Source organism: Dioscorea cayenensis, chromosome 4 (genome assembly GCF_009730915.1).
Source record: "Dioscorea cayenensis subsp. rotundata cultivar TDr96_F1 chromosome 4, TDr96_F1_v2_PseudoChromosome.rev07_lg8_w22 25.fasta, whole genome shotgun sequence".
NCBI lineage: Eukaryota > Viridiplantae > Streptophyta > Magnoliopsida > Dioscoreales > Dioscoreaceae > Dioscorea > Dioscorea cayenensis.
In genome coordinates this window covers 8,364,948-8,435,960 of record NC_052474.1, presented here as the reverse complement: position 1 = coordinate 8,435,960, position 71,013 = coordinate 8,364,948, and the positions used below count along the sequence as shown (strand labels likewise).

The window sequence follows — 71,013 nt, the reverse complement described above, 5'->3', positions numbered from 1 at the left end:
CTAATCGGGCAAATTACAAGAAATTTACAGTAGCGTGATCACATTTTTATCATATCAAAATAAACCAGTTAATGGAATATAAACATGAACAGATAATAAAAATAATAATTTTCTTTAATCAATAATTAAATAAATACATGAAATTCAAAATAAATAAATAAATAATCTGAATTTTAAATACATGAATTATTCATAATTTAAACAATTATCTGAAATTCAGAAATTTTAAATAATCATAAATCAATACATTATATGAAATTTCAGAAGTCAAAAAGGAATAAAAAAGGAATCAGGATTTAAATGAATTATCTGAAAATTCAAAATTTAACACAATCAAGATTTGCACCACACGTTTAAACATTTCAGATTCTAAAGAATATCATTAATTTAGAAATATTGAATAAATTAAAATAATTCCAAAAATAGTATTAATTATATAAATAACATTTGAATAATAAACAAAACCCTAATTATCCAAAATAAATAAATAAAATACTTATTTTCACAAATTTAGCTAGTTTCAAAAGGTCTATATACATAGTATAATTTATATGTGGTTACTTATCTAAATGTCTCCCAACTCCAAGACTCCAAATCAGATTATCAAAATCAAGCACTCGAAGGAAGCCCTAACAAACATAAAGCATGTGCATAAATATCAAAATCCCCAAATTATAAGCTCACAAATTTTGTGAGAGAGGCATACTAGATGCACATGACCATACTTCATGGTTGCAAAAAAATACCTAACAGTACATATGACTAAAATGACCATCTACAAAAAAATACATTCTAAAGGCCAAGGTATACAGTAGCTTAAAATCAGTCCACAACAATTATTAGAAACCATGAAAATATTTAATGACCGAATCCAACTCATCAAATTCTACCAACTTTGGTTAACAAGATACCTAGAAAAATTTAAGGAAAAGCCAAGTGATAGCAAATCCCCTGAGAAGATTCATTCTTGTCCAAGCCAACGATGCAAGATGAAATTGAATGAATGAAAAAGCATTGGTATCCAAGAGAAAGGCTAAGTAATCAAAAAACCTATACACATAAATGGGAACATACTGGATGTATACAAGATACTAAATAAAATAAATAAATGAATGAATAAACAAAAAGGCTGATGAATACATATCAAATTCCTTAGGGTAGTCTATGGAGTGGAAACTAAGGATGAGAATAAGCAAGATCTCACAACCACAATAAAATTTCAAGCATCTACCTTGGATTTTTCGTCACAAAATTCAAAAGGGAAAAATATCAAGAGCCTGCCGCCAAGGTCACCACATGACACGAGAGGAGATAGGGTTTCCTCCGGTTTTCTACTCTCCTTTTATTTAAAACCAAAACAAATATTGCGTGAGGATCTTCGATCGGGCGTTATGGAACCATAAATCAGATCCGGGAAGCTGGGATAAGATAAGGATTTTCCTTTAAAATATAAATAAATAAATATCTCAACTAAAAGTAATTTAAATTTAATTAAGAGGACGAGGTCTACAAGAAGTTCTCAACCTCTTTTTTGTTATTGATTAACCTATTAAAGACCATTTCCATGTCATCATTACTATAACCCTCCATGTCCCACAACATCGAAGAGTTTTTCGTTCCATGTTCTCTTTCTGGTCCTATCTATTGATACCACCAACTCACCTATCTTTTCTCCAATGTTTTCTCCTGAAACATTTTCACCATTAGTCCTCGTTACAAGAATAACCCTAGATGTGGTTTTAATCGTAAAAGACCTTAATGCTTCATGCCTTTGATTTCCTGTATCCATAAGTTAATCATCTAATGGTGCATTAGGTGGAGATGCATTCTCATCCTTAACTGGTGTACCACCAAATTGGTCAAAGATGGTCCGTGCATAATCACCAGTAGCGCGGTCATTCCCAGCAACCAAATGTAGTTGATCAAAAAAGGGTATAGGCTTGTTTAAATACTCAATGGCTTTTAGTTATCCCTGTGTAAAATGAAAGATAGTGGAATAAATAATAGTGTTAATAATCGTGATAATCGTGTCAGACATAATAAATAAATAAAACAAACATACCTTCACATATGTATGATAGGTCTCATCTTTTAGTACTAACTTCTTTTCTGCATCATTTCATCCAACACCGCTGATATTCATAAGCTTTTTAATGTCTTGATATTTTTGTTTCAAAGTGCGCATGTCATTCTCCACATTATCGGCATCCATGCAAGCAGCAGGGAACCTATTATCGGCATCTATGCATGACGTTTTGAAGGATTTGTCAACTTTTAGGCCACTTCTTGCCATGTCTGCAAGTAATGGTATCAAGACATTATCCATTTCTTTTATCCATCTTTTGTTTGGTGTTGTTCATCCTACAATAATAATGAAGATATACATTATTAACAAACCAAGGAAAAAAATCCATCTAATAAGCTAATGAGTTAGCAAACCATTTAATACAAACTTGAAGTTTCATTACCCCAAAAATTTACTACAACACGAAACAAAACATTAAGTTTGTTGATAATTCAATAGTGGACAACATTGATGATGAAGATAGACTTCATTAGCAAACCAAGGAAAAAAAAATCCATCCAACGAGCTAATGAGTAAGCAAACCATTTAATACAAACATAAAGTTTCATTACCCCAAAATTTTACTACAACACTAAACAAAACATTAAGTTTGTTGATAATTCAATAGTGGAAAACATTAATAATGAAGATAGACATCATTAACAAACCAATGTGGAAAATACATCCATATTTGTGTTTTCATAATGGTGCCCCGAAGGTACAACCACTTGATACATAGTCATGCCACATGTCATCTTTAATTTTCTCATGGAGTTCCCTCCATTGAGCCTATGACTCACGTTGTTTGCCTAATACATTAGGTCTCTTGTATATGAGTATTTCATCTTCATTATGTCTATGTTCTTGTACCACAATGTCGTCCGGATCAACCTTCCCCACAAAATTATGTAGCACACAACAACCAAGAACAATGCCCACTTGTGTTTTGAAAGGATAGAATGACATTGAGTCTAAAATCCTAAATTGATTCTTTAAAATCCCGAAAGCTCTTTCTGTTCTTGTTTTGAGTTGAGAATGCCGAAGATTGAATAACTCCTTCTCATTTTGGGGTCTACGACCTGCTTGCTCTCTCAAATGATATCTAATTTTCCGGTAAGGAGGTATGAAACCATGTGTTGTTGTGTACCCGGCATCAACAAGGTAATATTTTCCTAACATTAAATAATAAAGATATTGAGTTCACTTTACAAAGAAATATATATCAATTGTGAGAAAAATATAACATGTGTTGTATTATGAAATCTGGAGGTATATGCAATCCACATGGTGGTGGTTATGACAATGGATCCTTCAAAACCAAATAATCATTCGCCGAACCTTCCCAACAAGGGAGAACATATGTAAAATTTGAATCCAAATCACACATGGCAAGCACATTTTGTGTAATGCCCTTGCGGCCCCTAAATCTACTAGCTAAGTTTGAACTAACCCTTGCATCTATGTGTGTGCCATCAACAAATCCAATGCAATCCTGTGAGACTAAAGTCAATTAGTCTGTCCATAAAACAATTTTGGTAAGTTGAAAAAGGAGAAAGAATTGTCACACCTTGAAGAAAGGATAATAATGTTGGTTGAATTCTATATCGGGATGTATTGATGTGCTAGATTGTTTAACAAACACATCTCTAATGCTACATATAGCTTGAAAAACAACGTTAAATTATCTGCTCATAGTGGCCCCTGATTACAAAATCAATTTTCATTGCCCTGTTCTTTGTATGGTGTCCAATGATGTGTAAAAATAATACCACTTGTCCCTCTACCGCAACATGAATTTTAACTCTCAAATGGCCACGCTCTCTTAATATAACACATAGTCTTTAGACATTCGTATATATTTGATGCAATTATGAACTCCTCCATCTAGTATTCGAGCCATGTGTGCACTTTGGAAAATATCCCTAATATATTCGGTTATCGGGGTAGATAATGTCGTCTTCATCCCATAGGCAACATTACATATATGACAGTCATGGCTACAAACACAAGTGTGTCGATGTAAATTAGATCAAATATATTGTCATTTGCCACTATACACCTATTTTGGAGTGGGAAAGAATTATGATCATGTCATAAGTTCCAACACTAAATGCAAAACAAATAGAATCGTAATCAATCAAACTATAGTTCTGCACTTTCATTACAGTAAAGATATCAATATTTGTTTATATAAAAAATTAGACCTTAAAAAAACCATCATAATCATGTTCTATTTGACATGTATCGATGCATATACATAATTATTGACATCATCTTCATAAGAAAATTCTATGCAACTAATGGAAAATACATGTTCCTAGAAAACATTATGAATATAATAAACCTAATGAATCCAAGAGAGACACATGAAAACCAGATGAGTTAAAGAAATTCATCATAAACAAAGAGTGTGCATGTGTGAATTGAAGAGAAACATCATAAATATAGCAAAACTGATGAATTCAAGCAAAACATTTTAAATATTGCAAACTGGATGTGTGTGTGGCATCACATGCACATGAGAGCATGTGTAAATATAACAAACCTAACTTATGTGCTTGTGTGAATATATGTGTTTAATATGACCTTAATGAGAAGAATATGATCTATGAAACATTTGCTAATTAAATTTAAGAAATTTTGAAATTTGTTGTCCAAATTTAACTCAAAATCATGTTATGTTCATTTTTTTTAAAAAAAAAGCAGAGAAAATTCGTTTTATATAAATTCACATCCACCCGTCAATTTCAAACCTAAACAATCCTTCTCTCACAAAGACAACATCACACAGTTCACAACCACAAACAAACAAAGTACTCAAAGCAAAAACAATTGATACATTTTCGCAATAATTGCTTACAATACCAAAAATTAATATTTGCAAGCATTATACATCCAAGCACAAATCTCCAACAATAAACATAATTAATATTCGCATAAGCATTTTTTTAACCTTGTTTAAAATATCTTGAAACACTACAAAAGAAATGAATAACAAACCCAAACACAACAAATAACATTACTTCAGTAGCCCATGCAAATATGTTCAGAAATCAAATAATAAAACTATCACCATGTTCAGATTCAATTCATAAATAAATAGATCTAGTGATTAGACTCTAAAAAAATAATATAAACATTCACATTAGATCACAATATTAACTGTAAAATCAGATCACAAGTTCAAACCATACCACTGCAAAGTTACAAAAAATCCAAACATTGGAAGATCTCATCCTATATCCCTAAAACCTAAAGATCCATCATAGCAACCAAAAAGACATTAAAACTGACAAAGAACATCAACAAACATTAACGACAGAAGTGAGAGAGAGAAAACAAAAATAATGGCTCAATGAACCCATAGACAAAATTAGTACAAATTCAGAGAGACAAAGTCATCAAATGATCGTTGGAAAAAAGATCAAATGCCAACGAGTGAAGAGAGATCAGATCACCGGTTGAGATATCGCCACACACGGTTGAGGGAACATGAGAGAGGGGTAGGGTTCCTAACTTTCAAAAGGTTTTGGAAGTGGGTGGAAGTGACCTTTTATACTTCCCCCATTTCACCCACTTCACTATAAAAAAGACTAAAGTGGGGGAAGTGCCACTTCTTCTTCTTCAAGATAAAATAACACCGAAAGTGGGGGGAAGTCAGTCTTCTTTCGCCCACTTTCCCCATGTACGGAAGCAGGACCCTACTAGGTCATCTATTCAAGTATAGAGCCAGTCAGGGTTAGACCCAGGGTTGTAGTGGGTCTCCTTCCTTTTATTTGTTTTTGTTGTGGTCATGTAGCGGCTACACCAGCACATTTTAGTATTTATGTTGCTTGTATTCATGTATTTGAACTTGTAGTTTGTGTAAAAGTTGTTAGTAATGTTTTGTGAATTTGTTTTTGTTTTACAGTGGTGTCAATTTTTCTGTTAAATTGAGTTTTAATTATTGGGTGCCACATTCATCTCGGTGGAAGGGGCGGGTGTGACACATCACAATTTACTCTTTTAGTTGAATAGATATAATAGATATATTAAAAAGAACACAACACACACACACACACACACACACACACACACCCATTTCTTAACCCAATACAAGCTTTTGGCACTATTTATGACATTGTTTACATACCCAATTGTCTCTGTCTCTTTCTTCGTTTCCTTTTTATCAACTGAGGATGAGCAGTTGCCGTATTCGTGTATATATATATATATATATATATAAGGGCGCGTTATCTATGAACGTTTGTAATGAACTGTTTTACTAATCATTGGATTTTAATTCAAAGGTTGCCCACTGTTTAATGAATAGTGATATTGTGTTTTCGAATCGTAGTACAGTGAGTGAGATGCACAATACTTTTGTTTGAACCGTCAAATCATGATTGTAATAGTAACTTAATCAATTATAAACATTTGATCATATTTCTACTAGCACATAGAAGAAAACTTTATAAAACCAAACAACCACCTAGGAACTCATTTATGTCTATCTCTTTCTATCACCTTATTGTTTTTAACCGTAGACGTTCTACCAACGTCCACAGTTAACTTATCCACTATATATATATATATAATATCACTATATAGATATGATTTGTATATGATTTGCATTTATGGTTAAAATTAATAGTTGCTATCCCACCAAAATTCCATGTGGAATCATGTATTTTTTTTTTCTCTAAATTCTTATGATAAAATTTCGGAATTAATTTTTTAAATTTGTTAAAAGTATATAACTATAACAAAAATAGTGAGAGACAATATGGGGCTAGCCCAATGGATAAGGTATTCACTCTCGAGTCTTGTACACAACGTTCAAATTCCACCAAATGTATGATGAATAAAGATACATTGTGCACATGTGGTGAGAGTCCCTTTGTTCACAGAATGCCATAAAAGGGTTCCCGGTTAGAGATGGTAATCTATACCTTACCCAACTGGTATACACGTACCCATACTCAGCCAAAGAGGGTATTACCCTCTTTGACTTGGTATGGGTACAGGTTGGTAAGGGTATGCCGCTACCCTACCTGTACCCTTACTCTTTGAAGAGGCTACGGGTAAAACCTGTACTCGTACCCATACCCATACCCTCAAATATATATATAATTTTCTATTATGAAAATCCTTAATTTCCTAAACTTAGTAACTCACTCTGCCGCAAGACAACAACATAGACGACTTCTCCAAAATTCAAGGTCCATCTTCTCTATTCTCCAATCTCCTCTTTCCTTTAATTGTTATAGTCAACGACTCAACATCCCACTCTAGTCCTCTTTTTAAGATCTTTCTCCACCACAATCGCGGGTTCTTTCTTCTTTACTTATTATAGTTTTTGTTGGTAACTAGGAAATGTCTCAGATGACATGGTGTGCAATGTTTTATTGTCATGACTATGCATAAAAATGCAATAATAAATGATGCAAAAGCATACATGTTTAAAATACTTTTGAACTTTTGGTTACTGAGCCAATACCTGGTCTAAATGGCAATTTATTTCTTTATGCATGCAATTCTGATTTACATTTTCAGCAGCCAAAAATAAAAAAAGAAAAGCTAAGAACTCTAATGATTATAATTTATAATCCGTTCTTGTTTTAAAGTGGACAAATTAAAGGAATATGTGGTGATGATTGTTAATTATATGGAGGTAAAAAAAAAAAATACATTGATGATCTTGAAAGGACAAATAATCTGACCATGATGAAATGTGTTAATGATGGACACTTTCAATCATTACAACTTTGTGTTTATACCGAACTCCACAGTTTATAAAAGTTTTACTTGAGTTGATTTTTTTTTAATAATTTTTTGCCAGATTCCTGAGTTGAAAATTGAAACTAAAAATAAGCATGCAATAAGTAGATATTTGAATTTGGATATGCAAGTGAAGTTGTTTTTCTTATTATTCAACGCACTTGTTTTTCATTATTCACTGATGTGTTATATATATAGCAATGAAATAATTATTTTCTTGCATATAGTTTGGTTTTCTCTTTCTAAATATTTATGTTAATTTTTTTTATAGTTTGTCAATATGTCAACAAATAAAAGTACTTAACTCACTCTAGTATATTTTAATCGCAAGAGTCAACTTCTACTCCAATGGAGCTAAAAATTCACATTGTCTAGTTGCAGCGCCTATTGAAGCTTCTTATATTCAAACTACCAATGAAGGAAACTCCAATTGAAAAGTCAGCAATGTTTGGCAAACTTTTACCAAGAAGGCAATGAATGGGATAATTAAGGTTGAATGTAACCATTGTAAGAAGTTGGTGGCCGGTGCAAAGATGGGAACAAATCATTTATGCTACCATTCAAAAACATGTACTAGGAGATACAGTATGGACATAATACGAAGGATATTGATAAAAGATGTTATGACTAAAGATCTCAAAAGTCAAGCCTTTGATCAAGATGTGACAAGAAATAGGTTGGCTTCAATGATCATAATTCATGATTATCCTCTCTCTATGGTTAATCATCAAGCTTTTTAGGAGTTTTGTAGTTTTCTACAACCGTTGTTCAAGTGACCAATGCATAATACTATCAAAAGTGACATTTTGAAGCTATATATGCTTGAAAGAGCAAAGACAATCAAGTTCCTAGAGAAAAATGAGAGTAGAATTACACTAACAACTAACATGTGGACTTCAAGCAACAAAAAGGATTTATGGTGGTTACTGTCCATTTCATTGATAACTCGTGCATATTACAAAGTTAACTTTTGGTGTATGGTTTATGACTTATTAATTAATTATCTAGTCAATTTTAACTTACAATGTTACTTGTTTTTGTAAATAGGTTTATTTATGTGCCATATCCTCATACTAATCAAATGTTAGCTTAAGGATTGGTTGAATGTATGCTAGATTGGAATATTGATTGAAAATTATCGTCTATTACAGTTGACAATTGTTCTATTAATGATGTTATGATTTTTGAGGTTAAAAATTAGTTCGAAGAAAATCATTTGATGTTGTCTAGTTGTTTCTTGCATATTCGTTGTTGTGCACACATTCTGAATATAATTGTTAAATATGGTTTAGATGCTATTAAGGATGGGATTGAGAAGATTATAGATAGTGTTGTTTATTGGTCTTCTACACCTAAAAGGGCTAAGAAATTTGAATAAACAGCAAAACAGTTGAAGTTCTCAAATATCAAAAATTGATTTTAGATTGCCTAACGAGATGGAACTCCACATATATGATGATAGAAACTGCTATTGTCTATAAATATGTCTTTTTTTTTTCGTTTAAGGCAACATGAGTCTCAATACCAATGTTTGCCAAATGAGATTGATTGGGAGTTTGCTAAGAAAATATGTGAGAAGCTTAAAATGTTTTACATATCCACTAAAATCTTTTATGACACAAAATATCCAATTGCAAATTTGTTGGTTAGAAAAGTTTGTCAAATAAAGATAGCTTTGAACCAACGGTACTTGGATGATGATGATGTTATGATTAGTAAAATGATTATGTTGATGATGGAGAAGTATGATATGTATTGGGGTATAGTACATGAAATGATGGTGATTGCTTCAGTTTTAAATCCTCGTCACAAGTTTGATACAATCAAATTTCATTTCTCTAAGATATTTGGTTCAGAATATGATGAGAAAGTTGAGAAAATTTGAGATATTCTATTTGAGATGTTGAAGGCTTATGATATTTTTAAGGGTAAGAGTACTATAAAGAGTAATGTTTCTTCAAAAGAAGCTAATGCTAATCTTGATGAGAAAGAGTTTTTAGCATTTAGGCAAAGAAGGAAAAAGGTTAAAGTAACGGTGATGACAGATTTAGATCATTATCTTGAAGATGATGTGTTGATTTATTCAAAAACAAACTTTGATGTTTTGGTATGGTGGAAGATAAATGGGATGAAGTTTTCGACCCTACAGGCTATTGCGAGAGATATTCTTGTCATTCCTATATCCACAGTTGTTTTAGAGTATGCTTTTAGCATGAGTGGAAAAATGTTGACTCCTCATCGAAGTTGTCTTCAGCCAAATACCATTGAGGCATTGATGTGTACTCAAAGTTGGTTATTAGGATATCCTCCATGTATATTATTTATTATTTTATTTGTATATAAATTATTGTTGATCTTGTAGTTAATATTTTGCTATTATTGTAGGAGCTGAAACTCTCTATGATTTAGTCGAGAATTCGGACGATCTTGAAGATCTAGACATTGTAAGTATTGTATCTTTTTAATTTATTTACTTTATTTTCCATACTGATTAAATTGTTTATTTATTTCATTTGTTCTTTTGTTAAAATCGTTGGATAAGAATGATGTAAGCATTGGTGGATTTAGTTATTGAAGATTTTTCACATATAATTAGTAAGTGTGTAACTAATATTTTTCCTTGAATTTAATGTTAGTTTGATCATATCACTTAATATATTTTTTTTTATGTTTTCGTAGGTACTTGCTTTTTTCGGATAGTCAATCGTATCAAGGATATTTTAATGTCATTTTTATTACTTTTTGTGATATGTTATGTAATTTTGAATTTATGAACATGTGTTTAAAACATTATATTGTAATAGATTATGAATTATTATTATTATTATTATTATTATTAAATTTATTTTGGTAATTTGAACAACGGGTAAGCGAGTACCCTCGCAGGTAAGTGTAAGGGTATGATTTTTTTTTCCTTAGAGGCTACGGGTAGAAGGTAGGGGTTACGAGTACAGGTAAGGGGTAAGAGTTTTGACATACCCTTCCCGTACCCTATCCATTGTCATCTCTATTCCCTAGGTACGAGCAAGTGAGCATGCATGATCAAATGATCAATTCTTAATTGTATATATGCACCTGACTATTGTACTTGTTATATTTGTTAATAAAAAAAATAATGGAGGACGTCATACAATCCATCAAGATAAAAAAAAGATGACCAAAATGAAAGAAAAATATTATTCTATAAAAACTACTAATAACATTTAAATCCTCAACCAAGTTTAATTCTATTAATGGACTAGCCTAGGAAATTTTTTACTATGTTTAACAAAAATTATAAGTGCCCCAATTTAAATTTGTATCACATAAGGGAACACTTTAGAGAACAATTTTATATGAGTAATGGGTTGATTGTTTGCTTTATAAAAAGAAAAAAACTAATGATATATGGTAACTTTGGGTCTGTTTGATTTTGTTTTTGTTTTATGTTTTCAGAATAGTTTTGTAAAACTATTTTTCAGAACAAGTTTTGGAAATTAAAAAACAAAAGAACCTATTTGAATGAAAGTGTTTTGAAATCAAATCTAAAAAAAAAAAAAACTCGTTTAGAAAAAGTTTTTAAAAACATGTTTTAAAAACAAAAAAAATACAAACCTTGTTTGATTCAATTGTTTTATGTAATTGATATTATTGCATGGTTTACAGTAAATTAATAACCATATCAAAATGGTCCCTCTATTTTTCATTTTTCGTCCTTTTAGTCCCTCTAATATAAAATTCGTCCTTTTGGTCCTTGTATTTGCACATTTTCGTCCTTTAGTTGTAAAATCCGCTCTTTTAGTCCTCGTATTTACACATTTTTATCCTTTTTGGTCCCTCTAATTCATTAACTAGAAGGACCAAAAGGGTAGATCCGTCAATTAGAGGGACCAAAAAGACAAAAATGTGAAAATACGAGAACCAAAAAGGCGGATTTTATATTAGAGGGACTAAAAGGGCGGAAAACGCAAAATAGAAGGACCATTTTGATATTTTGACCTACTTTCAATAACAAATATATAATAATATATTTTGTAAAAATAAACCTAAAATGAATACAAATAGAATGTAATATGATATGATAATGTATATGTTTAATGTTCAATGTTCAATGTTCAATAACATTTTTGGAAATAAAAAGTACAAGTATATGTTCAATGTTCATAATTATTATAATGTAGCCACATTAAGTCTACAATATGATCACGATGTATCGCCATTTCAGTCACACTTCTACTTTATTTGTTTAAAAATGAAACTACGCCTCACAATGGTATTCAATCTTTCTAAAATAATTTTTTAAATTTTAGGACCAAACGCTCCATTGTTCATATTTCCTTTTGTAATTTCTTCCACAATAATATCTATGTAGGATTTAACCATATTTTTGGACCATAAAGAATTCTCTTCTTCCTCTGTCATTTAGTTAGTTGCCATCTATAATGTATGTCATATGAGAATAAAAGATTATGATGATAAAAAATTACAAAATAGGTAATTTATCTAATTAACAAACTTGATTTAACTATTTTAATAGTAAAAAACAAGAGAAACAAAACTCTGAAAAAAGGATGACATTGTAGAAAAAACCTGTTGGAGGTGTGGTCGAGGGGAAGGGAAGTACGCTGGAGATGTCGGAATCCAAACCAAAAGGAACTTGCTGGAGATGGAGCGGAGGAGGTGGTGGTGGCCAATTTAGATGTATGAGAGAAGGGCTTGTTTTGAAAACCCTATAGATAAGTCTTAGTTTTATTTTGGGTTGTTTTTAAAAACAAAGTTTGGAAATATCCCAAAGTTGTTTTCATATTTTTTTTTAAAAACACCTTTTTGTTTTTTAGTTTTTTAAAACGGTTTCAAAACATTAGGCCCCAAACAAGTTTTTTTGTTTTTAAAAATAGAAAACTGTTAGCGCCTTTTGAATAAATATAAGTAGGCGACTTGCTTGTGTTAAACATATAGCGACGCTTTCTTGATAAGAGACCACCAGCTTTTAGATGAGAGAAGGCTAGCAAGTCTTATTTAAGTAAGGGTTTTCTTCAGTGCCTTCTCTTTCTACTTAGGCTGGGGCTTACCAGCAACAAACAAAACAAATATGAGCCGAGGAGAATGACCTGGAAGTCATCCAGGTGCACTGACTAGCATTCAAAAAGCAGACCAGTTTTTGATAACTATCAGTCCGCACATCTAAGCAGTCCTATCTTTGATAATAGCATAACTATATGGCTAGCCAGCTAGCTGAAGGATGGCATGTAGGCCAGAGCTCCACTTTGATCTCTCAAAGGCTCTTTTTTGAACACAACAATCAAACATGCCCTTTTTCTCTTGCTAAATGAAAGGTTAGGAGTCAACTCTCATTCACAATACTAGGGGGTGTTCATTTGAAGGGAATTGGGGAAGTGTTTTGACTTCCCCCACTTATGGTGTTTATTTGTGTTGAAGTGGGGGAAGTGACACTTTCTCCACTTTTGACTGAAGTGGATTTTGAACTAAACCCATTTCAGTAATCTTTTTACTAAAGTAGGGGGAGTGAGCCAATTTATAAAATTTCACTTTTTTTCACTTCTAAAGTTTTTTTAAACTCATACAACTTCACCTAACACCTAAATGAAAGTTCTATTTTCACGAAATACAAGAAGTAATATCACCTATCACCACTTCCCCACTTTAGTTCACTTTTTCCGAAATGAACACTTTCCTAATTGAAATGAAAGATTTTCTCATCTTATTAAAAAAAAAAATTCTCAACTCAAAAAGTATGATACAAAATTGAATAAAAATAATCTAAAAAAATTTCTATCCAGAAAATACATTACTCGTTCAGTTTCTTTTTAATTGTCACGTTTTAGAGCTCTTCTCTGTTCTTTTTAACTTGTCACATTAGAAATTTTGTGTAGCATTAAATAATTTTTTTCAAATTTACTCTTTAATTTAATGTATTTGTATAATTTTCAATAAATTACAATCAATAAGTATTAAATTATTATACACTCTACTAGTAGAGTTTTAAATAGGGCTAGTTTTAGAAAAATAATAAATTTTTTTATAAAATATAAAGTAATTAACTAATTTTAACTAATTTTTTTAATCGATGTGAATTAGGTAAATATGACATATAAAAAGAAACGGAAAGAATATTATTTTTAACCAAGTACATGCCATTAAGAGTCCGCTTTATTACCCAACAAAAATGCTTTTATTTTTAAAAAATAAAAACCAAATACTTTCTTTTCTTTTTTCCTTTAAAATCTCACCACTGTAAACGTGCAAGCAAGCTGTTTCTCAGTATCCGCGCAGAGAACCCAGCTCTGCTGACGTGTCACACTTCGCGAGACAAGCATCACTTCGCGGACACGTTACACCCAAGTTTGTTACACCGTTCCATTCTTTAGCTATTAGCACCCAAAAAATCACCCATTGTCTCGCCCCCGCCGACCACGTGTCAATCCATCCTTCTTCCTAAAGCCTTTAAAGTCTCATGGGACCCATTTTCCGGGTTCATTACATGCGTGAAGGTACACCAATTTATTTAAATGTATATTTATAGTAATTCCCCTGTCGCTATCCTCACTGAAGAACCGCTCGACAACAAAAGAACGCCTGGTATCCGACGGTCAGGATCTTGTGATATGAGATATTGAACGGTTGTTATTTGGCCACGTCACTAGTCACGCTTTCCTGACCGCTATATAAAGCGGAAGACCTCAGGGGTTTGCTTCGGATTTTATCGCTTTTGAGCTTTGGGTTGCTTTTCGTTTACCTCTCATCGAAGGCTTCGTTTCGCTCCTCGGATTCCGTCTTCTCTCGTCGGTGAGCGAGTTCTTTCTGGAATCTATTGAATTTTTCAGTATGATTGATTGTTTTTTTGGTTGATCGTTGTACATTCAATGTATTTTGGTTCCAGCTTTAATTTGAATGAGTAGTTGTTTTAGTTTCTGCAGTTTTTAGGGATTTCTTTGTTATTTTTTGTGGGTTTTCTCTCGATTTGAGAGATGGTTTATTATTATTATTATTATTATTATTATTGTTTTTAACGTGGTTTGTTGAATGGCTAATTGTTGTTGTTGTTTTTTTGTGAAAATTATTATCTGTTTTTGGTGATTTTTTTTTAAAATTATCATCTGTTTTTCTCTCGATTTTAGAGATAGAAATGAGCATGTTTCATATTTTTTAAGTTTTATAGATCATCACCGTCATCCTTTTTCAAAAAAGAAAAAAAAAAGATGGAATTTGAGTGATATTTTGATGTTCATTTTCTTTTTCTTTTTCTTTTAAAGTTTAGGAATTTGTTCATTTTCTGAAACTTATCGTGATTCTAGTTTTTGGTTGTTGTACATAAAAATCACTGAGTTGTATTTGAAATCCAGTTGTTTCTACCATGACTTTTATCTTTTTATTTGTTTCTGTTCTTTTCTGTAGGTTCCAATGGCTTCCGTTCATGGGGTTTTCACAGCCTGTGTTCTGGTATCACTTCTCTTGCTTCCACTTGCCATCCCTTCATCGGCCGACGGGTTGGTGAAGATTGGGTTGAAGAAGAAGCCCATTGATGACAGCAGCCGGCTTGCAGCTCGTCTCACTCTGCAGGAAGGGAAGCGTCTTAATGGTCACAGATATGGACTACGGAATGGCCTGCGGGATGGGAATACGGACACTGATATCATCTCCCTAAAGAACTACATGAACGCCCAGTACTTTGGGGAGATTGGCGTTGGTACACCCCCACAGACTTTTACAGTGATTTTTGATACCGGTAGCTCCAACCTCTGGGTCCCTTCTGCAAAATGCTATTTTTCGGTAAGCAATGATTTTAATAATCTTTATGAACTTTGATGGGATGTGATTTAATTGCTTATTGGCCTGCAGGTTGCTTGCTTGTTTCATTCCAAGTACAGATCTAGTCGATCGAGCACTTATAAGGAGGATGGTAAGCTATGACTATTGTTCTGTGTTATGCGTATGTCGTACGCATCAATTTGATACCCTTATTTAACACCTATGAAGCACCAACAGGGTTATGCTGCACACCATGAACATGGTAGGACATGGTGTACAACATAAAGCAATAAATTGTTCAAATATATATTGCAAAGTATATATTAGTAGTTATTCAAATATCTAGTACCCTTATATTATCGAGATCGAGTAGTTATTCAAATTTAGTTGCAAGTAACGATCTTCAGTTATCTAATGGAAAGCATCATAAATAATTGTTAAATGACTCTTTGTTCATGTATATTATAACAAATTGGAATAGAGTTTATATTTGAATAGAGAATATAATTATTTATATTTACAATGAATATTTTATATGAAATTATGTATATGTATATAATATCTTTTATGATCGTGTCCCACCATACCGGTGTTTCTAATTTTCAGAAATTGCTGTCTCACTGTGTTGTCGTGTTGTGTTACTGCATCCATGCCCATGGTTCATAGTTTAAGATCTATGGGTGACTGGCCAATCGCATACTATGTAGTTGGTATTATCTTTAGTTGTCTTGTTTTCATGGTTTGGGTTCATCTTACACCCTTTTTATTTGTCATGTTAATTCTGGTTGTCTTTTGGCATCACTTTATATTTGTTGCAGTTGTTCTGGCTTATAGAAAATCCAATAGATGTGAACATGTGTTTGTATATCTATGTAGTTTTCATGTGAGAATAGTAGATTTAGGATGAATGCTGTGATTGCTTGGTTAGCTTATTGTGCAAATTGGGAATGGGTAGATGTGATTACTGGGTAGAGATCTATTTTTGATTCAAAACTGCTGGAATTATTATTAGCATATTGCATTTTTATTGGGCAGTTATTCTGATAAAAATAATCTTATTAATGAACTCGATCCATTGGGACAATATATTCTTGATTTTCGTCCATTATGGTGATGTTATGCTTTATTTTGCACAAGCTATGGAGCACTTTGTGGATTCACTTAGTGATTTCCTTACTTATATGGAATTCCTGTGTTCATTTTGGGGTTATAAATCTTGCTTGTTGCCCTTGTAATAATTTTGTTATACTAGTTCTCTATGTTTTTGGCGATGACTGTGGTTGTTGGTTTTTTTTTGGGGGGTGATAATTCAGTTGGAACTATGCTTTCTATTTTTGAGCAGGGAAATCTGCAGAGATACACTATGGTACGGGTGCAATTTCTGGTTTCTTTAGCCAAGATCATGTTAAACTTGGTGATCTTGTTGTCAAGGATCAGGTTCAGTTTTATGTTGAAACTTATGTTCATTATTTTGAGAATATGGCTGTATATCTATTTTTACTATTCATTGCACTTGGGGTTTCAGCCATTCATTGAAGCGACTAGAGAGCCAAGCATTACTTTCATGATGGCAAAATTTGATGGCATACTTGGACTTGGATTCAAAGAGATTTCAGTTGGAGACGCAGAACCTGTATGGTATGTTGATTTAATTTTTTTATATTGTTCAGTAATTATGTGTTTCTGTTACCGGTGTGTCCTCATGCCTTGGAGCCTGGTTTTCGGCTATTTTATAATTTTCTTAACCAAGGAGCTCATTGATAATAACGAGTAGGTTTCTATAGGAGTGGTCAATGGGTGATTCACCCTGTACTTAACTTAAATATAAGAAACCAGTGAACCACAATAAATATTTAAATGTATATAAAATAATATATTTTCTATTGGTCCAGAAGAATCCTTGTTCAAGCCAGCCAGATATGAGCACCCAGACACCAGGGACCTTATGCCTAGGCTAGTTGAGCTTGACATAATACTGCAACCATTCCTGCCTTCTGCCTAGTCTTGTGATTACCTTCCCGTTGATATTTATGTCTTCTTGTTCCTTTTCTTTTTCTTGTTACACACTGTAACTGTTTGTTATGCACATTCTACCAATATTCTCCTTAGTATGTCAGTACATTCTAAGTACTCTTTTATTTTTATTGCTTTAGTTTATTTCTGTAAACAATTTAGAGTGTGCCAATCACCCATAGCGTGCCCACAATAGAGTTACATCAGTCATTTGGGTGTGCATACTCTATCTTGATTGCAGAATTTAGAATGCAGTATAACATAGATGAACTTTCATGGAATATTTCTGCAATATGATAGGAATCCACCATATCTTGAACATACTTTAATTAATATATGAATTCATCTCGATGGCTAATAAGAGCATATGTTTATGCCTCTGACAGGTATAACATGGTCAAACAAGGTTTAATCAAAGAACCTGTTTTCTCATTCTGGTTTAACCGGCATGCTGGGGAAGGGGAAGGTGGTGAAATTGTATTTGGAGGAGTTGATCCAAATCATTATAAGGGTGAACACACTTATGTCCCAGTAACACAAAAAGGATACTGGCAGGTCAAGTTTTGCTTAGTGTGCTTATTTAGATTTCTATTGATTAAACAAAATTCTTCTGCAATTATTTCATCTAATATAGCTATGTTCACAATTCCTTGTTGCAGTTTAACATGGAAGATGTTCTCATTGGTGGTCAAACAACTGGTAGTCATTACATGCACCATACTTTTCAATACTGTTGTTTAGCTTCAGCTTAGGATAATACTTGTCTGTATATCTGTGAATTCAGGATTCTGCTCTGGAGGTTGTTCTGCAATTGCAGATTCTGGAACTTCTCTTATTGCTGGTCCCACGGTATGTTCTGCACATTTAAGCTAGTTGAACAGGCAGAAATGTGCAAAGAGATTTATGAAATAGATAAAGGTTTGTAAGGTGCATGGTATGTTGAGCAACCTTACCGCTTTTAGTGAGGTGTTCAAATGTATGAAGCAGAAGTCATCTGTAGAATTGGGCTTAACTGTGGATATATTTACAGTCTCATGTCATCATACTGTGTTACTATAAAATTTTGTTCATGTCGAACAATGCTTTAATATCTTCTGCTTGGATAAACTCTTTGGCATTTTAATGCAGACCGTCATTACAGAAATCAACCAGAAAATTGGTGCAGCTGGGGTGGTTAGCCAAGAGTGCAAAGCAGTGGTTGCGCAGTATGGGGAACAGATTCTGAATTTGCTCTTGGCAGAGGTCTGCACAAAATTCTTCTTTTAAAATATGTCTGGGCAATATTCCTTGTTCATTTAGGACAAAACTTGCTGGTGCTTTTTTTCTCCAGGCACAACCTGCGAAAATCTGCTCTCAGATCGGACTTTGTGCCTTTGATGGAACTCAAGGAGTCAGGTATTACCACTATAATTTACCTCAGATCTTTAGCTTAGATTTGTATATCAGATCAAGCATTTTCTTGTTTTTCTTATTTCAAATATTTGGTTCTCAATATTCTTATGTTCTTTATCCATGAAGTATTGGAATTGAGAGCGTGGTGGATGATGATGGGGGTAAGCTCTCAGCTGGTCATAATGATGCTATGTGTACTGCATGTGAGATGGCTGTTGTTTGGATGCAAAATCAGTTGAGGCAAAACCAGACACAGGAACAGATTTTGAGCTATGTCAATGAGGTAATATTACCTACTGTGCATGTTGTATTGAACAGTGGTGTATTTTAGGCTGCATTTTCTTAAATGTGGGGTATGCGTGGCAGCTGTGTGATCGTCTTCCTAGTCCCATGGGAGAGTCATCTGTTGACTGCAGCAGTGTGCCATCGATGCCCACTGTTTCTTTCACAATTGGCGGCAAAACTTTTAACCTTGGTCCAGAGCAGGTATGCTTTTTAGCTGCTAGAATATTGGTGTCTAATTTTAATCTATCTGCTTCTCTTAACTCTATTTCTTATGCGTAACAATTGTGATTGAATTATAGGAAAATTTCTTATGGAGCTTATGATTAAATTAGGAAAATTATCACTGGAACTCTTATCCTAAAGCATGTTCGCCTTGATTATAAGATCAAATTGATTGTCTTTTGGAATTTTATTTTTTTACATTGATGCGTCAATGCAACCTATTGAAGCAAGGCACATTGCCATGTCAAAAGTTACTTTGATCATGGCTTTGTTTTAGCCATTATGTAGGTTAAATTGTTGGACCACTTTGTTTATTATTATCATAGCATCTCATGCAACCGAATTTCTCAGTACTTCTGTTATCATTAAGGTTGCCAGTAGCCTGTATGGCTTTCATATTTTTCCTTTTTGTGAACAAATTCTTAGCTGAGTATACCCTGGGCAGGCTGGAATCAATAAATACTAATTGCAATACAATGTAAATAAATTGTATCTGGATAGATTGATCACCTTATTCTTTGGTATTAGTGATGCCGTCTTTAATGCACTGGAATTTTTTGCCCGGGTCTGTATGAAGTCACTTTGTCTGCTTTTATTGCTGACTTATTAGATATTACAATTACAGTGAATCTTAAAACTCTGAACCAGAAGCTTTATGCTTAAGCCATAGGCCAGGGTAAACCTGCAAGGGGTGTCAACTTTTTTTTAGGAATTTAGAGGATGCGCTGTTGATAATGAACTGGTCTATTCATGCTTATGATAAATGTTGCCCAATTTAAAGGGTATAATATCCCTTTCAATTAGTTAATGGAGTTGATCAAAACTTGCTCTAATCTTCTTTTTTCTCCCTTTGTTTATGCAGTACATTCTTAAGGTTGGAGAGGGTTCTATGGCACAGTGCATTAGTGGGTTCACAGCCTTGGATGTACCTCCACCTCGTGGACCTCTCTGGTACTTTTCATATATATTCCTTCTGTTCTGATGTCATCGGCTTTGTCGTCTTGTATCTCATTTGGTGGGTTGTCATGCAGGATTCTGGGTGATATCTTCATGGGAGCCTACCACACTGTCTTTGATTATGGCAATCTGCAAGTTGGATTTGCTGAGGCAGCTTAGTAAGAATATATATATATATATATTTTGAATAACTACCTTCGCTATGTGAATATCTATGTGTTTTAGGTTGTGAACTTGTGTAACATTACTCGTGGTGTGTACATAGTTTAGTTTTCTGTTAAAACCTGCTATATTTTACACCTCTCTGTTGTCCAACTTTGATAACGCAACTGGTATTACTCCTGTTTTGTTATTTCAATGATGTGCCCTAGTTCCTTATTGATGAAGTGTTCCTATTATTTTATTATAGAGGTTTTGTTGTTTTATATGTTCACGTTTAGTAGAGATGGTGCACATAGAGCTATGTTAGAACAATGTAGGAGGCTGCTTAGGGCTAAAGTGAATGATTCTGTATAAAGAGTAATGTCGTGACGTCTCTTTAGTTGAAATACTGTTAGATGTACATCTAAACACCGTCAACTCTAAAAAGAATATTAATATTAATGGACAGTGATGGGAATCCATAAAAGTTTGAGATCAATCCATGTGTTTATTGGGCTAGTTATTAAAATTGTTGTGCAAGCTTCTTCATAAAGTGGTTGCAGTGAGTTTTAATTTGGTATACACGCAACTACAACCGAAATGTAACACTTACGATTCTTCTACTCAATATGGTTGCCGATGATGAACTCATACTTGTATTTTGGTTCTTTTATATTGCAAGAAGGTTCATTATAGGTAGGGTTAAAATGGAAAATTTTTTTCACATCCTGGGATCTAGTTGTGAATTGCTATAAAAATATTGGCTTCAATTGATAATGGTATAATCCATAATTTTATCCTCCAATAATGTTGATGAAAAAGATGATTCTCCATAAAGAGACTACAGGGAGCTCCAACATGAGGATTAGGAAGTACTGGTTAGGAGAATTTATTCCCCAAGACATTGTACTAAAGATATTAGTTCTCACTGAAAGAGATGGACTTTTAGAAACCACCTTAATGCTTAAGATATTTTTTTTAGAGCATTTGCCAATCAAGGATGGCTGTTTTGAGACACAGAAAAAAAAAAACTATAGATTCTATGCTAAGAATTATTTGTGGCATCAAATCAAGAGAATATATTCTTCTTTTATTAAGAGGAGTGTTGTTTTATGTCATCTCACCAAAGCATAAAAAGGTTATTGCTAAACCAGATATTGGAATTATTTTATTTTATTTTATTTTAATCTCCACAATTCTAAGGCCTGAAGGATCAAAGATTGGAACATGAGAACTACCTAAACCACCATAAGAAAATCACAGATGATTACTTCTTCAGTTTCTTTTGATGTATTTTATTACTTCATTAGTGTATTATTATTGGTTAAAGAATTAAAGATGGAATGCTTGTATGACTTTGATTGCTGTGAACCTTGCTGGTTTATTAGGAAAAGTCCAACGCCTGCTGATCTCCAGTATCAATTTCATGCAAATGTGAAGTTTTTAAAGAGGAACAAGACAAGGGTGAGATGTTTGTTTGCTGATGGATTGTGATATGTAGGAAAAGAGTGACATTTTTTGCATTTAATAAACTAGTCCTAGTTGTGATCTATGGTTAAATTATCTTGGAAAATCTCAAGTTAAAGATTTGTTAGCCTTGGAAAATTGATGTTATGGACAATCAAAAAGATAAGTTCAATTAGATAGCACATGCTGATGGGACAAGGAGTATAAGTGCATTAGTTTAAGTTAGTGTATAAGATTCAAAGTAGTGTTTATGTGTGATGAATGGATAATTGCAAACAAAGAGGTAAGATATGGAGCCCAAGCACTATAGAAAAGAGCACACAAAGGGGTTGCTTTTTTTAAGAATGGGTCCCTTTAGGGTATAAAACTAAACGTCTCTTTTGAAATATGCTTGCAATTTAAGAGTGATTAGTTTACTTTATATATATATTTTTTGTTATATAAAAAGAATATTTAAGTGACCTGAGTCTATTGAAGTCCTTTTCTTTATATAGAAAATTAGAGAAAATCAACAACAAAGAGACAGATGGAGGTTTTTTAGTTTTGAGATTAGTAAAGATGTACCTTTGGAGTTTGTGGGAGTGGGACAAATGGAAATGGGTCCCACGCATTATAGAGCATGTCAAAAGCTCTTGTATTTATTTATCCTTTTGCCAAAACTTCAGTTTCCAATCAAATATTAATATTAACTAGTGATAAAATATAGGTTTTTAACTCTGCAAGTAATTCTGCTCTTTTGTTTTAGCATCAGATAAACATATATTCATGAGATTGATATATTTATTCCAAATGAATTAAATCATGAAAACTCTCATAGATCTAATGGAGGAAAAATCTATCTCATCTCATTATCTCAATGTGGAGCTATCAAATCTTGAAAATGAGATGGGACCTTTTACCTACATTGGATCAAAAGCAAAACATTTGGATATATAAACCATTAAAAAAAAAAATCTAAACCAAAACTTCCATCTTAGCTAAACTATAAATTATAGCCTAAATGGCTAAAATCCATTACTTACTAAATTTATCTTAATTAATTAAATAAATAAAATTTTAAAGAAAATATAGAAAAAAATGAACACCCTGACAAAATGGAAACAAAAAACAGAAGAACAAAATTTTAAAAAAACAACTCCAAAAATCACCCAAACTAAACCATTTTTTTATTTTTCCCCAAATTTACACAAATATTTATATATATTAAAATATAAACAGTGAGAGAGAGTGAGAAAGAGAGAAAGAGAAAAAGTTTATTCATTCGCAGTAGAACTAGATACGAGTGCCATGGATTCCTCGAGATTGAACTTCCGCTGCTTCGCGATGAACTCCTCGATCGTTCTCCGGAACTCCTCCGCATCCTCCTCCCCATCCGCCTTCCGCCCAACCTCCGTCTTCGATCGCCGCAGCTCCGGCTCCTCTTGCCCCCTCTCCATCCTCTCCGATCTCGTCCTCTGGTACTCTCTCTTCTTCGTCTCAACGACCACCACCTTCTTCTCTTCGCACACCCCCTCCTCCTCCGCCGCCGCCGCTGCCGCTGCCGCCGCCGCCGCCGGAGAAGCATCCACGACCCGGGCACCCGCGGGTCTCGAGGAACTCATCGTAGAGATCAGAGCTTGGCGGCGGAGATCCACTGATGTTACCGGACTTCACGAAGAGGACAAGCACGATGGCGTTACCAAGAAGGAAGACAAAGCGAGGTCTGAGAAGCGCGGTGGCGGCGGCTCGGAGAACCTCGCCGGAAACCCTAACGGCGTTGGGAAGCCTAGGCGAGGTCCACAAGATGATCATCATCGCCGCGCAGACCTCCAGACTGCGTATCGTCCGTCCGATCGTCCGCATCCGACGGTAGCGCCGCATCGCGTTCTGCTTCTCTGCCTTGATGGAGTCCATTGGTGGTGACGATCCAACGGTTGGTATTCGATCTGGGAGCGAGTGTGAGAATTGAGGAGGCGAGTTTGAAGATGAGATGAAGACAAGGAACAAGCTCTAGTGGGGAGATGAAGGCGCTCGCCTTTTTATAGAATTCTAGGTATAAATTAATGGTTTATTTATTTATTTTATTTAAAGTTTTAAATTATTATTTTTTTAATAATAATTTTGTGATCCGGTAACCCGTAGTGATCTCACCTCCTTACACTTATGAGGAATTTTGGCGGTGACCGTAAGGCATCTTGGCATTGGAGGCGAATGCTCAAAGACTCAATTAAGGTATTTCACTGGTTATTGGCGTTATTATTATTATTATTATTATTATTAAAAAATGGATAAAGTATAATTTTATTTATAAATAATAATTAAAGTAAATAAATAAGATTTTAATGTCCACTAGTGATAAATAAGAATAGTAGAATAGACTGAAGTAGCATACGAGATAGTAGCATACAAAAAAAATGAAAATGACAAACAAAGGTACCAAGAAGTGACCCTGCCACTTAGATATACAAGAATAATTGAGCAATAATTTCACCAACTTTTTTATAAATATAAAATTAATGCTAATAATGACATTGCCAATTAAATTTGTATTTTAATTGAAAAAAGTGTACATTTTGATTGTTTTTAATTTAATTAATTAAACTAAAATCTGGTTTCCTTCAAAAGATGGTGTTTTCTCGAACCCAAGAAATTACTTAAATCTACATATTTTACCCTTATTAAAACACTTGTGAGAATAATTTTTAATATTGCTAGATTAAGCTTGAATTCTTTTTATTGCAGTGTTTTGTTGAAAATTTACTTATGCTCGTAAGACTGTTTGCATCATGATATATTAATTAACAATTGTGAAAAAAAAAATGTCAAAATTATCTTATTTATATTCCTTATCCATAATAATAATAAAAAAACCTTATTTATTTGTATGAGAAGTCAGCCAGAGGTCATGCGCATGAAGGTGTATTTGATTAGAATAGAGCCATGGAAATTATTTTTTTATTATTATTATTTTTTTTGAAGTTCCGTGAAATTTAGAGGTGGATAATTTTACACTGTTTAGAATCGTTAGATATAACCTTTGTAAGAGAAACTAATTGCCCAATTTAGAAAAATATTTAAATTTTAAATCAAATATAAAATAATTTAACAAATATCTTTATATAATATAAAATTAAATATGATCTAAACATTTACTCCATATTTGAAGGTTATGGCGAAGATTTAATTCGTGAACTAGTTTAGACGTTACCCTACCTGGACTACGTCCCCTTTCAATTCATTGCAAACGGATTTGTGTTATTCATTTAATGATAATTAATAAATACTTGATATAATTAAATGATATGTATATAAATATAGCACCAACCGCCTGGTATTCACCAAATGCCCCTTAAAGCTTATCTTAGATGTTAAGGAGAAACTTTTATGTTCTTTTTGACTCTCATGACACTAGAATGCCACCTCCTTTTTAAAAAAAAATCAAAGGAATAAGATGATTAGTTAAATCATTTGGAGATCTGTCAATGAGCTCATTGACAATGGATCCTCAGTAAAATATTTATATTTCAGTTAAAAAAATATATTTGAATTTTAGTTCATATAAACTAATAACAGATGTATTAAAAGATTAATTTTAAATTTATGTATGTCCTTTAATATAATTTGTTCATATTTTCTAAATAAAAAAAAAATTCTTCTAAACTAAGGAACAATTATACTCATGACTAGATATCACATAGTGGTTTATAAAAACTAAAACCTAAAATGCAAATTGTTGATTTATAAGAGTGAAACTTGTTCTTAATTACTATGATGATTAAGATAGATAGAGACTAGGTGTTGGCTTTCATGGGGTCTTTTCTTCTTGAAATTGTTCACTAGCAGCCTTGACAGATGATAGATTGATGGATGGCAACCTCTTGCTCCCTCTCATTTCCATGGTCCATACCTCTTAATTGCTCTGTCTCACATGCCCGATTTACTCCATACAACCGTGTCGGAAGTGTAAGTTTTTTGTTATTAAAAAAAAAAATTATAATAAATACATAGATCATAGTATTCTGATTAATGAGCATACTAAATAGTTAAATTTAGAGGGTTTCATGTTCTTATGCTAAACATGGTGTGGGTTTTCTTTTATTTGCCTCACTCTTTTTGGTTTGATTGTATGCATACCTCACGAGTTGAATTGAGGTTTGAACTAATTTATTTAGTAAAAAAACGAGAACACTTTTGAATTTGGTGCCAATAGACTATAAGGTTATTAGTATTTTTATAGTTTTTTTAATAAAAAAACTAGCTTAATAATTTTACAGGTCAATTCAACTGTGACATGAAAACCCATGCTCAAACATGTTGATAGGATTACACAAAGTATACCAGCGAAAGAATGAAAAGGTTGTTAAGGATCCAACATTCTGATAATGGCAGGCACCTCTGTCCATTGGTTTCAATTTCTAAACATAATTATTATTGATCTAACAACATTGTAGAACTTTTTCAAATAGAAGTTGAAAGAGTCAATAATAATGTCTAATTTGGAACCCTTCAAAGGGGGAATCCAAGAAGCCATTCTGTCTTCAATGGCGAACATTATTTCATGGCTTTCTGTTGCTTGTCGTGGACATTCAGTGACTAGTAAAATTGATTGATTTTTATTTATTACTAGTTCAAAATTTAATGTTTAATTGCCTTCATCATTAAACTTGAACATAAATTTGACGTAATTGAAAAATGGACCATTTTTAACTCTTATTTAGTCACGTCAGAATACATCGAATAAAGTTCTCTTATAGATTTTTGTGGGTTGAATTAGGTTTTTTTACACTAATAGCAACAGCTATTACAAAAGAAAACAGACTAAAAAGACAGGTGATGAAGATGGCATAGCTCGTCAAGCCAAGTCGGCCGATCAAGGCCTTGGAAAAAGAGGGAGGGCGCATGAAGATGACGACCACAGGTAGCAAGCGCGTCCGCAATGACGTTGTCTTCACGAGGGATGGAAGAGAAGACGATGTCAGGGAAGAGCTTAAGAAGAGAAATCAGCTCTTGATATTCATTGAAGAGTCTCCAGGCAACACAAGGATTAAAATCTTTGAGGATTTGAGAAATTCCCGGACAGTCAGAGAAGATCCGATCAGGCTTCCAAGACGAGTGGACACACGAACGCAAAGCCAGAAGGATAGCCGCCAATTCCGCCGTCAGTGGAGATGCTAAATTTGCATGGTCACAACCTGCAAGCAAGATGGAACCCGGATGAGAGACCACAAGAAAACCAAGACCGGCATCCCCAGTGGATTCCTCCCAGGAGGCATCAGAGAAAATATAAATAGAATTTGAATGAGATTGTGGATAAGAATATTCCCTGGAATAAAATGTCGAGGATTTGAAAAAGTCTGAGCAGAGAGACCAAGCCCGGGACAGAAGAGTATTGAAATGAGGATCCCAGTTCTTGAAGATCAAATTACAACGCGCTTTCCAAATTAACCAGGCGACAGTGGCAATCAAAGCTTTAGTCCAAGGACTAAGAGATGAGATCAGCCATTGTCCAGTGTGTAAAGTTTGCATTAAGCCCAAAGAGAGGCCCAGTCTAGAGAGGAGATCTGACCAAAGAGGGGAGACTTTGGAACAATGCCACAACAAGTGCCCGGCAGTCTCCACCACTAAAGAGCAAAAAGGACAATTAGCAATTGGACCAATATTGAGATGGTAAAGGTAAGAGCTGGTAACAAGCTTGGTATGGGCAAGCTTCCACATAAAAGTTTTAATTCTTGGTAAGGTCTTGAGACTCCAGATATCCCGCCATCCAAGCCAAGGGGGAGAATCATGATCACTGATGAGCCTAGAGTAGACTGAGGAGGCGATAGTTGCCTAAGAGTTCCGGGGAGCCCAAACCCAAAGAGGAACACTCTGGGTATCAAACTTAAGCTTATCAATCCAGTCCCAATTCAGGGAGGTACCCAAGAGATTGGTCAGGGTGGGGCGATGGAGAGAATTACCATCAAATAAGTCCATAAAGGAAACCTCGTGAGGAGAAAAGTCCATATTCCAAAAAGTGGGTTTGCACGAAATAGGAAGATCAAGGAGGATGGGATCATTCCATAAATTCGCAGTAGCAGGGTTGCAGGAAATAATATGAAGGTTATTTTTGAGGATGGAAGCATTTTTCGAAAAAGATTTGAAAAACCAAGAAGCATTAGAAACAGAAGGAATGCTCCAAGGATGCCAATCCTTGTATTTGATTTTAAAAATGTCCACCCAAATTCTGTTATCCATGTTTAAGACTGCAAAAATGTTCTTAGCCATAAGAGAGTGCTGAACCAGAGAGAGATTACGAATTTCCAACCCACCCTCAGATTTAGGAAGTGTAGTAACAGTCCAAGGAATGGAATGGAAGCCACTACAATTGCCAGTTTTCCCCAAGAGGAAACTCCGAGCAAGTTTGGAAATGTCGTTAAGAATGGAGACGGGGAGGTGCATAACTGAGAGATGGTAGGTAGGAACAGAGAAGATTGAGCTATTCAAAAGGATAGCTCGACCAGCAGTGGAGATAGAGGAGTGGTTCCAGGAGTGGATAGTATTGCGGACTCGATTAGTAATGGAGTTAAAATGAGGGGCAGGGAGACGCTTTGGAGAGATGGGGACGCCAAGATACATGAAAGGGAAAATCCCCTGATTAAAACCAAGAATTCTGGAAATGGATCTAGCAATGGTACGATTGGCCCAGGAGGGAAGGAAGAATTGAGATTTACTGAGGTTGGGTTTCTGACCAGTAAGGCTCTGGTAGAGATTCAAGCAGAGCACACAGTTTCTGGCGATCTTCCTAGACGCCAAAGTGATGATGATCAAATCATCCGCGAACATTAGATGATTAAAATTCCTGGTCAGGGCACAGTGGAATCCAGGCACCAGTTGAAGGGAGAGAGCTTTGTTCAGTAAGGCTGAGAGATTTTGAGAAACTAGGATGAAAATGAGAGGGGAAATTGGATCACCTTGCCTAACTCCCCGGCTGGAAGAGAACCAGGGAGAGTTCTGACCATTAATAACTATAGAGAAAGAGGCCGAGGAAAGGCAGGACTTGATCAAATTAATCCAAACTAGAGGAAAGCCCATCCTACTGAGGGTGGCAAGAATAGCTAACCATTCAATCGTATCAAAGGCTTTCTCAATATCAATTTTTAAGATCATCCTCGGGTGGGCTGGGAAATCGAATTCGAGGCTATGAGCAATCTCTTGAACCGCAATAATGTTATCAAAAGTGCCACGGCCAGGTAAGAAACCATTTTGCTCAGGACCGACAATCTTGTGGATAACAGACCTTAAGCGAGTAGCAAGGATTTTGGTAACAATTTTATAACAGACGTTGCAAAGCGAAATGGGGCGAAAATCAGAGGAGAGGGAGGGGTTATCTTTCTTAGGAATTAAAACAACTAAGGTTTAACCCCAAGAAGGAGGGAGAAAACCGTCGATGAAAAACTGATTGATCGCATTAAAGAGATGATCGCCGATGAGGTTCCAATAAAAAACATAAAATTCAACGTTCAAGCCGTCCGGACCCGGACTCTTACCGCGAGGCATAGATAAGAGGGTTCTGTAGACCTCTCGCTTAGTGAGAGGGGCAAGCAGGACCCCATGGTCCTCCTCCGAAAGAGTCGGAAGGTCATCAGGCAACGCGGAAAAAATAGCATCAAGAGAAAGAGAAGAAGAAGAAGTCCAGAGATTTTGGAAATGATTTTTGAAACAATTTTCAATATCGGTATGGGAGGAAAGGATAGTACCCGTGGAATCTTTGATGAAGTTGATTCTGTTACGATGATGCCGAATTTTAACCGAATTGTGAAAAAAGTTGGAGTTCCTATCACTGTGATGCAGCCAGTGAGCATGGGCCCGCTGGCGCCAATAAATGTCCTTTTGTCTCAGTAAGGCGTTGCGTCTGTTATGGAGAGCACGGAGCCAGGTGGAATTCCAAGATGCGTCCGAGGATGACGGCGCGTCCTCAAGGGAACGAATCTCTTTCTCAATGTTTTCAATTTCAACTTCAATGTTACCATGGCAAGAATTCCTCCAGCCAAGAACAAATTGTTTGGTGCGCGAGACCGCCAGAGAGAAAGAGCGAAGAGGAGACGAATTAGTACAGCCAGCCCAAGCGCGGAGAACACTCTTATGGCAACCTGCATAATCAAGCCAGCAATTGCCAAAACGAAAACTTTTTTTAGGGATATAAGCGGATTTAAACGCAGAGAGAAGAAGGGGGGAGTGGTCTGAAAAAATTCTGGGAAGATGAGTGTTGGAGATCCGTTGAAAATCCAGGAGCCACAAAGAGTTCGCCAGAAAACGATCTAATCTAGCCCAACGGCGAGCAAGACCCTCCTGACCATTGCACCAAGTGAAGCGGGATCCAGAGAAGCCTAAGTCAAAGAGGTTGTTAGAGAAAATGAAATCAGAGAAAAAGGAAGATTTAGACGCGTAGTGAGAAAAGTTTCCGCCCCTGTGTTCCTCCCGAGAGGAGATGGCATTGAAATCGCCCGAGAGAAGCCAGGGAATGGAGAGACTAGAAAAACCCTGGAGAGATCTCCAAAGCAGTTTCTGATCAGAAAGGATCTGTGAGTTATAAACAGTAGAGAGAATCCAAGTTTTATCGTAGGTGGTAATGACTAAATGAAGAACCAAACGAGAGGAAGCCACGGGAGTGACTATGCCAATAGATCTCTTCCAAAGCACAAGGATGCCTCCCGATAGGCCGGAGGAGGAGATGGCAGCCCAGTCCCACCAACGATGGAGTTTATTGCAGAAGCGCCAGACCCGAGAGGCATTGGCTTTGGTCTCAACCAGGCAGAGAAAGTTGGGCTTCAAGCGAGCGATAACATCTTGAATTCGGCTAAAAAACCGAGGATTGGAGATACCCCTACAGTTCCAAGTGAAAATTTTTAGATCCATAAAGACAGAAGATAGAGAAAGCAAAGAGAAAAAGAGGGAGGAATTTAAGGGTTTGAAGATTTTCTCCCTTTTTTAGGGGTCGAGCCGCTTTTAGAGGGGCCACGTCTTGCAAGAGCTTCTAATTTAGCTTCGTTTTGGAAATGGCTGAGAATCATGTCGTCGTCCGGCTCATCAGAAGAAAGGGAAGCATCCGAGTGAGAAGTATCCATGATATGGTCAGGGCGAGGAGGAATCGCCAGCACCCCGGCCAGATTCTTAACAATCAGAGCATGGTTGGAGGAGTCGTGTCTACCACCCCCAGAAGACAAGGGAGGGACAACTGAAGAGATAAGAAGGGGGTTGGCAGATGAAATGGCAGAAGGGCCAGAAGTCATCTCGCCGTCCGTTGGAGACCCCAACTGATCCCTAGGAGGATCAACAGGGGGCTCGAGGGGGACAAGAGAAGTGACGTGAGAGCGGGTGTCAGGAGGCGGATTCTGCGAGGCGATCTCGGGAGCATGCAAAACAGAGGAAGGTGGGGCAACGGGAGCTTCTCCCTCGGGAGCAAGCGAAACAGTGGAAGGTGGGGCAACGGGAAGTTCTTCCTCGGGACCCGAGGGAGGGAAAAGTCCGTCAGAGGAGGAAAGACGGGAACTCCCTCCGCGCACAGCATGGCCGCCACGAGTCAAATGGGAGCGAGATGATGCCGCCACGTGTCGGTTAGACGTCCAAGCAGGAGGCCATGCATCTGGATCAGGACTGTCAATGCCTCTCGGGCAGTCACCGACGGGAGGGATACGGTTGCTGCCGTGGGAGCCCCCACGGTGACCACCCCGACCCCTCGTCGGCCGCCGTTTGGCTTTCGGCTTCAACCAGGGACCAAAAGAAGCTTCATCCCCAGATAGGCCTTGGTGCACAACAGGATCAACAGAGAAGTCAAGTTGGACCTCACCAGCCCCATCAACCTGCATACCCAGGTCATCCTGCGCCTGCCTCTCCACAGAGGGAGCCGGCGGCACAAAATGACCGGGTCGCGGGCGACTGCTGGGTTGGTCACAGTTGGCTTCTTCGTGGCCAATCTTTCCACAACTATAGCAAAACACCGGGAGTTTTTCATACAGCACAAGGATGAAAACCGAGAAACCACCATAGTTAACCCAAGTACCCTGCTGGAGGGGAAGAGAGAGGTCAAGCTCCACACAGACCCTCGCAAATTTGGCCCGAGATCTATCAGTGGTGTGGCTGTTGATTTTGAGAAGACGACCAAATTGTGAGGCAACAGCCTCAATAATCTCACCGGTCCAAAGCTCCATCGGAAGATGGTATAGTTGAAGCCAAACAGCTGCGGTAGACAGCCTCTCGAAGGCCGGTTGAAAGCATTCTTTCCAGGGCGCCAGTTGGAGAATACGGCCAGCAACCGTCCAGGGACCATCCCAAAGGAGCTTATCATGCATCTCCGTCGATGCACAGCGGATGAAGTAGTATCCGTTAGGCAGGTCCGCAACCGAGAAATCTCCGAGCCCCCTCCAAGCATCGGATAAAGCCCGCTTGGCTTGGTCAAGGGGGAGAGATTTGCCGAGAAACTTGGCATAAAGAGAAGATTGCATACCATCCCGAGCAGCAGACCAGAGAACGGAATCAATAGTGACCGAGGAGTGTGAAGAGGTTTTGATTTTTTTCAAAGTGGGATTTCTGAAGATACAGCGGAAACTCTGTGGAGTTAAGGGAGGGTTTAGAGCTAACGACGTTAGCCCAAGAAACACCAGGGACGGTTCCCTGGAGAGGAGGGTGGCCATCCATCGGAGACCCCAGCGGGGTCATGGTCGGAGAAGGAACCAGGAGAAGAACGCTCCAGAAGGAAAGAACGCTCTTAGAGGCTTGTGGGTTGAATTAGTTTAGAGGAAGATTTTTATAACAAATAGATCCATTTTAAACTCAATCAATCATATTAAATAAAATGAATGTATATTCTCAATTAATAATTAATAAATTTTAATATTAATTAATTTCTTAAATAATTATATTCAGTATTCAGTTGGAGTAATATTTTAAATTTTTTTAATAATTTTTACAAACCATGGGACAGAAACATCTGGGAGAACACAAGAAATAGAATTATGACCGCACTTGATTGATTGGTTGGACTTCCTTCAGAGCAAACATTACTACATAAATTTTATCTCAACCATGACATTTCACTTTCACTATCGCAATCCATTGCAGCACAAACACCCCAGAATGGAAAAAGTAGATTTATTTATTTATTAATTAATAACTTATATTAAAATAGTTCACTCTCACGGGTCCCACCTCCGTTTGATGACTTCAATTAAGTCACACAAACCAACAAAAATCATTTGATGAAATGAAAATCTAAACAAGTGCCCACTTCACCAGCATCTAAACGAACACTAATACATCATTATTCATGACTATTTATCAATCACTAAGAACTAAATTTTACCATATAATAATTCCTAGCTACCTGTTGAATTCTGTTGTATTTGCAACTCCTACAAAAAAAATCCTACCATCAAAATCAGATATAGCTTGGAATTAATTCATTTTGATTCCAAAAATCCAATTAAAGGCATCAGATCCCACAACCATATAACTATGTTCCTTCAATTAAAAAGCAAATTTGTGAATCCTAACCAAAACAACTTGGCAGGTCTATTCACCCCACTATTGTGACATAATGAATGCCTTGCTTTATCTTATTCTCTTCTTGATTATACTTCTCTAATGCTTCAAGGACTCCTTTATTTCCATCTCTTGTTTACCAACAACCAAAAGCAATGAGAGGTGAAGGAGAAAAAACAAAGGCTAAGTTTGGTGCACATTACTTTTCTAGAAGTCATACTATATATATATCAATATATATATTACACACACACAAATGTAGGTCCCTTGTTAGAGCCTAAAACTGACTTTCTTGCCTGTAAAGCAGACTCAACTAGGTAATCCTGATAACATAGTTGGGGAATCAGGGTCAGTTAAAAGATTCAGATCCACTTTGAGATAAATGTGTGGGACTCCTTGAACACTAGCAACCACTTGGGTTATCTAGTGCTCTTTCTCTCATGGTAGGCCATAGGAGTGGCAAACCAGGACATGACAGGTAAACAATAAACATAGCATAAAATCAACACAGATTTAAACAAATTTGGATTTTGCATTTTGTGTGTGTGGGTGTCCAATGCTATTGATTCGATTAAAACATGAAAATTTTTATTACAATAATCACAATAACAAGTCTAGTCTAACCTGATGATGATTCTTTCGATTTAAATATACTAGTAATGCAGTTTTCACTTGCTCCTTACTAATGAGCAATGAACAATTTGGGCCTTAAAAGTGAGGGTGAAATTTCAAATTAGAAGCACTCAGTTCAAAACTATCTGCATATATCATGAGTCAACCTGCTAATTTATCAGGTAAAATATCTAATAATAATGTCCACCCCGACCTTTGAGATTGATAATATCTTTTTCAAGAGAATGATTATGTGGGGGAAAAAACAAGGATAGATAAGCAGGAATTATATTGGCAATGTATGGAGCTGAATCAGGTTTCATATGCTACACAAAGCTAGAAATGAATTAATGTTTACCTTTGTATCCCAGTTCAGGAGTTTACCTCCCCCTGCCTAATAAAAACAAAAGCATTTAAAGAAGATGCTGTTTGTCTAGCCAAGAGGATGGGCATCTTGCAATTCATGCAGAATGACATAAACATGAAAACAAGCACTATTTGGATCTTTAGATGGAAGAACTGCAAGCAATTTCATTCATTAAAACATGCTCTTCTGATCCATGTTTGTTAACATTGAAAAGGACTTGAATGAATAACTTTCACAAAGACTTCATAAATTGGCAAGATGTAGTTAGTGTTCATGAGACCTAAAATGATAGTTGGGTTCATGACACGGTTCTAGCACACCCATATTAAACCAAATAATTTTTGTAAGCCTAATTGGGATTAGAGAATTCCTTAGGAGAGCTTGCAGAGTGGGAGAAAACAGAGGGCAAATGACAAGACAACAAGAACAGAAAATTATTCCCAGCGCATTCTCTTCTATTTGTGTATCCCTTTTATTTTATTCAATCATCTGACACAACGAAACAAATTTTCCATTTTCACTTCTCTTTCTCTCTATGTTCCCATAATCCAATCACACAAGGAGCTGCAAGCTCAATGCAATTTTCTTTTTCAAGCAATACAGACTACAAAAACAAAGGAAATAAATGGATACGATACAAAATTACAAACGGTATGTTATAAGAGTATGGAGACAATCATACATATGCACACCATCAACATTATTGCTATACAGAAACCAGCAAGTATGAAATGCTCCATCTGTTGAGCATATCACTCTAGTTAAGTTGATTCGATGAAAAGAACATCAAGCCTGATTCATGTTCACGCCAAACTAAATTGCTAATTGAATCAAATGCATCATAAAATTGCACAGACAAACTCAAATATACAGGTCTGTAACCAAAGTTGCACGCACAGAATGTATGTCCAAACTCAAAGACATATTAATGTATTAGTGTGTAACCAAGTCAGAGTTAGCTCTTGAGTTCCAATTGATATAAAATCAATGACAGTAAATGGGATCTGCATACATACAATGTCAAAATACTCGATTATTTATTTTATTTGTAAATAAGACAGCATGATACACACTTTCAGCAAATATTAGGTCGGAAACCTTCACAAATCCTGATGTGGAAGTGTGGAACACATAACTGATGAACCATACAAAGTCCTATTAAAAGAACGAAACCCTCAGTACTTGCAAAGTTCTTTGCAGCTTATGGCCCTGTAATGATTAATGCATCACCTGAAAGACACCTCCATTTGGGTTGTATACATTTCATGTCATTAGGAGTATTTGGGGAAAGTTGTTAAAGTGTGTGATCAGCACAACATTATCAGCTCTTTCATATCACACACCTTTCCAAGTAGCCATCTTAAAGAGGTCACACATCTATTGGGATTCAGTTTCATCAAGGGTTAAAAACTAAATATCATCAAATTGAAAAAAAAATTACTACTGTATGAAATCCTCTCTTAGGCAACTAAATTTTAGTGCAAACATAATGAACCATACAAACTCTTTCAGTTCATTAAAATTAAACAGTCAAAGCTAGTTAATCCTCTAGTTTCCTAACTCCTACAAAATTGAAATTTATTACAAAAGACTTAAAGAGTCTAAAGATCTCCATCATACTCTACACACTGTTCTTTCAAAATCTACTCAATCCTCTAGTTACAAACTCTTAGAGAATTAAAATTAGTATAAAAACAATGAACCAATAGAATTCAGAAACCCATTTATACTCTGCCTTCTACCAATGCATTCATATCAAGATGTGTCATGTGCTTCACATATTTGTTTTTTTCTTCTAGACTTATCATCATCAGTTCATCAAAGAAAAAACCCTAGAACTTCCAAAACAACAAAGGGATTCAAGGACAACATTTCAACACAGGATGATGAAATATATCAACTTTTCAATGCAAAAATCTTGTACAGAGTAAGCTCAGTTATATAAAAGAAAAGAAGGATTTAAGAACAACGAGAATTAGAAAACAGGATGGAAAAAGAGCCATCTATTTCTTGCCTTTGCCCTTACCCGGCGCGGCCTTCTTCTTGGTGGGCAGCACGATCTCGCCATGCTTGAGAACAGGAATCTTCAGGAGATCGGGGGACATGTCTCCATACTTCTTGCGGAACTTCTCAACCTGATCAGCGTCGATCAGCAAGGCGGATCGGTTACCGAGATAAAACGGGTGGTTGCCTGACCACACGTCGACGGTGTACTCCTTCTGCGTGCCTCCGGTGGTCATCACCAGCTCGCCATTGCAGTACACCTTGGCGTCCTCATGGAACTCGGGGTGGATACCGCCCTTTTTCCGGCACTCCACCATCACTGATTTAGGTTTCACCTGCACCAATCGAAGCAATCGTCAGTGAAATCCTTGCTCCATTTGCGAGAAATCAGAGGTATGTGATCACGATCGAAGAGTTCTCACCTCCATACGATGGGATTTGGGGGAAGCTTTCAGGGACGGGAGGAATGGAGTTGTTAGGGTTAGCGCCATTGATGGTACTCGCTCTCTCTCGCGCGCGCTCGCGCTTTGTTTTCAGCGGTGGAGGTTCGAGGGAGAGAAGATGAGGCGGTTTTGGACTGATTTAATTACCAAAATACCCTTGCGCCCTATAGAGTTGCTACAAACCGGCCCATATAGCCGAACTCAACGCAAAGATATGACATTCTTTCTGATATAACCCTCAATAATAAAAATTATGGAGTATTTTCTTTTTATTTGTCTATTTTAACTAAATAATATGAATTAAGAAAAATTTGTTAAAGTTAGTTGGTATAAAATCATATAAATTAAGAAAAATTGGTTAAAATTAGTTGGTAATTTATATAAAATCTATATTAACTTTATAATATTACCTTTATTTAAAATATGTTTTGAAAAAAAAATGTATAGTTGAATATAATTTATTGAAAGTTGTAAAAGTACATGTAAAAGTTAAATTTTTTAAAAAATATTTAATGTTTCATATATATATATATTTTTTTTGACAATATCAACAAGCAACAAAGCAAAAAACAAGCGGGTTCTAGAGGGTAGAACGAGAAGTCTCACACAAAACTCTCGTAGGGGACCCTAAAGAAATTGAATTATAATATGAGAGGCTCAAACTTGAGACATCTTAATCACAACCACATGTAGTTTTTTGTTTCACAAATTTTCTAAACATGAAAACATAAAACACCATAGAATGGGACAAGTAAAATAAAAAAAGGACCAGAGTATTTACTATTGTTCCATTTCAACAACTGTTTTCAGCCGCCACCTGTTTCCCTAGTTTTTTGCGCCATTCGTTTCACTCATCATGCAATAGACGATCTCCACGTCACCTTCTCTATTCTGCCACATGACTAGACCACCAATTCTTCCCAATGTTTTGAAACCCAAATCGGACTGGTCAGTTGGATCAATAGAACCGGAAACCGACCAGCAGTCCGGTCCTTTTCTATATAAATCATTGACTGGATGTTGACCCGGTCAAACTCGGTCAAACCCGCCAAACCGGCCGGTTTGATAGGAACCGGGTTAACCCCGGTTATTATTATTTTTTTTTAAATTTTTAATTTTTAAGCCTGGAGAGAAGAAGCGCGGGACAAAGACGAGCGTAGATCGGCAGTATGAGATGATTGAGAAAATGGTGATGAAGCGAAGGAGAGGAGTGTGTGTTTGGAGATGGAGCGTTTGGCCGAGGTTGCGCCGACACAGTCCGAGCATGTGGTCAAGAGATGGTGGTCGACGAGCTTGTACTGGGGAACCATGGTGTTAAATTTGGTGTTCCGGTGAGGAGTAGGTTACAGTTTGCGGTATAAAAAGAACTAGTTGAAGATTGGGAAAGAAAGGGTTTAGGTCTTCACGAGTAGATGGTTGTCTTGATATTAACATTTGGCACGGATTTTGAGATGGATTGACGGTGGATATATATTAGTGATTGAAGGATGAGCAGTTGATCTTTTAATGAGATTGGTTGGAATTTTGATTATTTATTTTTTTAATTATTTTGATTTTCACTTTTTCAGGAAAGCATGTATAGTTTGAACACGATGACCTAGGAAGGATGTGGTGGATTTGAATTAGCCTTGAAATATATTAGAGTTTGGATAATTGATACTTGTATATATATATATATATATATTACGTCATCCGGTTCGACCAAACTGGTTTATTCGATTCAATTGATTGACCCATAACCAGGTTGCTTGATTGGTTCACTTTCCGGTCCGGTTCTGAAAACATTGGTTCTTCCTCTAATCTCAACCTGATAAACAGTAACACAGAAACTCAGCAATCTTTTAGTATTGGTTTTTCATACTAGATTTAATCAAAGAGAAGTTTAATCAGAAAGAGAGCAATGGATTTGAAGCAGGTGGAGAAGGAGGCCATGGAAGTAGGGGTGTAATCGATCGAGTTCGAGCCGAGTAATAGCGAGCTCGAGCTCGAGCTCGACTGAAAATTCGATACTCGATACTCGGCTCGAACTCGACCGAGTATACATAACCAAGCTCGAGCTCGGCTCGATACACTATTCGAGCTACTCGAGCTCGATCGATTAAGCTCGGAAATGTTGAAAATGATCATAAACAATTATACTCGAGCTCGAAAATTTTTTCCATTGATTTTCATAAAAAAAAAATCAATTTTTTTCATCCATTCTAAAATGACTACATTCAAAAAAATTTTAAAGGCAACAAACACAATTCAAACTTAACCAAATACAAGAACTAGAATAATAACATTCTATAATTTTTCAAAGACAAACAAATACATTCATATTTGATGAAATGCAACATCAACTAAAACAACAACATTCCAAAATATTTTGAAAAAAAAACAAATAGAACTCATACTTAAATAAAAAACATTAAAAATAGTCCAAATAAGTCCATAATTATAAAACAAGTAAGTCCATAGTTAATAAGTCCAAGTAAAACAAATAGAAAATAAACAAGTGCTAATACAATTCATTGACAACAAACAAATAAGTTCATAGATAATAAGAAAACAATCAATCCACCATCAACATCCATTATCTCAAAAATATATGTTCTTGAAAGTAAGGGTTTGGCCCAATGTTTCCATCAAACCTATACAAAATTACAAATGAGAAATTAGAAAACAAATCATTTTAATCATTGATAGTAAGGATGAATAAACTTAAATGTTACTTACATGCAAACATAATTCTTCATACCATTTTAAACTTGAGCTTCAAGGTATGTCAAGTGAAATCTCAATTGGTTTCTTCTCCTTCTAATATATACAAAGTGAACAAAGAATAGTCAAAAATTACATTAAAACAAGAAAAACCATGAAAAATAAAAAAATATATTAAAGCAAGAACAATTATAAACTCACTTTGTTTTTCTTCTTCACTCCATGAAGATTTCGACACCAATCTCCTCCACAAAGCAATGATTGCACTGTCTCTGGAGCCAATGAAGAACGATAAGTATCAATCACTCACCACCGCACCTGAAAGTAGCCTCTCGAGCCACTCGTAGTAATAGGAATAGCAAGTATGTCACGAGCCATTCTAGATAAGATGGGATATTTTAAAAGTACTTCCTTCCACCATTCTAAGGCATTAAATTGATCAGATTTCCTTCAAAAATGAAACAACCTTCAGCTAAGTATGCATCCAAATCTGACTGTTGTGGAGAGGCTTTTTCAATAGATTTCACATAACTTGAAAATTCGGACCAACCTGACGAGCCTTTGCCACTAGTACCAACATCATCATTATTATGCATTGGAGTTTCACCACTATGCTCATTGCCATGTTGATATTCACAAACATATTCTTCATAAATCTCATGTAGAGCTTCTCGAACTTTAGCAATATTTTCTCTTGCTTCTCTATCGGAATACATCCTTGCAAAAGTGAAATCAACAACCCTCATTTTGCATCTTGGATCCAAGACGGCGGCCACGGACATGAGCAAATTGCATTCCCCCCAATATTTATCAAATTTAGCCTTCATTTTGCCAATCATTGCTCGAATAAAGTCATTTTCATCATTCGCCCTTTTGTCTAGCAACATTTTCACCCGATAGACTTCATTGAGAAACAAATTAGAAGTTGGATAATCACTACGGAAATAATTTTTTTGTGATGGCATTGAACACTTCTAAAATCTCACATATTTTTCTCCACCTTTTTCCCAATCTTGGGGGCATGGGCAACAATGATAAAGGATTTCCCGATCTTTGAACATTGGAAAAAAACATCTTTAAATTTCATTTACAAATCGATAGCATTTCAAATGTTGAATTCCAACGTGTCTTGCAATCAAGAATAAGTTTTCTCTCCAACAATTGTAGTTGTTGCACAATATCAGAAAATGACTTCAATCTTGCTTCACTTTGATTAATAAACTTCACACTTTCATGAATATCTTCAATTATTTCTTCAATTTCAGAAATACCATCTTGCACCATGAGATTAAGAATGTGTGCACAACAACGAACATGAAATAACTTTCCTCCACAAAGCAACCTTTTAGTTCTTGAAAATGTGTCTTTAAGAATCCTGATTGCCACATCATTGCTTGAAGCATTATCAACAGAGATAGTAAAAACCTTGTTCTCAATTCCCCACGGCGAGGAGGTGGAAGGCGAACAAAATTGATAACACGCTTTTGCAATCTCCAATTATGATCAATAAAATGAGCTGTTAAGACCATATACTCGATCTTTTGATTGCTAGACTTCCATAAATCCGTTGTCAAGCTTATCTTGCTAATATTCTTGAGCAATGTTTTCAATTTTTTTTTTTCGGCTTCATAAACTTGCATACAATCTTTCTTGATAGTAACCCGCGACACTTTTTCCCATTCAGGCATTCCACATCTTTGCATCATATTAAAACCTTCCTCTTCCATTACTGAAAAAGGAAGCTCATGCATCAATATCCAATGTGCAGCTGCTTCTCTCATTTTTGCCATGTCAAACTTGCCATTTGTGAGAGTCGGTTGCATTTCAACATCCCCATTACCTCCTTGTATAGGTTGGAAAGAAATTTTTTGTTGTTGATTTTGATAAATTTTTCTCTTCATGCAAGTTGACAAGTGCCTTTTAAATTGAGTTGTACTCTTGCTAGCATTTATAGCCAACTTCCTCTTGCAATGAATACATTCTCCTTTTTAGAACCATCAGGAAGATCAATTTCTTTAAACTCCAACCATACACTTGAAGTCTTGGCCCTTTTTTTCTCATTACCTTCCTCTTCTCCCCCCTCACCAAGGTCAACAACATCACAACCCTTTTCAATTGGATCATTACTTTTATTTGCATTCCCATCATCACCATCAAAACTTTTGCTCATTGAAAAATCACCTTCCAACATGGCCCGACTAGTTGATGAATTCGTTCCGGAATGAAATGGTGTAGATGAGAAATTTGGTGTGCTTGATGACATATTGCCTATCACAATAAACAACCAAATAAATAAATAAATCAACCTTTTTGTATTAGACATGTACTACTAAAATAAATCAACCTTTTTGATGACATATTGCCTATCACAATAAACAACCAAATAATAGCATGGTTAAGATGTACGACCTTTTTGTGCAAATCTCCTATTGTATTAGGCAAGCTCAACACCTTTTTGCAAATCTCCACTTGTTTGTGCACATGAAAGCACTACCACAAAGGATGAAAGCACTACCTTAAATTTTTTAAAAAACAAGCAAATGGTTTGAATCAAATAAATGCAAAATAAACAATGAACTAGTGATGACATAAAACCAAAAATACCTTGTTAATTTGTAGTCACTACCTTTATTTAAAAAAAAACAACAAGCAAATGGTTGAATCAAATAAATGCAAAATAAATAAATAAATCATGATCAGGATGACATAAAACAAATAAATGTAAAATAAATCAATAAATAAAAATAATAATCAACAAATTATTAATATATATATAACATAATAATTATTTTAATAAATTTCTATTCTAATACGGTAAGACACTGATAAGTTATCACTGGTACGACACTGATAAGTTATTAATATATATATATATATATTTTAATTATTTTAACAAATTATTAATATATATATAACATAACAATTATTTTAACAATTATTTTAATTATTTTAATACACACACAATGAAGTATTGCCAGTCTCCAATCTTGTTCCTTTGTGTACCAAATACCAATAAGTTATCACATGAGAAGACAAATTTTAATGATCGAGTCATGTTGCTATTCTTTGAAAGTGAAATATTCGAGTAAATACAATAATAATTAACCATAGGTTGAAATGAATCTTGTCTAGTTATATGTTCCTTCAACAAACATACCGTCTCATACACTATGACTGTTTTTCTTTTCTTTAAAATATACTCTAATAAGAAAGAGGTGATAGAAAAACATACCATCACCTTAATACAAGAGTGACAGTGACACCATTTTCCATACCCATATATATCAAAAAGGGGGGAGTATTTTTTTGAAATGTGTGGATGATTTATTCACTTTGTCAAAAATAAATAAATAAATAAAAATATATAAAAATAAAAGATATTTTTAGCTTTTAATTTTTTTAAAATCTGAACAAACTAAATAATATTAAAACTGAAAACTGAATAAATTAAGTCCTGGTGACTAAAATAAAAATAGTTCAATAGAGACCTAATTTTCAAATTTAAAATAATAGTAATAATAAACAATTAGTCTCAATTATTTAAGATTGGTTAATAAGCCCACCTTTTTCACATTGTTCTACCCAGAAGCCAATAATCAGATAAATCAAGTTCAATCATATTCTTTAAAATGTCAATATAATTTTATAAAAAATTCAATCTAAGCAACTCTAAATTATATAAAATTAAATGAAATGAATGCAACAAATGATTATCAATAAACGGTTTTTTTAAAATAAAATAAAAAAAGCTATAAACACCCACTATTTAAGAGAAGTCAGGGATATACACAAACATAAAATTAACACCCAAATATAAAAAATAAAAAAATAAAACAAAAACAAGGGGAGGAAAGAGAAGGCAAAGGATATTATTTGTTTGTTGAAACAGATGATGTGGCTGGCTTCTCAACAAAATTATCTATGTGAAAAACGACGAATATTCAACTAATTCCACCGCCCGGTTTTACAGACTAATATAGAATTTTCAATGCTAAATGTTTGAAGGCAAAGCTCACTGGCAGTGGAAAATATGTCAGCAAGCAGAGCACTCTCAAGACAAAACAGTTGTTTTCCATTTGTAAATTGTTGTGAAGTCAAGGAAAAGTAATGAGCCAAGCTAACCTGAATTACTCAACCAGACGATACTTGACAGTGTGCTTGGCTATGTTCTCGTGTTTTAAGAAGACTTGAAGGAACCTGCATTATAAGATTAAAAACAAAAAATAAGAACTGAAAATTTGAATTATAAATCATGATAGAGAATCAGAGCTTGAAATTTGCTCATGAGTCATGAGTTGGAGTGCATGGCTGTACTATCAAATGAGCAAGTTATGAGTGAGGAAAATAATTATACCTTCACATGATGTGGCATGATTTTAATATCAAAAGGCACATGAAGCCATGCCTCAGGTGGGTACAGCAAGAAGTTGCCCGGCTTACTGGTGTAGACATCGGCGTACTGTTGAATATGATATGAAAATGCTGATTCCTGCCCGGTGTGACATTGCAATGTTTGTTCCACCAAGGTTTCACACATAGAATAAAATTTCATCAAGATAGCCACAATTCACAATCCAAATTTACTTTTCAGTTTCTCCAAATGGATACACACAACACAAAACTACAATCACAATAAGAAGATGATCTTTCTCAACATGGCACCTCATCAAAAGCTTTCATCAGTTGACAATTCAAGTAACAAACAATAAAAACTCCGACTTTTCTCACCCGAATCCATCAGAGGTTCTCAATCTCCATGACGCTCTTGATTTTAGGGGCGTAGAGAGAATAAACCACGGCTTGCCTCTTGGCGATCTCGAGCTGGGACTTCCTCTCCGCGAATGCCGATGAGATCGATGAAGCATCCGCCAGGGCACGAGTCCTGAAGAGGATCACCAGAGATGGCATTGATGGAGATCAAGGATTTCAAATTTTATCGGAGATGCGAAATGGAGACGAAGAACGAGAAAGAGGAACAGAGTAATGGCGCTGGGAATTTGCAAGCTCACTACTTGGTTTGGCACCTCACCGCCGGTCAGTGGCGGTGCCAGGACTCGTTAGAGGGTGGGGCAAAAGTTGATGGGAAAAAAATTTCCAGCCGCCGAATAAACATTCCGACCGGTCAACAAAAAATCTGGCATACAAACATGAAACATAAATACATAAAAAACATATCAAAAGTTAATTGATCCATTCAATAACAAGAAAGTCAAATTAATTCAAAAAAACTTCATTATTATACACAAGTACATGAATAACAACTAAATTTTCCTAACCAATGGAATACTCCAAGCACCGGAACCTTATCTCACCATCTTGTTGTATTGCAAAGAACACCTCTTCCAATGAATGCCACATATCAAATAGTCGGAGTAATGTTTTATAGTGAAAGCCCCAACGAGTAGCACCTGGTCGAGCTAAGCTTATTTCTTGATTTTGACCCTGCCCTTTTGAAATCTCACCACTTTGTAGTTTTATTTTTAGAAGATATTTTATTTTTAAAAGATATTAAAAAAAGAGAGAAAAATATATAATAATGGCATCATCATCTCCACCCATTTCCTCTCCACTGCTTCTCTATCTCTCACTTAGTAAGCAGTGGAGTGGAGTGGAGCAATGGGCTCATCTCCAAGATATCATCTTATTTCCCATTATACCCCCACTTATCAAATAGCCGGAGGGTGTGGCGGATGTCCCTCCTCGCCACACCCCGGCGCCGCCACTGCCGCCGGTGACGGGCTGACGGCGTTTAGGGTTGAAGGATGGGATGAATTAGGCTAGGATGGGGATGATGGGGCGGCTGAGTCACGGGCTCAATTCTCTTTCTCATTCGTAAGAATGAGAGAAAATTTTGTTTTGTTAAAAAATATTAATATTTTAACTTTAAAAAGATATAATGGTAATTATATAATAAATATTATATATATATATATATATATGTCACTACTCGATTAGGCTCGCGAGCACTCGAGCCAAGTATCTAACTACTCGAACTCGGCTCGCTCGACTACTCGAGCTACTCGAACTCGAGCTCGGCTCGACCATGACCGAGTCGAGTTTGAGTTTTCACCGAGTCGAACCCGAGTAGCTTGCGAGTAGAGGTGTATCATTTACACCCCTACATGGAAGAGCCTACTACAATGAATTGCCAAAAGAACAAGAGGTTAATTAGCAACACAAGCATAGAAAGAGATTAAGATCAACATGAACTAAAAAAAGACCCTTCCTCTACTCTCCAGTCCTTTCTCAATCACATTCCTATAAGCTCTTTACTTGGCATCAACAGCCCCACTAGTCTCTCTATTTGCTGAATGTTATGATTTATCATATTCACATACGTGTGTATAATATATAAGGAAAATTTTTCGCTGGGGCGATTGCATATTGTTTACGAATATACTGGAGGATGTTTTATTGTAGGTCTTAGCACCAACATACTTTACTTCCTAGCCATTAGCAAATCAACCAAAATGGAGGTTGAAGCGTTCCTTCTTAATGGTGTAATCTCAGGCTTCTTTGTCCTTTTGCTTTACATGCTTACATGTCCCAGTGATTATTTGAATAAATTTATTTTTGATACCGAAGGTATGTTTTTTTTTTGTTCTTATTTTTTTTTTTGTGAAATATATATTTATTATTATTTTTTTAATTTTAAAGGAAATGAAGCTGGTCACCATGACAACCCGCCATTGCCTCCCCATGGTCAGTGATGTTGTGAAAAAAGTTGAAGAATAGTTGTATCTATTGTTGTTTAATGTTTTGAGTTTATTATTTGTATATGTTGTTGTTTAATGTTTTGAGTTTATTATCTATATCTTTGTTTCATGTTTTGAGTTTACCTATATCCGAATTAAAATAAAATAATATGACCCACACTCAATCAGTATGTACTAACTGACTGACCTACACTGGATCACTTTATACTGATTGATTGATCCACACTAGATCAGTCTGTATTGTGGGGGCCCAAGCTATAAGCCCACCACTGATCATATTCAAAGGCATCTTAACAATTTCCAACTAGACTTATCCTAAATTAACTTTATATATATGAAGGTAAAGTTTCTCGCGGAGGGCGACTCCATTAAATTTCTAGCATTTCACGCAAGCATCCCTGATACACATCTCTCTTAATTTAAATTTTTGGTAGTGCAGAAAAGTTTCCAAAATGGTGATAAGCTAATCTGCGATAGGGAGACCAACAACCAGCAGGGCTTATGAGAATTTAACTATCATTTTTATTTCCTAATACGCATCTCTCTAAATTTAAATTTTTGATAGTGCAAAAAAGTTTCCAAAATGGTGATAAGGTCCAGTAACAGAGAACCAACATGGCTGACAACCAGCAGGGTTTATGAGAATTTTACTTTGCCTTTTTTATTTCCTATAAGAAAGGGAGGGCAGTAACGCCAGGCCATATTCATCTCCCTCTCGATCCATCTCCAACCTCATATTCATCCCCCTCTAAATCCATCTCCAACCTTCTTCATCCATGGATGGTGGGCGTAATGGCCAGAGCAAATTTAGCTGGTTAACCGCTTTTAAGATTTTGGCCCAGAGTTTGATCTGGTGCTTATATTTGCGATACATTGCTTTTGAAAATAAATCTCAAGAGGGTCATCATATCATTGGGTGCTTTTTTTTTATCTGTTTCATCCTATATGTTTGTTCGTATTGTCTGGGCCAAACGATTTTTGGGTCCCGACATAGGTAAAATTTTTTTGATGTTCACAATTTCTAACTACAGTTATCTTCACTTATATATATAGTGAATATTCCTTGTTGAGGGCGATTGCATATTGTTTATAGATTTGTTGGAGGATGTTTTATTGTAGCTCTTAGCACCGGCATACTTTACTTCCTAGCCACTAGCAAATCAACTAATTCACTATAAAAAAATTGTTATATAGTGACTGTCAAAAATCCATCACTAAAACCTCTATTTATGATATACTCGACGGCCATGAACCCTATTGCAACAGTAAAATTTTCGTCAAGTTATCCCTCGACGCTATAGGCTTTTATTGACAAAAAAACTATGTCAATATCCTATTAGGATATAGTGACAATATAGAGTTTGTAACTATAACCTATATTGACGGAGACGTCTGTCACTTAATCCTTACTCTTAAATCAATTATAAAAATTTTTTTACTAATGGATAATACCGTCATTACATCAATAGTGATGAAATTTTTAGAAGTTTTTATTGACGGATAATACCGTCAGAATATCTATAGTGATGAAATTTTTAAAAGTTTTACTAACGGATGATGCTTATTATATTTATAATGACGAAAGTTTTCGTCACTATATTTTCATTTTTAGATCAAATTCTAAAGTGATGGATGATGCCATCAGTATATGTATAATGTTGGAGCTTCCATCATTATATCTCTATTTTAAAATAAATTTTTGAAGGTTTTAGTGACGGATATGTTGGTCAGTAAATCTATAAATAAATTGACATCTTTTGACTGATAGATAATATCATCATTATATCTATATAATTTGTGCATATTATATAATTTATAATATTTTTCACCTGGTAATAGATAAAAACAAAAATGATAAATAACAATATTTAAAAATAATTTTATTGATCAAATCAAAAGACACATAACAAAAGTTTTCATAAGTCATGAATTAAAACAAGCACAATAAGAAATGGTATAGATTCATTACAAAATAGTATTGTCTATCCCTTTTATGAACAAATGAAACATAGAGAAATCTGCTAACTAGCATGGACTGAGACCATCTTGGTATTATTGCTCACCATTAACTCCTTGATAGCTTCCTGTACAAGAAAATCATGCATGAGCATATTCAAGAAATCTTACAAACCTTGCAAGAGTGAATGTGTAAAACATAATTATCAAATGCATAGTAGTGTGGTTGTGAGGGCTGATGAAAATCTAACTTTGAACTTGCAACAATGAAAAGGATTCATATTAATTGCATCATGATTAAAACAACAATAAGGAACAGTAGAGAACATAACCCAGTACGAGCAAACACTTACCCTGGTTTTGGTCTCAATTGTTTTCATTGTGCATTATCCAATTCAATTTAGTTTCCATTTCTTTCCATCCTGGTGCCATCTATTACTACAATAGCTGTTGCCAAATAATAATAATAGATAAAGTTTCTCTTTTAGAATATATTTGATGTTTAGTGCTATGAAGTGCTAGATTTGCATTAACAACATGGGTGTTCCAATCATCTTCTAAAATAGTCTTTCATGGAGTTGTTGAGATGGTAGTCAAGATAAGCATAAGATGTGCTTTCACATTAAGATTTGGTTAAATAGTTTTTAAAAATCTTGTATGATCTATGGAATGTTCGCATAGAATGTTTGCTTGATATGCTACATCTAAGCAATGGCTTGCGCACCTTTGTAAACATAATGGAGTCGCCCTCCACAAGTAATTCTACTTGCATATATATAAAGCTCATTTAGTATAAATCTAGTTGGAAATTGTTGAGATGACTTTGAATACGATCAGTGGTGGGCTTATGGCTTGGGCCACCTGCAATACAGACTGGTTTAGTGTGGGTTAGTCAGTCAGTACAGACTTAATAAGATTTTGGGTTAGTCAATCAATACATACTAATCTAGTGTGAGTCATATTATTTTATTTTAATTCGGATATAGGTGTTTTTTTTCATGTATCGTCTTGTATCAGTATTTTTTCATGTGGTGTCCAGGAACGGAGAACCATCATGGCCGACAACCAGGGCATATGAGAATTTTACTTTGTCTTTTTTATTTCTTATAAGAAAGGGAGGGCAGTAACGCCAGGCCGTTCCCTCTTGATCCGTCTCCAACCTTTCTTCGTCCATAGATGGTGGGCGTAATGCAGAAACTTGAGGCCAGAGCAAATTTAGTTGGTTAATCGCTTTTAAGATTTTGACCGGGAGTTTGATCTATTTGGGTGTTTATATTTGTGATGCGTTGCTTTTAGAAATAAATTTCAAAAGGGTCATCATAACATTCGCGACCTTTTTTTTATATATTTGTTTTATTCTATATCATTGTTTATATTGTTTGGGCCAAACATTTGGGCCCGACACATTTTGATGTTCACAATTTCTAACTACAATTATCTTAACTTACTTGTATATATGTACAGGGAATATTCCTCGCGAGGGCAATGGCATATTGTTTACCGATTTGATGGAGGATGTTTTTATCAAGGTTTTCAGACTCGGACCGGCTATCGACCCTGAGAAGGATAGGGGTCAGGGTTGAATCGGGGTCAATAATTTTTATTAAAAATAATATAATTTTTAGTTATATATAATTAAAAAAATTAAATATTGAAGAATAAAAAAATAAAAAAATAAAAAAACATGATTTTTTTAAAAAAATTTAAGTGAGTATTTTTATATAAATAAATATTGAAGTACACCACATTAAAAAAATGTAAAAATACACCCAATAACATAATAATAAACTAATATAAAGATTAATTGAGAAGCATAAAAAAATATTCACAAGGAAATACACAACTAAAAAAATTCATTAAAAAATTAAGATAAAAATATTCCTTTGGTCTCTCCCTTCCTTAGTTTTATAATTTTATATTATAACCCCCAAACATTAATATATTATAAAAATAAAATAAGAATTAAAAAAAAAATTGGTGCAAACCCGGGTTGATGATCCGGCCGAGTCACCGTCACCGGGTTCGATCGTCCGGGTTGCCGGTTCAACCCTCGGTTTTATCAAAATCCGGTTTTATATATTGAACCGGACCGGTTTTAAGGCCGGGTCCGGGTCAACCCGGTCCGACCGCCCGGTCCGGTCCGGTCCTGGTCTGAAAACACTGGTTTTTATTGTAGGTGTTAGCACCAGCATACCGTACTTCCTAGCTACTAGCAAATTAACCAAAAAGGAGATCTTAATGGTGTAATTTCAGGCTTATATGTCTCAATGATTATTTGAAGAAATTTGTTTTTAATACTGAAGTTTTTTTTTGTTTTGTTTTTTTTTTGTTTTTGTTTTTTTGCTTCCAGTTCTTAATTTTTGTTCTATGAAATATATATTTATTATTATTATTTTTAATTTTAAAGGAAATGAAGCTGGTCACCATGATAACTCGCCACCGCCTCCCTATGATCAGTGATATTGCGAAGAAAGTTGAAGAATAACTGTATCTGTTGTTGTTTAATGTTTTGAGTTTATTATCTGCATATGTTACTGTTTATTTTTTTTTCATTTATTATTTGTATCACTTTATTATCAAGGATATGTTGCCATTTAATGTTTTAAGTTTATATGAGTTGGTGTTAGTTTTATTGTTCAGAGTTGTTTTTGGGTAAACGGAACATTTCTTTCTTTAAAATAAAAAGTAAAAATAAATAAAGCCACTTTTTAAAAATAAAAAAATTTAAGGGAAAAAATTTACAAAGTATGTATATACATTAAAAAAACTACGAAAATCGCTGAATCTAATTTATTGGAAGTCGTAAAAGTACATTAATGTAAAGGCTAAAATTTTTATAAAAAAATATTTAATGTTTTATAAATTTTTTTTTGAATAATGTTGATGACAAAACAAAGAACAAGCGAGTCTTTTTTAGAGGGTAGGACAAGAGGTATTTCTTACACAGAACTCCTATAACAGAACTTAAAAAATTAAATTATAATATAAAAAGCTTAAACTCAGGACCTATTAATCACAATTATGAGTAGTTTTTTTTTTTTCACAAATTTCCTTGATAGAAAAGCAAAAACCATAAGAATGAGACAAGTTAAAAAACAAGACTGGAGTATTTACTACTGTTCCATTGCAACAACCGTTTTCCGCCATGTGTTTTTCCCTAGTTTTTCGTGCCATTTGTTTCACTCATCATGCAATAGAAGATCTCCACGTCACCTTTTTTTTCCCACACGTGGTATGTTTATATTCTGCCACGTGGCCAGACCACCAGTTCATCCCCTAATCTCAACCTAATAAACAGTAACGACAGAGAAACGCAACAATCTTTAGTATTAGTTTTTCATTCAAGATTTAATCAAGGAGAAGTTTAATCAGAAAGAGAGCAATGGATTTGAGGCAGGTGGAGAAGGTGGCCATGGAGGAGCCTACTGCAATGGATTGCCGAAAAAGAACAAGAGGTTCATTAGCAACACAAGCATAGAAGGAGATAAAGATCAACATGAACCAAAAAAAGACCCTTCCTCTGCTCTTCAGTCCTTTCTCAATCACATTCCTATAAGCTCTTTACCTGGCATCAACAGCCCCACTGGTCCCTCTCTCTCTCTCTCTCTGTGCTGAATGTCATGATTTATCATATTCACATTTGGAACTTTAGATTTCAATGTCTTGATTAATTATTGGGTGTATTATGTAGACTTGATTCTGGAGATAAAACCAGATGACTATGTACAAGATGTGATCACTTTGTTGTACAATAAGAAGGTTTCTGGTGCTCCAATTGTGGATGATGTGAAGTCTGATCTTGGGAAGTTCTTGGATAGAGACATTGGATTCATTGACTTCTCCAGCATGGTCTTGTGGTCTCTTGAGGTAATTAATCACTTGCTTTCTTGCATAATCTGATCCTAATTTGTGTTAAATTTTTGGTAGGAGTTTGAGAAAGATAAGCTTGCATCAGGAAGCTGTAATTGTGGATTTCTCAAAACATTGGAGCAGAGTCCCCAAATTGGGAAAACAAAGGTGTGTGTATATATATATATATATATATATATGCGATTCAAGAGTGTTCTTTTGAATGTTTAACTACATTGATGATATGATTGTTAAACTAATCTGAAAAATAGATTGGAGAGCTTGCTAAATCTTTCTTATGGGAACCATTTTTTCCGGTTCGCTCCGATGATACTCTTTTTCATGTGCAACTGCTCTTTGCTAAACATCATAGAGTTAGAGTAGCACCAGTTGTTGAATCTTCCAACTCTTGTGTAGTTGGTTTTGTCACTCAGGTAATTTTTTTAGTTTATGCATGCATATATTTGTGTCATATTTTTTCCTATGGAAAATCTAAGAAGTCAGTATTTGCATAGTATGCAGTGGTGGAGTTACTTCTCAAGTCTAGTGGACTAGAATGGTTTGATCAAATATCAGACAAAGCATTATCTGAATTTCGGTATGTAGAGATTATAGAGCATAACTTTTATTTCAGATGTTCATGTTCTTTATATGCGACGGAATTAATTTATGCAGTAAAGTTCATTAGGAACTCTAGTGATTTAGATTGCAATAGAAACTTAATTCATTATCATGCAGAAAAGAAAATAACTTTTGTTTGAAATATAATTGCAGAAAAGCAGATAATTCAGTAAACTAAGTCTCGTCTGTGTTATACCTCAGGTTTGCAAATGCAGGCATTGTTTGTGTGTACGCAGACCAAACACTAGCAGATGCTCTACATGTCCTATGGGAGAAACAACTTGATAGAGCCCCGGTTATCGATCGAAAAGCTGAAAAGCTAATTGGAAACTTGAGATGCAGTGACATTCACCTTCTTCTTGATGATGATAGCTTCTTTGAGAACAGAAAGTAAGTTTAATCCTCACCTTCCTATGCTTTGATTATTGATTAAAGGGATCGATGAATGTAACTTGACTTGGATGATGTGAAATACTTGCAGAAGCTTCACTGTCGGACAATTCATCTCATCATACAGAGAGAAAACTGATCCCCCAACAATGGTAAGAAACTTCAATTTCAGTCCTCCTATTAATGTATGGATAACAAACAAGAAGTCTGACACTCTGAAGCAAGCAATGGAAAATGTTGTTTCATCCAAGAGTGACTGCACCATCCTAATTAAGGATTCAGGCGAACCAGAGGCCGTTGTGACACTTCGAGACATCATCTCACAGTTCTCACCACCATCAATGGATTCAAGAGTGGACGGAGGCGGGTTCTTCAGGTCTGCTCTTGAGCAAGCAAGTTGCCATGTTGAAGATGGAATGGTAGTCTGCGGCAAGTAAATGTTCAAACGACTGATGTCTATTTTGTTCAGTACACTCTCACCAAAGTTTTACATTGTTTACTGCTACTTGTTCTAAGTTTTGGAGAAATTAACATCATTCATCACAACAAATCACTAATATCTTAGAAATGGTCAATTTTGAGAATTCCTTGAAATAATGCATGCAAGTCTGTGTTTGATTAATCCTTCCTGAAATTAAATTGTCTCCCTAGCAAAGGCAAGATGACAAACTATAGTCTAATCCAAATCATGCGTATATAACATACAAACTTACCCTGTAAATTGACAAGAAGAAATTGGAATACAAGCAGTCAAGACCGAAATGCAAGTCATGAGGATTCTTCTTTGAGCAATTCCAACCTAGCAACATATAGAAACGGAAGCCAGAAAATCTTGTGAGCGATAAATCTGACGGAGAGGACACCCTTTAGATTGGTTTCTTAGAGGAAAATTTTGCTGATGTTGTCAAGCTTATTCCACAAATATAACTAACCATCTTCGATGATTAGGTCAAGCGTACAGAGGTAATAAGGATCAAATTTTAACACTGAAAAGAAGACATGCATATACAATATATACATATTGACACCTGATACATTCCATTTCTGCAGGAGCTCATCTAACCAAGGTTCGCTCATGCTTGATGAATATGAAAAGAATCTTTAGCTACAAGCAACCCTTTTTTGGGGTCTAGATAATTGATTTTTATCGAACCAATGCAAACTGTATCTTGATTCTTAAGTGCAAAAGAGATATACAAGAAGTACCTCAGGTCTCCAATGGAACTAGTTTTGAAATGGAACTTGCAAATGCATTATTAGAAACAAAAACCTCCACTGGTGGCTTGGCATATGGCATGTAAATTCTGACTTGCAGCTTGAATTCTGAAATCGAACCCAGTCAATTGAGTTTGGACACAATCGAAATGGATACCTAACAAATTCTTTGAAGAGAACTTGCAGTATTGAAACCACATGTTTCAAGTTTCCAATAAGATGCATGCAATAGTAGCCATATTTTGACTCTAGATTCTCAATCCTAATGTTCAACAAAAGACTTAAGAATGAGAAACCAAATATGAGCATGAGGCGTACCAGTGCAAAATTATTCTATTGACTTGGCAAGAGAGAGAACTTTCAGCTTCATTGTACACTATTCAGCTATTGGCTTTAGAGCTTTCTGAGAACGACCATTTGTTGCAATCAGGGCTGCTCTGTGTTCCAAACAACTGAAGATCCCCTCCGCTGAAATTCACAACGCCGAAAACTACTCACTGATCTCCCCATCAATGCCATTGCTGCAAGGCTTGGTAATTGCTTCACTTTGGTTCTTTCAGGCATAGTATTTGTATCCCCCATTTTGGTATGCACAGGTACTGTTTGGGTCACTTGAGGAGTGGTGGTTTGCTGACTGCTATAACACCATCTCCTAACCCAAGAATTCACTGCCTTTGTATGTTCTTTTGAAGAGCATTCTCCTTTTTCTTTTAAGACTACAGCCTTATCTGACTCATTCTGTTCTTTACTAGAAGGCGACAAATCAGAGCTGGATCCTTTGCAATTCAGTACTCCGTTGTACAGAGGACATCCTTTTCCAGTGCCCAAAGCATCGGCCACTTTGAGTCGCTTGGTACCATGGGCAAAATACTCAGAAGGATCATGCCTGAGACGCTTAACCCACCGGTTGCTTGATTCTAGGCAAAATGAGCTTTCTACAGGTCGAGTGGATTCTAAATTGTCCATTTTTTCAACATGGCATAGGATATGATCTTCATCCATGCTCTCTGTTTTAGAGGTGCTTGATTCTCTTATTTCTGAATCCTTGAGATGTTGGTTTACTCGTGGAAGATCACTCTCCGCATGTCTGACTATTGCTTCCTTCACCAGAGAATATGTTTGCTAGGAGAAGACAGACACGTTAACAGGGAAGAAGATATTTGATATACAAACATGTTCAATTTCTAAAGTGTGAAAAGCTTTTTAGATCAATATGCACAGATCAAGCATATTAGCTCATTGCTTTTTCTTCACATTGTTCTATGGTTGCTTACTACTTCTACGGTGTATGATTCTATGAAGCTTGTTTCCTTTCTGCTCCTTTTATAGTTCTATAAGAATGTATGACAAATTAGGAAGATCAGAATATCATGTACCTTTTGAGGTCTTGAAGAATTTACACCTGCAAAAGATGAATTACAGAAACTCAGGTGAGAAAAATAGAATCTTCTTCAAGAATTCTATCAGCAAACAATAGTACAAGAACAATGCTTTCTGTCTACAGCTTCTTACTGTTTCATATTTTTAAGGTTGAATGCACCTTCACAATCAAAACATACACCTACTCTGTGTAACATCACATAATGCTTGCAATAAAGAACATTCACATAATCAATGAGCAACTGATAGCTTAGCTTTCTTGTGATCTGAGCGACACCTCTAAAATCTAGTATATGTACCCACAGCATAACCCCTAAATATTTAGATCACCCAATTCCTTGAACTGATGCTTAAGTGAAGACTATTATTACTCTAAACTTTTCAATATAAACAGCCAGAGGAAATGAGGATTTGAAGCATATACTGACATTTCAGTTCATTAATAGTTTCATAGCTTTAAATGGATAGAATAATCAACGCCAAAGAAAATAACTGTTACCTGCTGTATGTGCTGGTGATTGTCTTGCATCACTGTGAATCCTTTTGGTTTTGACTGATGACTCAAGCTGATTCTTGACAGTGTTAGGATTAATGCCTGATCGATCTTGATCTTCACTACTGATTGAGTTCTCCAGCAGTTTCAAACTCATCGGTCTTCTTTCATGAGACTGTGACATAGCAGACAGCGCAATAGCTTCAACAGAGGCGGCTTCTTTTGAAGCAGCAGAGTTTATTGGCTCTTGGATTATTTTGCCTCCACCAGACAAGTTGATTCCCATATTCTGTATGAGAGGAAAATACCGGGTGGAATCCGAGAATTTCAGCATTTTATGCTGATTTGGACTCCTAAAATCACTGAATTTGATCAACCCTGGTTCACAGTCAAGACTTGGCGAAACTTTATTGCTATCAGAAAGAATTTCCTTATCACGTTCATGGATGAGTATAGGGAAAGAGATACCATCTTGGTAACAAGTTGTTCGTAATTGCACTGTTTTGTTTTTAAACTGAGATGTACTTCTACCCTCCATTTGGTTGTCGTCTTTCATTTCAGAAGGCAGGCAAGGCGGAAATGGCAAACGCTTGCAACTGTTATATTGATCATACTCCAAAAAGGTGCGGTAAGTTTCCTTGTTAACTATATCACAAGGTGGTCTAGAACTTAACGGGCTTACTTGCTTACTAGTGTACATTGGAGCTGCCATGTTGAGTCTATGGTAATTGAAAACTGGTCCAGAATGATCAACATGATCACTTGGAGAATCCTCTGCCGACTTAGAGGAACTTGTCCCATGATCAGTACTTTCTGCTGTACTCCATATTTGAAAACGATGCTCCTCCGAAGCAAATTTTACTGCATGGGAAGCCAATACAGATTCACAATCCCAAAATTGGGATTCAGCTGTTCTAATAGCCACTGTATCACATTTAGATTTCTTCTTTGAGGACAAGATGTGCTCGATCTTACGGTTGATGTCAAACATAGGAAAGTGATTCCCCTCGAAGTTCATATTTTCTGACCTTGGAAAATGACATGCACTGAACTTTTTCCAATCTGCAGAAGCATCTTCATTATTCCTCAAACTATAAATCTTCTTGTCATCAGCAATTCCCTTCTCCGAGTGGATATCTGAATTTACATATTTCTTTCCAGGTTCAGAACGGCAAACATCTCGATATTCAGTGATCTTGCTTCTCATTACTTCTATGCTTAACATTTTCGCCTCTCTGAACTCTGAATTATTTCCCGTTCCAGGAACAGTGAAGCCTTTTCGAATTTGAGATGTCGAGTTGCTCCTTGATTGCATCCAATGATCCATCCATTGTGAACTGTAAGGATGCTGGCTTCCCTTAATTTTAGCTCTTTTCAATGCAATATTGACATTTCCATCTGCATCATTCTGACCGACGGTATCACTTGACATGCCGATCTTTCAGAGAAGCGAAAGCAATCTTTTCTCACACCTACTGGTATTTGCCAGTAACAATACAACAGCAATGGTAATGCATAAATCCAGTAAATCTTTTCATCATATAATTCCTCAGTAGCTCAATAAATATGCAGATTATAGCATTAGACAATTAAGTTTTCACATGTATAGCTACTGTCAAGAGATATAGAACAATCCTGTAAAACAAGCAATTCTGAAAGAGATAGTGTTGCTCTTATAGATCAAATGTCCAACTTCGTTGGAAATATCTTTCGAACGGTGTTTTTTCTCAGATAAAATGAATAAGAAGGAACATGGAACCTGTGTTTTTTATCCGATAAATGAAAAGGAAGCAACAGGGAACCTATAAACTACAAGGACTTCTCATGTAACCATTTTTCACATAAAAATGATTGAAACTCAAAACTATCAACACCGCCTACTACTCATAATTCATTTCACTCTTCAAATCCAAACACTACTTAGAAAGCAAGATTGAATGAGATGCAGAAATTCATGAAGCCAAAAAGAGGAATCTAATCTTCCTCTCCCTTCTTTCCTACTTTAATTCTTCATCTTTCTCTCTGTTTCTTCACTTGTAACTTCGCAAACAAACTGGTCGAGAATTCAATACACAAAAAGACATCTTCTTTCATCCTAAAAATCAGATTTTTCTTTTTTTTTTTCTTTTCCTTCTTTTCATCGCTGCCCTCATACTTACAAGCAAAAACCTAACCATGTCACCATAATACCTCAAAAGAAAGAGAGACATTACAACCAAACATTTCACATCCAAACAACAAACAACAAATCACAAGCTCAAAACTTTCTTCATCTATTCAAGATCTAACCCAAAAAGACTACAAAATTTTCCTTTTTCATTCCTGAACTAAAATCAATCAAAAAAGAAAAAACCACAACCAAATTGTTCAGAAAAGAAAGGAGAAAAAGAAGAGAACAAGCTCACCTCCAAGACAAAAGAGCGATGAAGGATCCAGCTCCAGAAGAAGAACCTCCACAAAGTAATTCTTTGAATGACATTGAACTGCTGGTTTGTCAGACATTTATATTTCTCCGAGGAGGACATTGAGCTTGTCGACGAGGCCATTCTCAGACCAGATATTTTTCCCCCTTTTTTTAATTTCTTAATTTAATATTTTCCATTTTGCAAAAAACCCCCAAATATTTTTTATATTTATATCTATAAAATAAGGTCGAATTAGAGCTACTAGCTTTCAATAATATATCTAAATCAATCAAGTTCGCATGAAAATAATGCTTGAGTTTAACTACTAAACAACCCATATTTAGTGGTATTTGGTTTTATTGTAAAAAATAAAAGTGCGATAATAAAAAAATCTTGAATTTAAGATTTATTAAAATAATAATGATCAAGATTATTAGTTATGGGTATGAGTTCATAACTCAAACCTCTAGTCCCCAATTGAGAGTGCACAACTTAGATGATTAATTCCTTATATATATAGTTAGTGATGGTCACTTTCGAAAAAAATAAAAAAAGTTTATTTGTTTTATAAAAAAATATTATTTAAAGACAGGGACTAATTTGAAAATAAAAAAGAACAATTAAATAAAACGAAAAAGCGCCGCATGTGCGCCACGTAACCGTGTTGGTTTATTATTGTAATAATTTTATGGTTTTGGAGCCTCGGAGTAGTGAAAAAATATCGACGCTTTAGGGTCGGCGTCTTCGCGGTGAGGTTACCGGGGCCGGGGCAAGTTGAAGGAAAGATATCCACTGGATGTGCGCCTTCGCTTGTTAAGGATGGTGATAGCTCGGCAGCAGGTTCATAGGTGGCTGTCTGATGACGTGGCAGGACATAGCTCCACCAGACATTTATTATCCTCGGATTGATTTTTTTAATTAATTTTATTTTTATTTTAAAAAAATCGAAATTGATGTTCTGGAAGTAATCAAGACAGCAGAGATTGATGGAGATGGGTTTTTTTTGTTTTTTTGTTTTATTTCGTATTTTTTTAATTAAAAATTAGGGAGAAAAATTACGTGATGAAGTACTGAGGTTGATGGTTTGGTTCCCTCAAAATTCCCTCCGTAGAGGGTAACATTTATTTATTTATTTATCTTGTTGCATTTAATGTTCTTAAGGTTTCAGAATATTATATTAAATATAATAATTTAAACGCAGTGAACATTAAAAAGAATTGATTCTATCAAAAACACTGTAATGGAAGGTTTTAAAAGAAAGAACCAAATTGGAGGACTCCATAAGGTACATACCACTAATCATGGGGAACTGCCATCAATACTGGACTTGGTCAAAGCACCTTAACTCCTCTTAATCTGTGGACGGACAATCCATTTCAGCATTTTCTAAATACAAAGTGTCCTTTGTATCCTTCATATTGTGGGTTTTTTTTTTTAAATATTATAAAAAAAAATATTTACTAAATTAGACATGTTTGAGATTATTTACCAAAATACATACATGAGTGAAAAATGGAAAAACTTTTTCTATTTTCAGTTTTTTTATTTTTTTTTATTTTAAAATATAGAAAAACGGGAGAGTTTCTTCCCATTTTTTTATTTTTATAATTAAAAATTTTTGAAAATCGAAGAAATTCTTCTGTTTTCAAAATTTTGTAATTTTTTTAATAAAAAAATGAAAACGAGAGATTAACAACTGTTTTTCCATTTTTTTTAATTATAAAAAAATTCAAATTGTTGCATGCAGTTGCTGTTAAGTTTTAAAAATATTCTTTTTATATAATTATTTTTTAATTAAAAAATAATGGTTGATATATATATATATATATATATATATATATATTTAATGTTTTTAAAAAAAACCATGAATCCCGAAAAAAATATTAGAAATAAAACAGTCAAATTTGCACCGGTAATTAATTTGTACAAAATAGGATGGTTAAATCTACAACAGCAAGTACTTAGTACAAAGTAGGATGGTCAAACCTACACTGTTAGTAATTAGCATAAAGTAGGACCGTCAAACCTGCACCGGTTAATAATTACCACAAAGTAGGACAATGAAAAGTGCACCTGTCAGTACTTAGCACAAAATAGGTCGGTCAAACCTATACTGGTGAATAATTAGCCATTGACCTACTTTTGAATGTCGACCAATCATATGTTTGGGAACACCCAGCAATACTAAGCGCCCTAGAAGGAGGATGTTAAGAGAGAAAAGTATCTCCATTGGGGTTCATGTTGTCCGAGAAAAACTCCTTGCATGGCAATAAACAGAAATCACACAAATTACACATGAACGTAAATTAATACATAGGAAACATATTTAATACACAAGAAACAATAATAATACACAGGAAATAATTGTAATATACAAGAAAAGCTAATAATACACATGGAATGATTGTAATACATGGGAAAGACATCTAATACGCAGGAACACATAAATGAAAAGTAATCAATAATAGCAGTCATTGTTATATTATGATGGAATCAAAGAGTCCGAGTTTTCATCCGCAGACCTACTCACTTCCTCGATGGTGATATTCACGACAAATTTGTTGAATGTATGGTATATATGAAACATGCGTGAAAGTCCGTGTTAGACTTAATTGGGCAAAGTGTTTTGTATGAGTCAGATATCACGAGCTTCACTCTCACTTGAGAAACTTCCAGGGCCCAACACGTTCATATCTCACCCATAATTGCCTCCCATGAGCTTAAGACCGTGAATTAAAGTACACGTCCATTCTCCTTTCTATCGCGCCACAATACAGAAAGTTTCCATTGTTTATGACACCTACATGAAATTTCAAAAAGTTTGTAAGATTCCACATCCACGAAAGCATGAAGAAGAAGAAGAAGAAGAAGAAGAAGAAGAAGAAATAAGAGAACAAACTTACGTGTTGATATTCTTCACCGGCAACCTAAACAAGATGAAAAAGAAGAAGTTATTCTCCACCAGCATGAAATTTCAAAAAACTTGTAAGATTCCACATCCATGAAAGCATGAAAGAAGAAGAAGAAGAAGAAGAAGAAGAAGAAGAAGAAAAAAACAACAACAACAACAACAACAACAACAACAAGAAGCTTACGTGTTGATATTCTCCACTAGCAACCCAAACAAGATGAAAAAGAAGAAGTTGAAGAAGAATGAGGAGTGAAAAAGACAAAAGTCTAAAAGAGAAGCTTCAAACAAGATATGACCATAATCACATTTAATGTGACATGACTTGAAGAGAAAACTCTATCCACCTTTTACTTTTTCATCTCACATGGGCATTTGTGACTTTCATATCCACTTAACTGGCGGAATTAACACCAAGGACTAAAAGAAATTTGACTGAAAAATGAGAGACCTAATAAAATATGGAAACGTCAGAAGGACTAAACGGGAAGTTTAAAATTTCTTAGAGACTTGTAAGTAATTTTCCCTATTTTTAAATTTGTAAAATGATATTTTTTGTGCATGTGGCGGAATTCATGACTTTTTTTCCCATAAAAAGAGAATAAGAATGATTTTTTTGGGTGACAATGTTAAGAATGAAATTTTAGAAAAAAAAATGACTGAAAATCATCAGCAACAATTAAAAATTGAATAAAAAGATAAGAATTATTTGACAATTAAAAAATTTCAGAAAATAAAAATATATATAATTCACCCCAAATATATTATTTGAAGAGTGTCTTAATATTTCAGATTCTTTTATATTTACTCAAAAGGCTCTCATTACTGTTAAATTGATAAATAAAAATTATAATGCAAGTGTTTAAAATTTTACACTCAAAAAGTACTAAATTTCACTCATTAATTTATAGATTTGTCAGCAATTATCAATTTTTCACAAGGGTGAATTTGTAAAAATGTCAAGAATGACCATGAACGTATCATGATAAATACTGCATCATATTACCATTAAACTTCATATTAAGATTGAATAGAAAAGAAGATAAACATAAACTTCATATTGAGCAGCATTCATAGCTTGCAAAGAAGGCATCCACATTCAAAGATTTCTTCCCTGATTTCCTTGCTAATCACACAATCACAAAGCTTTTTAAACAAGTGAAAAGATACAAATTCTCCGAGCATTCTCTATAATAGTCCCAAATCGAAGCAACTTGCGAAGATTTCATTATGCTGCATTTTCCTGCAACTACAAGAATTAAATTGTGTGTATAATATCAAAAGCCAAACTTGGAAGTATAGTCTACTTCTTCAATTTTGCTGGAAGTGGTTGCATTGGATTATGGAAAAATCGGTAGCTTGAATCTTGAGCTCCCTTCTAATGGCAGCAACTTGTAAGAAGATAATATTTCACACTCTGACATCATAACACAATCTCTGATCTATATAACCTGATGAAGCAATGAATGTGTGAGGGACATTCTCATGTATGACTTCAAATCTAAGTTGGTGATTTATAGAAAAAGATACAGATCAGAGTCAACCAAAAGAATTAAAAACTACAGATACATTTGACATAGATAAGAGATTATTGCACACTCTAATCAAATGCATTCATTCTAAAACTTCATACGTGAGATATTATAAGCGGGGAGGTATGAAATTAAGTGTGAATAGGAAAATGAAAAGAGTATCTCTGACTTCAATATGTTGAAGAAAGCGATTTGGAAGAAAGAAATATAATACAGTGATCATATTGACAGAATGGAAAGTAGGCAATTGATCAATTAATGTCCTCACAATTCCACAATAAACACTCAGACCTGAATAAAAAAAAAACAAGAAAAAGGTTGTTGCGATAACAGAAGTCAACTCCATTCGGTAAAAATTTCCATGATAAACTTAGATCGAATATTTAGTCAAATAATGTGGCAAGTTCTTTGAAAGTCAAGTTTCTCACAGGTTTCCCTGTAAGCCACAATTTTGAGCTGTTCAAATGCTGGCAAATTTATATATACCCCAAAAAACTCCCTTCCTAAACCCCTCTCTCTCAGTTCATGCTATCTGCCAGCCACTATGGCCATTCAGGTTCAAGTAGAGAGGTCTGAAACATCAGACACTCTATTAGAAGATATGTGGGCTAGCTACATCACAGGCAATGCTCCACCAAAGGGGTATTATGAAGAATCAAACAAGATGTCAACAAATTATAGAGAACGGGAGGGGTTGCCCCAACTCAAAGGGGAAGTTCATATTCCAAGAACATTGCAACGACTTCCGAGGCTTGGGAGATGGATATCTATGGGAGCTGAATCATGGGAAGAATTGCTGGATGATATTATTCATCAGGATGGCCATAAAACTAGTCATCAATGTAATTCTGGAAGCAGTGACTGTGTAAGTCTCAAATCAAAACCATTGAGACTAGAAAAGGAAGCTACAAGACATTACCGAGGAGTACGAAGGCGACCATGGGGTAAGTTTGCAGCAGAGATAAGGGACACAGCAAGGAAAGGTACTCGTGTTTGGCTTGGAACCTTTAGTACTGCTGAAGAAGCTGCGTTGGCGTATGACAAGGCTGCTTTGAAAATGAGAGGCCCACAGACTTACCTTAATTTCCCTCTGGAGTTGGTAACAGAGGCTCTTGAAAGAACTTGCTTTGAACAGACGGTTCGTCTCTCTATTTCAAATGTATATGGGAGATCTTATAATGCACAAAAAAGAAAAACTAGGGAGTTTGATACCAAAGATGAAATTGTAGCTAAGGGACCTCAACAGAAGAAAATGAATTGCATAGAAGAGGAGGTCAGCAATCAGAAAGAATTAGTGGAATTATATGACCTTGGGAATGAGTATTTAGAACATTTCATGTCGTCTTTGTGAACAAGACAAGGAATCAAATTTGAAGGCAGAATAGTAATTAATCTAGTTGTAATTTACAAATCCTAATTTGGGAATTCATGATAAATATGTGGATAACTTTGATTAGATACTGCAATTGGTACAATTTATTGTAAGTAAATCTATAAATCATTTTAAAAAAAAAGTATCATAATTCTTCTTTTCACATCGTTAAGTACTTTCTCATAAATTGTTGTTTATGCAATTTAGAACATAAGTTGATACAACCTAGCCAAGGGGCACAAATTGAACTTCAACTTCTTTCTTTGTTCCAAAGCCATGTTTGCAATTGTCCTATACCATAACTTATATCTGCATAATTAATCTAGTAGAAAATACAAAAACGGTATAGCCATCTCCTAACAGTTTCTAGTTTTCTTTCATTGCTAATACATTGCTGGAAACAAAATTTAATCAAGGTTTCTCATAAACATAACTCAGAATATTGAGAATGCATGAATCAAGGTTTCTCATAAACATAACTCAGAATATTGAGAATGCATGAACTTACTGATTCCTTCTCAAACAGAATCTCCTATGAGATCTTCTGCGTTGATATTGAATACAGAAGGCTGCCAGACACACAACAAAGGCTAACTCTAAAATGATAAGGAGTTTTAGTCCTGCACACAAACACCAAATACTAGTCAAATGAACAATTGTCAGCTGTGACATATTGCTTTTATATCTTAGCAAAGAAAGTACCTTCGAACTTTTCCATAAGATCCTCCATATCAAATCTAGATTTCCTACCCTGTGTAGTATGATGTTCAAAATTCATTGAATTTAATTCATTGATATTTCTCTCGCCCAAGAAATTCCCATTTTTGTGGCATATGTTAGGACAATTAAGTCCACTTTCATACTCATCACTTCCATCACAACAATCTGAAAAAATACAATCACTGCCACTTAATAAAATGAAGTGCTGATAAACAAGAAACAAACAAGTGCCAAAAAGAAAAGCATACAAGGAAAATAATGTCTTCTGTCAAATATATATACCACAGATGCGATCATTTACTTGAGAAGAAAACAAAATGCGAGGTGCATCCCCTAAATTTTTACAATAAAATCTGCCTTCAGGACAGGCAGAAGTTCCTGCAACACAATATCATCAAATATTAAGTCAATTGTAACATGACAACAATTTTTTTTTTCACAATATTGATGAAAATTTAGCTAATTTTTTTGTAACATGACAAACATACTTTTGCAGATTATTGGCGCACATTTAGCTGAACTTTGAAGTCGATTGTAACATGAAAAACATACTAAAGTTTGAAGTCGATTGTAATATGAGAAACATATCATTGAGGAGTATTGGTGAAAATTTATCTTGAGTTTTGAAGTCAATAGTGACATGGCAAACACATTATTCCAGAGTATTCATGAAAATTTAGCTAAATTTTCAAGCAAATTGTAACAGGCCAAACATATTATCGAAGAATATTGATGAAAATTCAGCTAAATTTTGATAAAATTTTCCTTTACTCATAAATCTTTGCAAGCAAATTCATTGCGCAAACTATCAAATAGCATCAAAGATTTCAATTCCTTAAGTCAAAGATATTGCGCATCAATAATATTACCAAAAAAAAAGGGGGGGGGATAAATCCAAAGCATACATGAATGCTAAAAACCAAAATACAAACACTAAATCAAATGAAAGTGCTTAATTTTGCAACAGACCTGGCTCGTCAGTACCATCAGAACAATCGCAATAACCATCATTGAGCCGATCCTTTCCAAAGGTCTTGGATCCATCCCTGCACTTGATCACCGTCCCTTCATAGTACTTCGCATCTGGAGAAGGAGGAGGGGATCGATCGACGAATCCAATACCAATGGTTAGGGTTTCGAGAAGAAGGAAAAAGGGAGTACCTTGCGGGGAGACTCCGACGAGAGAGAAAGCCATGAGCATCGCCGGCGGCGAGGCGAGGAGGCAAGCGGGAACGAAGAAGAACATGAACCGTCGGATCTGCGCCATTTCGTAATCTGACCGTTGGATGGACATGACAACTCTTTCGAGAATACTCTTGACTAGAGGAGGGAAAAGGCCGACTTTTGGCCCGGCCCGGCCAAACCCGCCTGTTCAACTGAATCGGCAGGCCGGGCCGGTAACCCATAACCAGCCTGCAGTGTAGCGGGCCCGGTTACGGATTAAGGAATTTCAAATCCGTAGCCCGGCAGGTTGATTCATTTTTTAAAATTTTAAAATTTTTATTTTTATTAAAAATTATTGGTTATTGTATTGTTCGGGATTTGAACACATGACCTTATTTTGATACTCAAGCAATAACTTAATTTGGTACTCTAAAAGGAAAAGTATTTATATAGATAGAATGTTGACTTTATTTGTGCACTTTCCATTTGTTTAAGCTCATATAAATATCAATTTCAATATTTTAAACACTAGTACTTGATGAAACTCACACTATATTTATTTTGATTAATTATAAAATATATTTTGGTGTTCTATGTTGAAAAACCTTCCGTCTAATAATTTTTTTATTTAATAACAACATAATGAGTACAACGATAGCAACTTTTAGAATTCAAAACTAAATTTAAGAACAAAAGTCAATCTCAATTGTAATGGATAGATAAATAGATGATAATTTTGATCTAAATAAAAAGAGAAAAAATTATAAATAAATAACCTCATTTAATTTTTGCAGCAAGTTAACCACTAGACCCTTTAGTCTTTTTTGAAAAATAATAAAACTATAATTTTTTTTTTTTGAGAAAGACGACAAGCGTCGGAACCCAGGAACGAACACGTGGGAGAGCAGCACTCACCACCGAACCGTGCCCTCACCTTATGCGAGATGGGGATCAAACTAGGGGAGCTGCGCTCAACACTCGAGGCGAACACCCTACGCAAGAGACCCGATGCCAATAGACCAAATGGACGTTGGCTAAAACTATAAATCTCTAACAATTTTTATTTTTCAATTTTTCTTATAATCTATGTGTATGCTCCTCTTGATCCAATCATTTTGTATTTAATATTATTTTATTTACTTTAATTGTTATTAACATAGAGAAAATATTCATCATTCAATATTAAAATCTATTGTTTTTAAATTTATTAATCATCTCCATTATTGAAATTATTTAAACAAAATATAATTTATATCAAATTATTTATAAAAAAAATATAATTATATAAAATCGACATAATTTCATTGATGTAATGTACTATAAAATGATCCTAGGAAAAATTAAAATTTAGTCCCATATCAAATAATATTGGTTTTAAAAACATTGCCAACAACATTTAATAATGAACATTTAACAAAATAAATTAGCAACTTTAAAATTTTTTAATAATGCAATTTTTTTGAAATTATCTTAAATATTTTTTTTTAATAATTATTAAATTTTATACAAAAAGGGGAAAAAAAGTTTTTGGCAAGGATTGAACTTGAGACACAAGCATTGTTTTTGAATTTTTACATTTGGATCATGGATTGAGGGCTTGGGAATGGTAATCTCATTCCCAAGCCCTTGTTTGGTAACCAGGAAAGGCATGAGTTGCCTCCATGCATGGGAAAAAGATTACTCCTATGAGAGGTATCCTATTCCACCCAAAAATGGGGGGAGAAGTATGCCTTAGCTATAAAATTACTAATTTACCCCTAGCATATATAATTACATATTTATATATTTAGCTTTACTTATTAAATAATTTAATTAAATTATTTTGAGAAATTAAATCAAAATCAATAAATGAAATTAACTTAATTAAACATATTTAATGATATTAACTAATTTAATAAATATATAATAGTTAAATAAATTATTAAGATTAATTATAAAATTATAATATATTGAAATATATATTTATATTATAAATAATTAATAATAAATAATGGTAAATATTTATCATTAAACATAATCCATTATTTTATATAATATCATACCATTTACCTATAAGAGTATTGATGTAATTTTACTACATCTTACCTTTTTACTATTTCTATTCCCAATCCTTATTCCCTCAATCCAAACACATTATTCACATTCTCCTTATTCATATTCACATTCATATCCTTTTCTTATTCCCCCTATTCTCATTCCTATTCCGCAATCCAAACGGGCTTACTTGAGCCAACCCACCTATAAATAATTTATAGGAATGGCTTCTTTACAAAAATATATAATTAATACATAAATCTTAAGTTATTGACATTTAGTCCCACATCGGCTATTTTATGAATCTAATATTTACATATAAAAGGAGTGATGGTCATCCTAACCATTCTATTTGAGTTTTATTTATTTTAAATTATTTTTAAATTATATTTCATAGTTAAATTTTTTAAAATTAAAAATTAAAACAAAACCCGGTGGGCCGACCCGGAATGGCGGGTTTCGGCCCGGCCGCCGGTTTGGGGGAGTGGCCCGGGCCAGGTCCGGGTCAGGGTCAGGTTTCGGGTGGCCCGGAACCGCCAGGTTCACCGGGTCAACCCGGCTCGCCGGTCCGACAGTGTTGGCCGAGCCGGTTCCAAGTCGGACCCGGCAGGCCCGGTTAACCGGCCCGTGCCCCCCTCTACTCTTGACTTACCAGAGAAGGATTATTCCGTAATTGACCTATGTTTGCATATATACCCTTCAAATAGTTGAATTATATAAACACCCCCTCCAAATTTCTAATGCATGACATGATAATTTATGATTTTATTTTATTAAAAAAATTAATGATTGATTATGCTCATTTTAAAAAATAATAAATTAAATAAATAATGATAACCGGACTAGTGTCCCATTAAAATGGTGAATGGGTAACACATGGATCAACCAATTTCTCTCCATTCATCAACCCACCAAAAATGGTTGGCTGGGGAGGGTTAATTGTTTTTTTTAACGATTTTACCCTTCTAAGATTTCTATAATTACAAACTATGCCTTTTTTTTATTAGGTTTGAGCCACTATTATCTATGTTTCCCATCGCTCAGCTGTCGATCTTTCTCAACCACCAACCTCACTGTTCGCAACGAGAAGTGATTTTTCCAGCCTTTTATTTTCTCAGCCTCTCATTTTGGGCACCGAGCTTTTGTTTTCATAGCAGTCAACTTGTTTGTATGAAGGTTTGAGTTTGAATGCCTGCCTTCAGTACTTCAATTGATTGGTGTTTGTTAAATAAAATCTCTATTTTTTTGTGGGTGTGTGTAAATAATACAGTTTTTCTTCTTCGTTTTTCATATATTTGGTTGTGTAGATTTTGAGATAATTAATTTGACCGGTTTATGTTAATCGGCATTAAGCAGAAACTTAAATGTATTAATTAAATAAACATCTAAACATCGACAGCATGCTATATTTTTCTTAGAAGCAAGATAACGGAACACCATCTGGATGGTTGGCTAACATGAACTGCAATAAACTAGTTTTAGATGCCATAATGGAACAGGATTAATATAATAAATGTTGGACAAGCAAAGTGGATAATTTACATTTATTATGCAATATAGCAAGATTATATAGCACAAAGAGTACATATAAAGGGCATTTTGGTAATAATAAGATATAATCTTACTTTCTGTAAAAGCACTTTTAGAAAAAAAAATGTTTTTTTTTAAATTCTGTGAACACACTTTTTCTTTTGAGAGTGCTTTTCATGAAAATATAGAAAAGCACTATTCTGCTAAATTTTCATGAAAATACACAATCCAAACATATATAAACAATTATGCATTAATCAATCCAAACATAAAATACAAAAAAACACTTAAGAATAATGTGTTTGCCATATCACTATTCTGCTAAATTTTCATGAAAATACAAAAAAACATTTAACCATCATCAAATAAGATTTGTAATATCTTATATTTTTTTTTGTTTCGGGACTGAAAATAAATTATATTACTTTTCTATTATATTTTAAGTCTAAAGGGTCCTTTTGTTTTGTTTGAGGTTTCTAGTTTTTTATTTGCTCGAGAAAAAAATGGGTCCTTCCCTAAGGTAAGAATTTACCTTACCAAACAATCTATTAAAAGATATAAATAAAATAAGTCTTAAACTTGTTTATTTCGTCTTTTTAGAAATGTTTATTTTTCATGGGGGGAAAGGGAAATTGGAATTGCACCAGCTTTGCAGAAATCATGTTACCAAATCAATCACTTGAGTATTCTATAAAACTATCACAATTATATACAATATATTGTTGATAATTTACACTAGTTTTCTCAAAAAATAACACAGTTATATGCTTTGCATTGCTGCAAATTTACACCAATTTTCTGTCAAACCAACACAATTATATGCAATGCAACGCTGACAATTTATACTGAGTTTTCAATAAAATGAACTTAGGTATACACAATCCATTACAGATTTGAAGGAGTGTAGATTCATTGTTGATTCATTCAATGTGATCAAACATAGAAGGAAATAATAGTTTATCACCTGACTAGAAAAACTCCAATATAGGATCTGGTAACCTGAGGCGAAACAAACTTCAAGCTTTGTATCATGTGATAAAACAGTGAGTTAT

At 34.8% G+C, this 71,013-nt stretch overlaps 7 protein-coding genes and 1 pseudogene across 12 annotated transcripts; 2 read left to right on the top strand and 6 right to left on the bottom strand.

Annotated features, from left to right (window-relative positions):
• Positions 1-14,510: 14,510 nt before the first annotated feature.
• On the top strand, positions 14,511-20,821 carry LOC120259107 (aspartic proteinase oryzasin-1-like). The gene is made up of 14 exons (XM_039266644.1): positions 14,511-14,611; positions 15,221-15,595; positions 15,665-15,725; positions 16,917-17,011; positions 17,100-17,212; positions 17,974-18,142; positions 18,247-18,286; positions 18,372-18,436; positions 18,716-18,829; positions 18,918-18,982; positions 19,106-19,262; positions 19,346-19,465; positions 20,349-20,437; positions 20,518-20,821. Exons 2-14 carry the CDS (start codon positions 15,227-15,229, stop codon positions 20,600-20,602), a joined length of 1,542 nt encoding a protein of 513 aa, XP_039122578.1. The 5' UTR covers positions 14,511-14,611; positions 15,221-15,226; the 3' UTR covers positions 20,603-20,821.
• Positions 20,822-23,202: 2,381 nt separating this feature from the next.
• LOC120258225 lies at positions 23,203-24,067 on the bottom strand (annotated as a pseudogene).
• A 3,792-nt stretch (positions 24,068-27,859) lies between these two features.
• LOC120258655 lies at positions 27,860-30,925 on the bottom strand. The gene is made up of 2 exons (XM_039266105.1): positions 29,767-30,925; positions 27,860-29,397 (listed from the first exon to the last, which is right to left on the bottom strand). Exons 1-2 carry the CDS (start codon positions 30,923-30,925, stop codon positions 27,860-27,862), a joined length of 2,697 nt encoding a protein of 898 aa, XP_039122039.1.
• Positions 30,926-36,410: 5,485 nt separating this feature from the next.
• On the bottom strand, positions 36,411-37,093 carry LOC120259154 (50S ribosomal protein L31, chloroplastic). Its single transcript, XM_039266700.1, has 2 exons — positions 36,953-37,093; positions 36,411-36,865 (listed from the first exon to the last, which is right to left on the bottom strand). The coding sequence occupies exons 1-2, from the start codon at positions 37,019-37,021 to the stop codon at positions 36,530-36,532; spliced, it is 405 nt and encodes a 134-aa protein (XP_039122634.1). The 5' UTR covers positions 37,022-37,093; the 3' UTR covers positions 36,411-36,529.
• A 1,600-nt stretch (positions 37,094-38,693) lies between these two features.
• On the bottom strand, positions 38,694-41,466 carry LOC120258654 (zinc finger BED domain-containing protein RICESLEEPER 2-like). Its single transcript, XM_039266104.1, has 5 exons — positions 41,338-41,466; positions 40,768-41,167; positions 40,143-40,577; positions 39,878-39,948; positions 38,694-38,780 (listed from the first exon to the last, which is right to left on the bottom strand). The coding sequence occupies exons 1-5, from the start codon at positions 41,464-41,466 to the stop codon at positions 38,694-38,696; spliced, it is 1,122 nt and encodes a 373-aa protein (XP_039122038.1).
• Positions 41,467-44,577: 3,111 nt separating this feature from the next.
• LOC120258653 (SNF1-related protein kinase regulatory subunit gamma-1-like) lies at positions 44,578-53,645 on the top strand. The gene is made up of 8 exons (XM_039266103.1): positions 44,578-44,751; positions 51,682-51,934; positions 52,040-52,215; positions 52,276-52,365; positions 52,470-52,631; positions 52,713-52,795; positions 53,020-53,208; positions 53,300-53,645. The coding sequence occupies exons 1-8, from the start codon at positions 44,578-44,580 to the stop codon at positions 53,643-53,645; spliced, it is 1,473 nt and encodes a 490-aa protein (XP_039122037.1).
• LOC120259382 lies at positions 53,497-58,837 on the bottom strand. 5 transcript variants are annotated; one of them, XR_005536098.1, is made up of 7 exons: positions 58,702-58,837; positions 56,303-57,768; positions 55,800-55,825; positions 54,742-55,545; positions 54,415-54,531; positions 53,922-54,007; positions 53,497-53,632 (listed from the first exon to the last, which is right to left on the bottom strand). XR_005536098.1 is itself a non-coding variant. In XM_039266971.1 (4 exons), the coding sequence occupies exons 2-4, from the start codon at positions 57,726-57,728 to the stop codon at positions 54,850-54,852; spliced, it is 2,148 nt and encodes a 715-aa protein (XP_039122905.1). In that variant the 5' UTR covers positions 57,729-57,768; positions 58,702-58,837; the 3' UTR covers positions 54,222-54,849. The 5 variants fall into 5 exon arrangements, 2 of the variants coding, with proteins under 2 accessions (XP_039122905.1, XP_039122906.1); XR_005536099.1 differs by lacking the exon at positions 54,415-54,531; XR_005536097.1 differs by lacking the exons at positions 53,497-53,632; positions 53,922-54,007 and having other exon boundaries at positions 54,222-54,531.
• Positions 58,838-62,683: 3,846 nt separating this feature from the next.
• LOC120258207 (glucosidase 2 subunit beta) lies at positions 62,684-66,561 on the bottom strand. Of its 2 annotated transcripts, XM_039265566.1 has the most exons (7): positions 66,395-66,561; positions 66,203-66,316; positions 65,516-65,611; positions 65,216-65,398; positions 65,022-65,133; positions 64,061-64,289; positions 62,684-63,060 (listed from the first exon to the last, which is right to left on the bottom strand). In XM_039265566.1, exons 1-7 carry the CDS (start codon positions 66,525-66,527, stop codon positions 63,052-63,054), a joined length of 876 nt encoding a protein of 291 aa, XP_039121500.1. In that variant the 5' UTR covers positions 66,528-66,561; the 3' UTR covers positions 62,684-63,051. The 2 variants fall into 2 exon arrangements, with proteins under 2 accessions (XP_039121500.1, XP_039121501.1); XM_039265567.1 differs by lacking the exon at positions 64,061-64,289.
• Positions 66,562-71,013: the final 4,452 nt, after the last annotated feature.

Excerpts from the sequence above, each read along its gene's own strand:
- LOC120259107 (XM_039266644.1), top strand. The coding sequence starts at position 15,227 with ATGGCTTCCGTTCATGGGGTTTTCACAGCCTGTGTTCTGGTATCACTT. Across the intron at positions 15,596-15,664 it reads CTGCAAAATGCTATTTTTCG|GTTGCTTGCTTGTTTCATTC; the intron begins GTAAGCAATGAT and ends ATTGGCCTGCAG. Across the intron at positions 17,213-17,973 it reads GGAGACGCAGAACCTGTATG|GTATAACATGGTCAAACAAG; the intron begins GTATGTTGATTT and ends TGCCTCTGACAG.
- LOC120258655 (XM_039266105.1), bottom strand. The coding sequence starts at position 30,925 with ATGGATCTAAAAATTTTCACTTGGAACTGTAGGGGTATCTCCAATCCT. Across the intron at positions 29,398-29,766 it reads CTTCATCAAAGATTCCACGG|ATAACCCCTCCCTCTCCTCT; the intron begins GTACTATCCTTT and ends TTCCTAAGAAAG.
- LOC120259154 (XM_039266700.1), bottom strand. The coding sequence starts at position 37,021 with ATGGCGCTAACCCTAACAACTCCATTCCTCCCGTCCCTGAAAGCTTCC. Across the intron at positions 36,866-36,952 it reads CCAAATCCCATCGTATGGAG|GTGAAACCTAAATCAGTGAT; the intron begins GTGAGAACTCTT and ends CGATTGGTGCAG.
- LOC120258654 (XM_039266104.1), bottom strand. The coding sequence starts at position 41,466 with ATGGCAAAAATGAGAGAAGCAGCTGCACATTGGATATTGATGCATGAG. Across the intron at positions 41,168-41,337 it reads AATGGGAAAAAGTGTCGCGG|ATTGCAAAAGCGTGTTATCA; the intron begins GTTACTATCAAG and ends TCATAATTGGAG. Across the intron at positions 39,949-40,142 it reads GGATGCATACTTAGCTGAAG|AGACAGTGCAATCATTGCTT; the intron begins GTTGTTTCATTT and ends CATTGGCTCCAG.
- LOC120258653 (XM_039266103.1), top strand. The coding sequence starts at position 44,578 with ATGGCATTGATGGAGATCAAGGATTTCAAATTTTATCGGAGATGCGAA. Across the intron at positions 52,216-52,275 it reads TGGTCTTGTGGTCTCTTGAG|GAGTTTGAGAAAGATAAGCT; the intron begins GTAATTAATCAC and ends AATTTTTGGTAG. Across the intron at positions 52,796-53,019 it reads AAAGCATTATCTGAATTTCG|GTTTGCAAATGCAGGCATTG; the intron begins GTATGTAGAGAT and ends GTTATACCTCAG.
- LOC120259382 (XM_039266971.1), bottom strand. The coding sequence starts at position 57,728 with ATGTCAAGTGATACCGTCGGTCAGAATGATGCAGATGGAAATGTCAAT. Across the intron at positions 55,826-56,302 it reads ATCACCAGCACATACAGCAG|GTGTAAATTCTTCAAGACCT; the intron begins GTAACAGTTATT and ends CATCTTTTGCAG. Across the intron at positions 55,546-55,799 it reads ATTCTTCAAGACCTCAAAAG|CAAACATATTCTCTGGTGAA; the intron begins GTACATGATATT and ends GTCTTCTCCTAG.
- LOC120258207 (XM_039265566.1), bottom strand. The coding sequence starts at position 66,527 with ATGTCCATCCAACGGTCAGATTACGAAATGGCGCAGATCCGACGGTTC. Across the intron at positions 65,612-66,202 it reads TGATGGTACTGACGAGCCAG|GAACTTCTGCCTGTCCTGAA; the intron begins GTCTGTTGCAAA and ends ATTGTGTTGCAG. Across the intron at positions 65,134-65,215 it reads TCTTATGGAAAAGTTCGAAG|GACTAAAACTCCTTATCATT; the intron begins GTACTTTCTTTG and ends GTTTGTGTGCAG.